This window comes from Miniopterus natalensis, chromosome 9, assembly GCF_054644295.1.
Source record: "Miniopterus natalensis isolate mMinNat1 chromosome 9, mMinNat1.hap1, whole genome shotgun sequence".
Lineage (NCBI taxonomy): Eukaryota > Metazoa > Chordata > Mammalia > Chiroptera > Miniopteridae > Miniopterus > Miniopterus natalensis.
This window is the reverse complement of record NC_142089.1, coordinates 52,775,922-52,837,645: the sequence shown is the minus strand read 5'-3', so window position 1 is coordinate 52,837,645 and position 61,724 is coordinate 52,775,922. Positions and strand designations below refer to the sequence as shown.

At 40.5% G+C, this 61,724-nt stretch overlaps 2 protein-coding genes across 2 annotated transcripts; one reads left to right on the top strand and one right to left on the bottom strand.

Moving 5' to 3' along the window:
• Window positions 1-18,596: 18,596 nt before the first annotated feature.
• Window positions 18,597-31,347, bottom strand: DNASE2B (deoxyribonuclease 2 beta). Its single transcript, XM_016220626.2, has 6 exons — window positions 31,226-31,347; window positions 28,127-28,304; window positions 23,920-24,001; window positions 21,446-21,607; window positions 19,659-19,856; window positions 18,597-19,308 (listed from the first exon to the last, which is right to left on the bottom strand). The coding sequence occupies exons 1-6, from the start codon at window positions 31,330-31,332 to the stop codon at window positions 18,968-18,970; spliced, it is 1,068 nt and encodes a 355-aa protein (XP_016076112.2). The 5' UTR covers window positions 31,333-31,347; the 3' UTR covers window positions 18,597-18,967.
• Window positions 31,348-32,040: 693 nt separating this feature from the next.
• Window positions 32,041-59,874, top strand: LOC107543171 (uricase). Its single transcript, XM_016220616.2, has 8 exons — window positions 32,041-32,145; window positions 43,435-43,653; window positions 46,452-46,568; window positions 46,668-46,746; window positions 53,518-53,704; window positions 55,226-55,349; window positions 57,341-57,424; window positions 59,800-59,874. Exons 1-8 carry the CDS (start codon window positions 32,041-32,043, stop codon window positions 59,872-59,874), a joined length of 990 nt encoding a protein of 329 aa, XP_016076102.2.
• Window positions 59,875-61,724: the final 1,850 nt, after the last annotated feature.

Here is a 61,724-nt window from a genome sequence, read left to right as displayed (position 1 = left end):
GTCACTTATCCTTCCACTTCCCATCCATGCCCAAAGTTCTTAAATATTTATTTCATCTTGTCTGATCATAGTTGCTGATTCCCTCTGATTAGCCAAGCCTGTTTGTTTGACACAAACCCAGTATTCAAGACTTTGAGGAATTCCTCTGTCAATTCCAGGAGGAATTACCTGTATCACTTAATTATGTTTCCTTGGAAACCAGGAAAAAATATCAAGCTTTTCACTTAAGCTGGATTTAGGGTCAGTCTTAGCTGAAGAGTGGAATTTTCCTAGGTGCTCATAGCCTTGTTCAAGGCCCGCCTCCCTTGTGGGCCATCAGTGCCCCTGTGATTTCCCCAGGCTTCATGATGACCTGATAAGTCCCCTTTCTTCCCAGAGCAATCTGAACCTCTCCTAACCACCTTTCCTCCTTCAATCATCTGTCTAGATTTTTATAAGGTTAGATTTTTGAACAAACAAATCCTTGTGAGTCTCCTCAAACCACAGCAAATCACAGCATTTCGCCTTCTGGGTAGCTGCTCCAAAGATTTATAATCATAGCATATTTTTTAGAACTAGAAAGAACCTTAGAGCTCTTCTGTTTTTGTTTTTGTTTTTAAATGAGCATGATCTTTGTTGAAATGAATCCAGTGTATAGAACAAGTAAGAGCAGAGCTGTACTAGATGGAGGGGCATTGGATCCCCACTCTCTGACTTCTCACCCTCCACATCCCCAGAGCAGCCCAGAGACACCATAGAAGCACTCTTCCAGACAGACCTCTGAAAACTACCTGATTTGCTAGTTGAAGATTGGCCAAGAGCTTCATTTTGTATTTCCTCCTGCCTCGTAGAGGTCTGATCTCTGTTCTCATGAACTTGAGGCTACTTTCTTGCCCCCAGCCTACTTGGAGGGTGAGGTGCCAACCCCCTGGCAGTCACAGGCTTAACAGCACCTTGCCATGGTGAGTGTCACAAGGCTAGGTGTGAAAGAAAAGGGCTCTTTAAACTATTCCAAGAGCCTACACACAAGTGCTAAGTTTTCTCTTATTACAACATTGCACTCTTAAAAATATTTATCAAAAAATAGAGGCTGTGAAAATGTTCTCCTTCCCAGTGACTGTGGTGAGAAAGCACTTCCCAGTGAGTCTGCAAGGACGCAAAACATTTCTCACTCTGAGTTCAGCTTCTGACCAGCAAAATCTAGCTTCACGTCAATCGTCTCTGTCCTTAGAGGAACCTAAGCCCATTTTCATTACTTTAATGGGAGTGCAGAGAGGATTGGCACAAAACTGATAGTGATGATTATTTTTGGAAAGGTCCATGTACGAGAAGAACAGATTGTTTTATTTATTTATGTAGCCCACATGACAACTTAGGACAGATACAAGATAATCAGGAAGGCTTGATGCAGGAAATTTAATTTCGTTTAGACTCTGATTCAAAAGCAAAACTCCTTGTTTAATGGCAAGGAAAGAGGAAGGGCACGATTGGAGGGCTCCTTTGTTTTTTATTGCTGGCAGTTAGATTTTGCCATCCTATCAGACCTCACCCTTCTGAGAGGTAATAGGTATAGAGGAAAGCACTGGGGCTTTCAAGTTCTCATTCATTTTTAGTATTATTACTAATTTGTACTTTCTCTTCCTTCCTTCTTTCTTTTCATGACAATGTTTTAGGCTCCTAAAATGTGCTTGGTGTTGTTAGCTGCTGGGGACACACGGGTCTGAATCAGGCGGGTCTGATGTTTACGGCCTGGGAAGGATGCACATTCCATCTTTGCCATTTTACTACCTGAGGGACTTTGGGCAAATCACTTAATTTCTCTGAGCTTCAGTTTCATCTTTTGTAAAATGGGAGTAATAGCCATCCCCCTGAGTAGCAACAATGAAATGAGAACTGAATGAAGTAACCTGTGCAAATTACCTCCACAGAGTGCGTGGCACATAGTCGTAACTTAAAGAATATGAGCCTATTATAGATTCCCTTATAATCTTTATAGTCATTGTAAGCTGATGTTTAGGTTTATCTTCCCGCAGTGTATGAGGAATTCTCTGAGGGTTTTGGCGTCCAGATCGAAGTTTTTTTCTGCCTCAGAGAGCCTCAAGAACATTCCCCTTCAGCAACCCTTAGACCAAGAATTGCTCTATCCCAAAGATCCTGAATCCTCAAAACCCCTTACAGACTCCAGCTTCTATCCTTTAACCTCTGTCTCCAAGTTCACTCTCCCACTAAGTGAGCTTTTCAGTCCCTTTGATATTTCTGGTCTCTGACTCTCATCTTAGTTTCCCAAACTGTCAGCCACACCCTCCGCCCTCTCCATCCCTTTTCCCATGTCAGTTTTGTTTCTTTCCATGTTCTTCCTGCACACCGCAGCCAAAGCCTTCACGGCCACCAGCTCACCAGGACGTGGCTCTTTCGCGCATTTCATCGGCCGTGGCAGTCTGTAACCCCAGATCAGCCCGGGAACTTGTTTTACCTTCTCGCGTCTTTGCTTTACCTGTGGCTGGTGGAGAAAACCCACTCAGCCATGCTGATGCTCATCTCCTTCAGCTCATATTTCCAACCTTACAGACCCCTGCATACCGCCCAGGGAATCTCTCATAAATCTTTAGTTGGTTTGACTTTCCTTTCTTCCTATAGGAAATGCTCTAGCATAAATCCTTGACGGGTCTCCTTGCACCCTCAGTTCAGTGCTGTCCTCCTGAAGTGACCAGCGTTCAGAGCTGGACATCCTGTCCAGCTGTCCCAGAAGAAACGTGCTCTTACCCTTTCCCAAGATCCCACCTGTGCCCCTGCTCCCTCCGGCTCCCAGCTTCTCTCAAGCCCGCCGGAGCCAGCCCTTCTCTCGCCTGCCTCTTCCTTCCCACTGCTCTTCCACACTAACCTTCAAACCTGCTCAAGTCAGCCGGTCTTAGGGAAATTTCTCCGGCCCTACCCTTCCCTCTGGGCACCACTCCGTTTCTCCCTTCTACTCCACTGCCGAAGTTCTCAATAGGATTGTTTACCCCCTTACTTTCTCTCTCGTTTCTTGTTTAAATTGTCACTAAAATTGGGCTTTCACTTCCACCACTCTACTGAAACTCTCCTGGGGTGGCCAGGCACCTCCTCACTGACAAAGCCAATGGAATAAGTTCTCATTCTTCTTGGCTTACCTTGGGCTTTTGACATTATTGATTTCTTCCTTTTTGAATTTTTCTCCTCCTTTGGTTAATCTAATAATAATTTCTCTTCGTTTTTCTCCAGAATCTCTGAGGTTTCTGTCTCAGTTTCCACTAATGGTTCCTCTCTGCCCATTCTTTAAATATTAGTGATGTTCCCCAAGTTTTCACGCTCAGCCCTTTTCTCTTCATTTTCTTCATTGTCCCTCACCCATTCCTATGATTTCAACTCTGACTTAGATTGACGATTTTTAAATCTATAACTCCGTTTCCCTGTCCCGCTGGTAATAGCAGCCGGATTGGCTGCAGAGGCTCCGGGTTCAGCGAGGCCTACCTGCCCCCCCATAGCCTGACCGCCCTATTCCTACCACTCCTCGGCTTCATTGCTAGATGCTTTCGGTAATTCCCATGGTGAATGAAGCTAAGATCTTTGTAGAATCCTCTCTCTCCTTCTCCTCTATCACAAGCAACTAGTGATTAGTAAAAATCACTACTTAATATTATAAGCAATTTCCTGCCCTGGGCCCTTCCAAAATTTAAGTGGCACACAAAGAACTTAATAATTTATATCAAGGTGAGAATGGTCTTTATTGTTAGGCTCACCCTGAATTATAAGACAGTAAACAAATAACCCCAAGCAGTGAGAAACCTGTCACCTGGTCAGAATTTGCCTTATGTCTCTTCATATATAGCAGGAAAGAAAATTTCTGGTGTCATGTAAATAGTTTCTAATATCCTTAGGATATAATTTTGCAAGGAATGTTCAAAGCTATATAGTGTAGACATCCAATTGCCTAATGTTTTTGTTTTAAATTGAAAAACAAAACCAAAAACCCTCACAGCCTGGGCTTCTTGGTCAGCAGGGGGAGCACTACTACTTTGCTCTGGGAAGATTTTCACCAAGGCAACAACTATCTTTAATATAGACCACATCTTAGCAACAAGGAGGAAAAAAACAACGATACGATCAATAAATTTGCTCCCTTGTGGTTGCAATTTTCAAAAATAGCTTTTTTTCGCCTTTGTAATTCAGTAGTGTTAGCTTAGAAAGGGATCATCTGCTGTCTTTTTATCTTCTCAGACCTTCCTTTCAGTCATATTCTAATCAGAGAGAGAGGTGTTTATTTAATCCCAAAGACAGGGCTTAAAATGGGTCACAGAGGCTAGTGTTACAGCACCTGGTCAGCATTTAGACCGTGTATGCAACACAGAAACAAAGACACTGATGTGTTCATTTTATTTAAACTAGGCAATACGGTGAAAGAAATCAGTCAAACTGTATTTCTGTCTAAAATGACCTTTTGTTTGAGTGAATTGATTCGGAGAGATCGAAATGGGGACATGGTGTCCTTCCCAGAGTCAGCTGGAGTGAAGCCTATCAAACAAGCATGCCATTCGTGCAAAGGAAGAGCCCGGAGACCAGGCTGTCATCTGAATTTTGCTCTGTGATCACGGACAAAACATTTAATTTAACTCTTTGTACTATGATTTCTCCTGTTATTAACATAACACACTTGTATGAAGAGGAAATTATATATATATATATATATAATAGATTTGAAACTACCTACCTTGAAAGATCAAGAAATATCTATTTAATAATTTAAACAAAAGATCTAGTTTGGCACATATGTCTGTACACATATAGGTTATAGATCCATGCATCATGCATATATACCTTATGTGTATGTGTATGTATGTATGTATATAGCTAAATAGATTTATTTATATCTATATAAGATATCTATGAAATCTATACATATACAAGATGTGAACAGGTAAAGACAAGTCTTTCTGAAAGTGTTATTCTGTTTATAATAATTATTCCACTCACTCACTGAGAATAATAGTAGCTTTCAGGCAGAAATAATAAAGAATGCAGGGCTCTATTGATGTCATTTCCTTCTTAAAATTCTTATTTGGTGAGAAGTTTGTATTTCTTATCTTCCATTAATATTTCATAAGGAAAGGAGATGATGCTTTAACTGTGGCTTATAATACACACCCATCCTTATCTAATAACGTACCTGATAAACACTTCACCAGTTCACTTTTTCCTGGTCTCATTTGTACCATGAATGGAAGTATGGCATCAAAAGATTTTTTTAAACATTTTAAGATATAAATGATAAAAAAATACATGATTCTGAATAAAGAGAAATCTAGTTCAGCATGATAAAAATGTATTTTAATCACTTAGTTTCTAAAATGGCTGTTTTTTTTCCCCCTGCCCAGTAAATCTTTTTCTTTTTCCAAATGACAACAAATAATTTAATGTGACATTAGGATTGCTGTGTATTTTTTTAACTAGTGATTTTTAAAGAAACAAATTGAATTGCTTTTATTTTTACCAATGAAAAGTACCATTTGATCTGAGACTGGTTAACACAGAAATTCAAAGTGAAGTGCTATTGAAGTAAAGTAATAAATTTAATTTCTGTGAGGTTTAGGTTTTCTCATTGCTGTGGCCACAGATACATCCCTAATCCTATCTAATCATTTGCGTTACAAATTATGATTGCTGTCCAGATCTGAGACCAGACAATGAAATGTCATCTAAACAAGGCAAAACTATCTCCATCAATAGGAGGCGACCAAATCAAGTCTCTTACCTTACTTCTAAGTGCTTTCAGTATTGTCTTGTGATATGTCATAATTATATTTTATATTCATGTAGTTCTGAGGAAAGTTTATAGGTTGAAGAATATCAAACATTTTAGTTCAACCCTATAGGAAAACTGATAGCGTACTGGATAGAATGCTGAAGTGCAGTGAAAAATACCCTGGACTAGGAACTAGAAAACTGTGCTTGAATCCCAACTCTTCCATTTACCACCTTTGAGCACTTAGACAAGTCACTTAACATTTTCCAGCCTCAATTTCCTCATGGAAGTGGGGAGAGAGTATCTCAGCTTACTGTAGGGATTAAATAAGATAACCTAAAGTACTTAGCACAGGGCTTAGCACAGAGTAAGCAAGTAGTGGCTATCTTTACCCCCGTCATCATTATTGTAACTCCTACCGGAGAAGAATTGCAAAAATCAAATGAATATGAAATATAGACCACATTCTTTCTTGAATTGAAAATATTGCGTATACCAGTAAGCGTTAAATTTATGTAAAAATATTACTATCTCACCAAAAGGAAAAGATGCTAAAAGAAGTTAAATGATTTCTTCATTCATTAATTAAAAATTCACTTGGCAAATTATTATGCGTTATGCACGAAATACTGAGCTAGTTAGCGAAAAGTCTTATATGAAAATTTTTTCTTGGTAAGATGTAGTACAACAACTAGGATAACCTGGATAAATGACAAAAATTGTATTTTAAAGGCATCAAGTTGCTATGGAAACAATGAAGATTAGATGGACTAAAATTCCAGAGGAAGTAGAATCCTTTTCAAATTGAGCTGACACTGATATTTTTTCCCTAGGGCATTTGCTGATCCTGACTGTGGGTTGAAGAGAACTTCTGCTGGGGGGAAAAAAACACAGTAAAGTTTTTAACAGTTTTAAAGGGATGATGTGAGAAATAGGAAGGAGGAGACTCAAACACGTGGCTGATTTTCCCCATAACATATTTGCTGAATTGTGGTGCTGCACAGGAGGCTACAGAAACAAGGGTAAAGCTTCTGAACGGCTGAGTGAAATCTACTCTCATAGTCTTGAAATGCTCAGGAAACAATCCTCCAAGGAGGACCTTGTCTCCTCAAGACATTTACCAGATATTGAAGCTGTGGGGGGCACGAGGCTGAGGAGCTGGGCTGGAACTTCTGAAGAGCAGAGCTGGACCTCTTCTAGTCTTCCAGGGCAGAGGAGATAGTGACCCCCAGGCTCACAATCACCAACTCAGGAGAGCCATGCCCTAGGAACCGGGGCAGACCAGAGGTAGAGCAAATCTTAATAAAACTGAAACTCAGGCCCAACACACCTCAATTTCTCATGTAATTGAAGAGACCAACCCCTTACTCTCTATGCCTCACAGAGGAAAGGGGAACCCTCTCTGGTAGAAGATAACATTTGTGATCTTTATGATATTTTTATGACTAATATCTGGCATATGTTATAAAATTAGTGGACATGTGATGAGGCAATAAAATGTGGCTAATAGTCACAAGAAAAGGCAGATAATAGAAGCATTGATAATAGGTTCATTGATAATCTGGACCTTGAAATCAGCAGTCAAGTATTGTCAAATAATTCAGAGCACAAAGTGGAAGCCAACAAAGGGACCAACAATTCCAAAACAGAATAATAATTACCTATGATAGAGCTACAGTTTGTGAGGGACCACCCTTAATCAAGAGAAATTGTCCAGTTTCTCTCCCCGTTTATGGAGGGTGGTGGTAAGAGTAGAGGAAGAAGGATCTTTGGACTATACCCCAAGACCAGGGCCTCACATCCTGGGTTGTGAGAATAAGTCCAGATTACCAAATCCAAAATTCCAAAGAGGAGCCAAGGAATACAAGCAAAAAGGTCAGGAATCAAGAACTGAAGTGTGAGGGTGAAGATTGAAGACATACCCTAATACAATGTGCAGGTAAAGCAGCACACAGGAGGAAAGCAGGAGGGAGGGGATAGATTGGAGGGAAATTAAGGAAGCAGAATTAAGAGGTGGCAATTGTTTGGATAAGAGCATGAGGGAAAGGGAAGGCTCTCTGGTGTCCCCAAAGTTGGGTTATTAGATGAGTGTTTCTCAGGGAAAAATCAAGGAGGAGCTGGTCTGATGAGCAGAAAGGAGGCTTGAATATGGGACATTGTAGGTGCCTTCTAGGTGGAGATGCTCACCGCAGTGTTTTACACTCTCACATGCACATATGCATACACAAGTTGTTTGAAATATAGATGTGGGTGTCATCAAATGGGGGGCAAGACTACCTAGGGAGAATGTTTCAAGTAAGAAGAGATTCAGATATAGAATCCTGAGAAATATCGACACTGAGGATTCAGGAGCAGAAAGGGAAACTTGAAAGGAGACCCTGGTAAGGAAGAATTAGAAATAAAATTAAGTAATACAGCTTCCTAGAGACCCCGAGGAAAGCATGGCTTAAGAAAAGGGACACCTTCAAATGTGCAAATGTGAATGGGCAAAAGGTAATATTAAAACTTAAAGACAGAAAGCATTGGAAATCAGCAAGAGAAGATTCTTTGAAGAAGTGGACATAAGAATCAGAGCTTTTCCTAAAAGTTTAATTGTGAAGGAAAGGAACAGCATAGGTTAGTGCTGGGAGAGAGCGAGGTTCTGTGGGACACAGGCAGGTCTTTGTTTGGTTGGTTTATTTTCAAGGTAGGAGCAACTTAAATATGTTTATATGCTGAAGAGAAAGATCTAGTAGAAAACAAGTGGCTGAAGATGTGGGAGGAGATAAAAAATGGTGTCAGGTCCCAGAAGAGGTAGGAAGATAGAAGATTTGATTTTACAATAGGTGTGTGTGTGGGTGTATATATGTCAGTAAGACTATATAGATAAAAGTCAATTCTCACTGGATGGGATTTTTAATATAATAATATGGAATAGACCTAATATTTTATGCAGAAGTACTATTAATAGCCAACATAATATAATCCAAACAAATACCAATTTCAAAATTTTATTTTGGAAAGTGATTTTTCCAAAATGCTTTCCTTTGCCTTCTTCAACAAAATGTTCTCAACATAATTTGGCCTTTGCTTGATGACTCACTTTGAACGTGAATCACTGTCCAGCGCTATGAGACCGCCATGCCCTCAGGAGCATCTGAGGTCCACGGGGCTGCTGTCCCATTGCTAAACGGCTCCAGACAGCTTCGCATTTAAAGCTCTTCTACTTCCTGCCCTGTCATTTGTCGCTTCTCTGCTGTTGTCAGTGTGTCCTGACTCCCTGCTTCTCATGTGTTGCCTTCACTTTGCACACGCCTGCTGGGTGAGGGCCTGAGAGTGGCTCCAGCCATCCCCAAAGTGCAAACACAGACTCGGGGACAGCTTGCTCAGATACTCAGGTGTCCTTATGCAGAGACCCACAGGAACTCTGGCCTTCCTGCCTCCAAGTCGTCGCCTGGGCTTCAGGAGGGAGTTGAGGGTGCTGCAAGTCTGACTCCTTGGACATAGAGACACAGCTGGCTGGCCCGGCAGCTTGGCCCAGCTTCCCCGTGGTTACCAGGTACCCTTCCTTCTGGAAGCATGTGGACCTGAGTCACCAGGAGGCTGTAATTAAACCCTCATCTGCCTGTGGTCCTGAGTTACCTGGCACCACTGTAAATAAGTTATGAAATCTGACCAGTGTTTTATTTTTGTGTTTCTGCCGATGGGGCCAAATTATTTTGTTCCTGGTAGGAGTGGATGCTTCCTTTCCTGCTCTCTAGGAACCAGCCACAGCAGGGACAGATTCGATTATCCCTTAGTTAGCATCTTTGTCTAAATCTCCCAGGAGAAGGTACACTTTTCTCTTTGGCTAGATAGCCCACCTGCACACAGGTGCCCACAGAGCAGAGGCAGAAGTTCGGTGGTAACTGGTCTTTTATGCCAACGCCCATATCAACTGCAGGGGTAGTTTTGACTTTATATCCCCTGGCTTCTTCCTTACTTCTGAGGCCTCACATACAAGAGAGGGAACCAGCTCTCAGGGTTCAAAATTACGAAAGAAATGAGAACATGTCACTGCAAAATATGACATTTCAGTTTAAGGATTATTTAGAGCTAAAGGCACTTGAAAAAGAGTAGGTATAAGAAGGGTCCTCTGACCTCCCCCTTTCTTCCTAAATGCAGGCAATAAAACTCCCATGTGAAAGACGTCCATCCTATGCCAGGAAGAAAGAAACACTCCGGGAGCTGAGGCCCCGAGAATTCTGTACAAACAGGCCTTGTTAAAATAACTCTTTTCTAGAACAAAACAAACAAACAAACAAACAAAATTGAAACAGACTCATAGATACAGAACAGATTGATGGTTGCCAGAGGGGAGGAACTTGGGGGACTGGGTGAAAAAGGTGAAGGGCTTAAGAAATACAACTTGGTAGTTACCAAATTGTCATGGGGACGTAAATTACATCATAGGGAATATAGTCAATAATATTGTAATAACTATGCATGGGCCAGGTGGGTACTGGAAATATGGGGGGAATCACTTTGTAAAGTATATGATTATCTAACCACTATACTGTACACCTGAAACTAATCCAAAGTAATATTGAATGTAAACTGTAATAAAAAATTAAAAAATAAAACATGTATCTTAATTTTACATTAAAATAAATAAATAAAAAAACCCAAAACCATTTTCTTCCTTTAGCCTCCCCATTTATTTCAGTTACTTTTCCATAATTGCCTCTCTTTGTTCAATTTAGCATAAAAGCCTTTAGGTTTCTCCACTTCTTTGGGTCTTCATTTCCTTATGAAGGCTCCATGTCACATAGAACCTATATTAAATAGAGCTGGTAGGATTTTATCCTGTGACTCTGTCTTACATCAGTCTCATTCCTAGACCTGGCCAAAGACTCTAAGAGGGCAGAGATAAAGTTTTGCCTCCCTACAAATTTTGGAAAGTGATAGCTTTGCCTCTGAAAGAAGGGGTCAGAATGTTCTGTTGCCCTCTTCCTTAAAATGTCTGGTAAAACTCTAGGTGCAAAGGGTTTTGTAGTTGTGCGCCAGGCACACACATGTAGGTAGAATCACGGTCTCAGAGGCAGATGTGACGTGATCACGGGCATTGTTAGCCACTGCCTGTGTGTTTCTCAGCAGTCAGTTGCTATTAAATTTTGATGGCAAGCGTTGCTATCTAACATTTATATAGCAAGACCCCGTCTAGTAAGTGCGCAGCGATTGTTAAATCATCAACAACGAGATCACGGAGACTGCAAAAGTCAAAATAGCTTCCTGTTTCTCTCTTCTCAAAGCAATTTTTCCCCCTTGGGTGTTATGTAATAAGCTTTGTGGGAGCAGTTGGTTATGGTGGTAAAATCTACTTCCAGGTAAGAGAGTAAAAAATAGAAATAGAAAAAAAACAGATTTGATAAAAAAATGATGTCATTTTTCATCTAAACAAACAAATATGTGTATATGTAAAGACATAGAAAATAATTTGAAAAAAATGCACATAAGGGTATTAACATTAGTTTTGTATGGGAATGGCAGAAGTACTTTGAAAAGTATCAGTTGGCTTTATAGTGGTTTAATTTACATACACTACAGTGAAATACTGTAACCCATTAAAGTATACAGTACTTTGGATTTTCTTCCTTTTGCTTATCTGTATATTGTAATATTTTCCAGTGAACAGATATTTCTTTTTTTAATTAAAAAATTTTGTTTAAAAACTTAAAGATAATTTGAAAACTATGTTAAAAATATGAAAGTGTGGCTCAGTTGGTTGAGCATTGATCGTCTCAAGCACCAAGAGGTTGCTGGTTCGATTGCCAGCCGGCACACACTCCTGGGTTGCAGGCTCCTTGTGGGGGGCATGCAGGAGGCAGCCGATAGATGCTTCTCTCTCATGCATGTTTCTGTCTCTATCTCCCTCTCCCTTCCTCTCTCTCTCTTTAAAAAGAATCAATAAAAACATATTTTAAAAATATGGAAAAAATATGGAAAAGATTAATCTATGAGATAGTTATTTCAAAATTGATTTATATATTTCTCGCCATGACATATGCACCAAAGGGTGGAATTTGTTTTCTTGCTCTAAAGGACCCTCCCCTAAACCACCCGCCTATACCCCAGTCATCTGGCTGACCCAAAGTGGATCTGACCAACCCTACCTCCAAAGCCCACATCTCCCCATCCCCTCATGAATCAGTGGCCTCTAGGGGTTATGACAATCTTCTTACACAAAATGGAAAAAGAGGGAGACAGCCTCCTTTTCAGAAGGTTATAGATACGTGACAATGATATCAATTTATTGCTTAGGACAATCATTTAAATTACTTTCCTTCCTTCAATTCTGTTTGAAATACCTCCCAACCATAGAGTGATAATTGAATATAGTGGAAACTTAACACAGTCTAAATATATCAACGAGATTTTCCTCCATGGATAGCTCTCCTGCAAAACTACTGGAAACTTTCTGAGACTCTAGGATATGAAGGAAAACAGTGGTGAATGATGTATACAGGATCCTGGGATTAGGTGGGGATGTTGCAAGCCTCAGAAGCTAGTAGCTTCCCTGCCTAAAAGGTTATGAAGGAGATCCTAACCTGCCGATCAGGCACACAAGGTGCTTCCATCAAAGCCAAAACAAATGATCAAATATTTATTGAACACCTGCCTGCCTCCTATTCAGATACAAAGTCCTCCTTTGTACACTTCAGATGCTGCAGCCTGGAAACCCTGATCAGAACACACGATTTTATTTAGTTAACATTGTCCCACGGGAGCAGTGATACAGCATACAGTGCCTGCTTACTGCGTAGGACCTTTACAGATATTATTTTTCTTGATTTCTCCATTTTACGAATGAGGAAATCAAGGCTTTGAGGGTTTGGTTAAATTGCCCGAGGCCACATGGAAAGTAGTAGAACTGGAATTTAGACCTCGGAAGCCTTGCTCCCCGGAATCGCCTCGCTCCTGTTTGCTCTGCAAATAAAGGCAGCAGCTCCCTTTAGCCGCTTGTTAACGCACTGAAAGCGTTTGCAAAGCACTCTCGCCCGTGTCTGCAAGGCTTAGGCCTGTACCTTCCTCTTCTCTCAAGACGGTTTCTTTCATTCATTTCCTCTCGATTCCTCAAGTATGAGTTAAAGTAAAAAATGACTGGCTTTCACATATTTGTCTGTTTGTTATTGAGGAAGCGCTGTCACCAGGGAGAAAGGGAGCAACTGCACAGCATTCTCGGTTCCTTCGCTTTATTGACGCCAATCCGTTAGACGGCTGTCTTCGCAGCATTGAGTAGCTGCTAGAATGTGGTGCAGACAGAGCATTTTCTTTTCCCTCCACCTCTGAATTAATAAGATTAATTAATACAGTTAATGTTTATTATTGTTCTGATAGTTTAAAATGCAAGATATGGGAACCTTTTTATGTGCCAGGCACTAAGTGTTTTACAGAGATTATCTTATGCCTGTTATTATCATTGTTGTTTTTCAGCTTAGAAAACTATTTAGAGAGGTTAAGTAATTTGTTCAAGGTCACACAGCTTGTGATTGCTCAAGGCGGGCAGAGCGGGGTCTCACGCCCGGCCTGCTGCGCGGTTCTTCAGAGCTGTCTCCTGGACTATGCCACCCCCCCCAGCTGGGCTCTCTGGGGTGGCACACAGAACTCAGTCAAATACTGCTAATGTATTAACCATTTCCTTTAAAGAACTTTGCAAGAAATGTGAGGAAACCAACAACAAAAATCAAGAAGTATTAGAAATAAAAAAATCGAGTGGAAAGAGAAGAAAAGACAGGCCCGTTAGCAAGGAACAGGAAGTGAGATGGGGCAGGGACAGCGGCTCTGGGTCCCTAGCCGTCACTGCCCACCGCGGGAGGCTGTGCTGGCGCTTTAAAGATTTGGCAGAGAGCCCGATGGGGCACTGCCCGCAGTGATGAGACATTTTCATTTGTTTGGCTGATGTGTGGCTTCTGAAAGTTCTTTTAAAGAGAAGTGTCAGGGTGAGAAGAATGAGACTAAGGGATAGATTTTTAAAGTAATTAATTGAAAAGAACTACATTCCTTGAATGTGTGAGGGAAAGATAGATAGGAAATCATTTTGATCCCTTTGTGGTGCAGCCTCATATAGGTATGATCTAGTCACGTACGGTTATAACAGCTGGTCTGAGTGGAGCATGATTCTAATAAGGCCATAGGCATATAGGTCATAGGGGCCATAGGTTTACAACAGAGAACATCTTTTCTATGTAACCATAATCAGGCAGCCACCTGCAGGACACTGGTAACAACGGAATCTGAGTGACAGAATATATGCAAATCCATTGTCAGTCTTATGCAAAGGCTTGCAGATATCTTGCCAATGATTAATAATAGGATCTTTTTATGGTAACAAGCAAATATTTACTGAGCACCTACTATATGTGCAGTTTCTACTATGGAAATAACTATAGTTATTATTAATTTATACATGAACTCCTCACAGCTTTTCTTTTCTTTTTCTTTTTTTTAATGTCTCTCACATTTATCTTTTCATGTTTCACTTGTTACAGACTTCAGCCAGGACATCGTATTTCACATCAGGATTATCATCAGAACCTCCTAAAATGGAATAGAACAGAAAAAATAAATTGTTTTAGAGCTGAAAGGACATCATTTAGTCCAAAATGATTACAAAGCTCAGACCCTATCATAGTCTAACTTCCTTTAAATTATCGCCTCTATCACAATGTTCATCTGTCTCCTCAAGAATACCAGTTTAAATATTGAGTTTAATTCATAGCTTGGCTTTAAGGTCCCACCTTGTATTGTGGCCCTACTCTCCCTGTCCAGTCTCATTTTCTTAAGTTCCCGAAGCACATCTTCTCCTCTGGTCAAGCCTCATTTCTTACAGTTGTCTCCTTCTCATGTGTTACTCTGGTCTACCTCTGAAACTTTGCTCATAACATTGCTTTCTCCTAGAACATCTTTCCTCCCATTCCAACTCCATCCATCCTTGAAGAGTCCTTGATTTTCCATTTCTACAATGAAGACCTCTTAACTGTTCTTCATTAACCACCCCTCTGAACCAATATGTAATTATAACACATACCACAATTTAGTATAGAATTTCAGTGTTGAAAAAGACCTTAAAATCATCCAGTTCTGCCTGGCCGGTGTTGCTTAGTTGGTTGAGTGTCATCTGGTGCACCAAAAGGTCTCCAGTTCGATTCCCAGTCAGGGCACCGCTGTCCCCCACAAAAATCATCCAGTTCTGCCTTTCAATTTATGTGTGAATCCTCTCTACCACAGCCCTTCCAATTACATTTTGCTCTTTATTCAAACATGTATCTAGGCAGATCTTTCCATCTTTTATGTTCATTCATTCAGCCGATATTTACTGAGCACCTAATAATCCAAGCATTCCGCTAGGACCTGGGCATTTGACAGTGAACAGAACACAAAATCCACATTCTATCATGAAGAAAATATTATATAATGAATGGTAAATGCTAAAATAAAATAAGATGGGGTATTGTGTAAGAAAGGGACTGGAGATGTTAATTTTGTTAGGATGACCAGGAAAGGCCTCTCATAAGAAATTACTTAATAGCTGAGGGACCCTATGATGAGAAAAGGCCAGTCATGTGCAATTCTGGGAGAAAAGTTTTTTAGACAGCAAAATAGCAGGTGCATGACTTTGAGGTGGCCTTGGTCAATGGATTATTTTCTTTGGTGTCACAGGTCGACTCTTGGGCCAGTTATTTGGAGCTGGAGAGGAAAGAGTCACTTGATGCCAACAGATCGTGGAAAATAGTTTTTCTAAGAAAGGTATAAGGGGACAGCAGAAGTGATTTGGAATTTTCACATTAGAACTGCCACTCTAACTAGTGCCATAGGTTTATTTTTATTTTTAATTTTTTTCTCCAATATCACATTAAGTAGTTTCCAGCCAAACTTCCTACACTTCTTTGTAAGATACATTCACATCTTAGATGTGAGTCTTTCATTCTAGTACTTATTTTAAACCAAAGTTTAGAACTTAAGTTTTATTCATTGATCTCTCCCATATCCTCCCATTTCACCCAAAGAGAATCAACAAAAACATCTCCTATATTCTCAAATGTTTCAGTTTCCTTCCAATAATATCATTCTCCTAAAGACATATGCCAGTTTCCCCATAGGAATCAGCATCATTGGGTAGCATTCCTGGGCACATGCTTGAGAAGGACAGCAATACTAACTCTCTTTGGTTTATTGTGGCTGCCTCTAAGCTCCACCACAGGGAACTTCCAACACCAAGATATATATTTTTCTGCCCAGAGTGTTTGGTATCCTTGAACTACCGGGACTGTTCAATTTCTTTCTAGCATGTGGGGGTGGGGTGGTCTAGCCACTTCCCGTCTCCCCCTTCGGCAGGAACCACATCCTCAATGTGTGTCTCCAGTGGGCCAGCATCTTCTCTTTCTTCTCTCTGTCACATCCCTATATTCCTCATTCTATGGATTCTGATTTTGATTCACTTCTGCTGAGCTTGGAATGAAAGCACTTTTCTAGAGAGTATGGGGATTTGCATTTTGGGGAAGTAGACTCAGACTGACTGTGCATTTTTCATCCAATAGAATTTCTTCACCTTTGCTTTCTCTTTTACCTTTTCATTCCTTCTCTATACTATTGGACCAAGTTTTCAACCGCTTTGCCTTTGAAGTTAGTATCTTGTACTTGTTAGTTTCTCACTCTTAATACTATTTTATTGGAATTGTTTCTTCTCAGATGCTCTTTGAGAAGCCAAAACATATTTTTCTAACCTCTTCATATTTTCAAACATTTAAGTTAGGCTGTTAGTATTCAACACACCATAGCTCATGCTTGCTTCTGACAGGAAGGTAAACTTAGCTTTACCTCCACCTGTTATTAAATCAATGCCATTAGATCTCATGAGTCTTGGTTGGTATTGAGATATCAAGATACGTATTATCCCATATTACATCATTTCCTTTTACTGTCTCTTGACATAGAAGCTAAGAGCATAGCCTTGCAGGTCAGATAGACTTCTGTGATATTGTATAAGTTTCTGAAACTTCACAGGCCTCAATTTCCTTATTAGTAAAATGTGGGTATTAACAGTTCCTACTGCATAGCATTGTTAGGATTTCTTCAGATAAATACCCAGAAGTGAATTGCTGGATCACATAGTAGTTTCATTTTTAATTTTTTGAGGAACCTCCATACTGTTTTCTATAGTGGCTGCACTAATTTTCAATCCCACTAACAGTGTACAAGGGTTCCCTTTTCTCCACATCCTCACCAGTACTTGCTTATTGATTTTTTTAAAGCTCTCTGCAATTTTTAAATTTTTGAAATTAAGAAAAAATTGCAGTTGACATTCCATATTATTTTATATTAGTTTCAGGTGTATAGCATAGTGGTTAGATATTTATATAACTTACAAAGTAATTCCCCTGATAAGTCTAGTACCCACCTGGCACCGTACATAGTTATTAGAATATTATTGACTATATCCCCTATATTGTACTTTAGGGAATGTAGTCAATAATTTATACAATATTGTTGTTATTATTGACTATACCCTCTCATAATTTATACTTGCTTTGTCTCCACCAAATCATGTGCTTTGTAGGTATGAAAAAATATATAAAAGTAATTTTTAAATGACAGACATGCAATTTTTTCAAAAATTAGCAAATGCTACATGATAATACTGAACCTCCATACCTCTGAAGGGCCACTGGACATATTAATGAGGTTCATTTTTTCCACTACTGGGGATGGAGATAATAACCCTCTCTACGTGTGTGGGGATAAGTTAAATCTTCGGCATCAAGGTCAAAAGCCACATTTTACAGAAAAAGTGACTTACTCCATGAGGATAAAGAGACACTTTGGAAGCTGATAGGTTAATTCCTTCGTAATGCTAAGATATCAATTTTTGTGGGAGCCACTGAGTCAGAAAGGTGTAGACACATCTGATCAGAACAGTGTTTTTGGCAATGGAAATGGTAACAAGCCTAAGAAGCTTGGCTCGCAGACCCAGCACTGGTTTTCTGGTGTTTAAAGCCATCAGTTATCATTGCTAAGGCAAGGACACTAGTAAAATAACAGTAATAACATAATAGTCATCATTAATTTTAAAATAAGAATAAAGTGCAAATAAAAAAAAACACAAGTTATTCTTCAGTCCTTCCTGATGTTATGACTACTTTTGCTAGATTATAAACTTCTTAAAATTGGGAACCATATCTCAAACTTTATTAAGCAATTAGTACTTAATACAAATTTATTATTATTCATTTACATAATAGTTATGTTTATTGATAAGAATTACAGAAAATAAGACATCCTGGAATTAAGATTATTAGATTTGATTCTGGTTTCTTTATGTTACACTTCTTTATTTCTCTTAAGTTGATGGGCTGCACTTAGGTGCTGTTTTATTTCTTTCTCCTGATTAAAAAATTTTTTTGAAACATATTACTCATTTCTAAACTTTCTTTTGTCTTTTCTTGCTAGGTGTGGTCATTCAGATTCAAATTCCAGTAGTATTGTCAACTCTGGGTCAGGCTGATTATCTCCATCTCATAGATAAGAAAACCAAGGTTCAGAGAGTTCAAGTGAATGATCTAAGATCATACAGTTAGTAAGTAGCAGCTGCAAGAACAGCATGGCTTAATCATAAACCAATGAGAAAAAAAATCTAAGAGGAATAGGAGTAAATAATATGAAGTACACAGAGAAAGAGATGTTTTTTTCCCTTCAAAAAAAAGGTGGATAGGCCCTGGCCTATGTGGCTCAGTTGGTTGGGCGTTGTCCTGGAACAGAAAGGTTACGGGTGCAATCCCTGGTAGGAGTCATCTCAAATCGATGTTTTTTTCCTCTTTCCCTCTCTTTTCTCCTCTCTCTAAAAATAATATTTTTTTTTAAAAAAAGAGTAGGAGAGTCATGGAAGTCTTTGTGAAGGAGGTGAAATTTAATCTACAAGATTGTTAGTCAGTCCATGAGCAACTGAGAGTTGACTAATCTGGGGCAAGTATTTTTTCTTTCATTCTCATTTTAGTTATATATATTATAGTTTTTGTTTAGAAAATATAAATGCAAAGTGAATAAATTGCCACTAATTAGAATTTAAAATGGCAAACATGGGAGAAAAGTGTTTTACTTGACGATATGTGGATTATAAGTACATTCATAGGCTTTCAATATATAAAAAATGAATCTGCTGGAAGAAGATCCACTGTCAATGCTGAAAATGTTAGTACATATGTCCATTCACCAAGTTTAGTTACAGTTCTCATAATACAAAACTAATCCTTGAAATGCTTGGTAAATACGCTGATTCTGGGTACAAATGAATCCTCCACTCCTGAAGGCTTGATAGGGGCTCCGATTTAGGTCTCCAATACATGTCCAGTGATTTTTGGTGCCCTTTTGAGAAATACACCATTTGGCATGATCCTGATAAGAGCTGAAGTAAGATTGTCCAGATATCTTGATTGCTTTGACATTGTAGACATGGTAAGGAAGGGAGCAGTTTGAAGGAAGCTTTTGTCTCTTTCGCTGCCAGGTTTCACTAAGCAAGTTTGTCTTCAACCGTTGAGCCATCCAGGCTGCAAAGATGTCTAGAGTTTATAAGGAGAAAGATAGTGAGGTTAGTATTTATACTTAGATAAGTCTCTGAAAATATCCTCAGGAATGAAAATCATCATTCATCCCTGATATGTGGATGTCACAACTACAATAATAGCAACATAATCGAGATAGTGGATGGGAGAACATTTTGTAAATGCTAAAGTAATATGCAGATAAAAGTTGTTATTATTATTACTGAAACCATATTGACATCTGAAAATGTCCCCCTCCCCTTCTCTACTTCTTTTCCCCTGAATAATCAGGAAATTTCCTCTACACAATCCAAAATAGTTCAACAGCAGAGTTTTATAGCATATTGTTTGATGATGGTCTTTCATACCGTCAAGAAAAGAATCAGACTTTGCAAAATGGAGGAAGTTTTGCCCCTGGGCTGACTGAAGTGTGGCAAGGTGCCGGCCAGGGACCTCTGATGAGCTGGACCTGGCACACAGCTGGGGCATGTGAATGAGCTCCTGGTGAAATGTAGCTGGGATGGAACAGCTATAAATGTTTGGGTTGTAGATTAAGAGCTGAGAATCTGAAAAAAAGAAATGATAAAGAAAATTTGAGAATTAAGATACAAATGGAAATCTTGTTGATATTACAGGTCTTTTGTGAATTAAAAAAACAGAACAAAAGTATTCCCCTTTTTTAAGCCAATAGCTCTCAAATAACTTTTGGATTAAAACAGTTGACACCTATTAAGCACTTCCTACTTTGCAGGCATTGTTCTATGAGTTTTACGTGGATTTACTAATTAATCCTCATAGCAATCTTATTATTAGGTAAGTTCGTTTATCATTATTCTCATTTTATAGATGAATTAATGGATAATTCATGTCACGTGCCCATGGTTATAAAGCTTGTAACTGATGGAGTTGACATTGAAACCCAGGCAGCCTGGCATTGGAGGCCATATGTCTTTTCTTCTATGTGTACATATACAAAAGTGGAGAGCACCCATGAACCAATCAGACAGCTTTAAGAATGACCAACTCATGATGTGCACACCTAAGTTCTATATTATTTAGCTGTCTAATCATTACATGATCTCTACTCATTAGACTGGTGTTTGATTTGGCTCAGAAATCCTTGTCATAAGATGAAAATTGAATGAAAAGCATTTCTAAACCTCTTTTATCTAGAGGCAAGTCACTCCTTGCCATTATTTAGCAGCCACCTGAGTAAAAATTGATTGGTAAAACAGTGTTGCTTGTTCAAATCCACCCTTCTCATAGTTTTTCAAAGCCAAGTAATTGGACCATTTGAGCTTGAGACCTTAAAGCAAGATCATCTGGGGGCTCAGAAGGGTCAGGTTGACAGCCTACAGGCAATATGAGATCTACACAAATTTTTTGGGGGGGGGGGGAGGGAAGATATTAACCAAAGAATTTATATGTATAATGAATTGCCCATGGTCACAAACAACAGTACAGTGAAGGCTTGGGGTGGAGGGGGAACTGGTGGAGGGGGGCAATGGGGGTAAAAGGAGGAACATCTGTAATACTCCAAACAATAAAGATTTTTAAAAAGTGGAAGGACATTCAATCTAAAAAAAGAAAAAAGAAAGAAGAAAAGGAAAGTGAAAACCTAAAAAAAAAAAAAAAGAATTGCAACCATATTTAAAAAGCAGGATCCTTCTCTCTCTCTCTCTCTCTGTCTTTCATAAACACACACACACACAAACCCTAGATTTTCTGTTACTATTAAAAAAGTATGGACATCTGTAATCATTAGGTCTACATTTCTGCAGAGCTATAATATGATGGAGCTGAAGCTTTTGAGGGAAGCTGGGGGAGAGTCAACACCCCAGTTTGTCACTATCCCCACTGCCTGAGCAACACTCACCTGTTTCACCCATTTCTGTTACCTGCCTGGCCTCTGAAGACATTTGAAACTACTACCCCTGATCAAGTTCATAGAATTCATTGAAGGACCAGGAAAACAAGTTCCAGTAAGCAAGCCTGACCCAAGTCTCGCTATGGCCAAGCCAATATTAGAATGAAGGGATCAGAAGCTCTATGAATAGAGAAACAAGTGAGGTGAGCAATTTATTAATATAGCCCAAACATATTAATATAGCCCCTTCTTCAACATTTCTATCTACTTTTTTGCACACTCTGTTACCTATGGCTTCATACTGGTTGTACTTGAAAGTTACGCAGATGCCAGTTTGCCCATTGCGTCTCCCTGTGGGCGGGTAACCATAGCCTTCTTCAGGAAGTGGAGGAAACTGGGGAACAGAATGAATTAACCAGAATCCCTGGACCCTGTTCCACAGCAGTACACCTATCAAAGATACAATTAATACAGATAAATTAGAAAAACAAAGCTCCTTTTTTTCAAATAGAGTTCAAAGTTACAACATTTAAGCTCGTTTATACTTCAGGCTAATATTTTATTAGGCTGATAATCACAAGCCAGTTTTCTCAAAGATTTCAAAACCAATTCAGGCACACATTGCATCGCCCCATTTCTGATAATAAGCCACCACAAAAGGGAATCTAGGTCAGCCGTCCTGTGAAGAGTTAAAAGGAATTTCATGTTGAAACCACAAAGAAAATTTGTTTTGACAGAATGCAAATTTGCTTAATTGGAATTTGACCTGGTTAAACTATACAGTCACTTGGCAAGCTTTAGATATGTCTTCACTGCTAAGCAGCTATTTTCAAAAGCAGAGTTGAAAGAGAAAATATCAAATGAAGAAATGTACTTGCAGTAATTTGTTGTAAGGAATGGATGCTTATTTATTTGCAGAAGAATCACCCAATTGCACAAGCTCCCCTCCCTCCCCCCAAAGAATCAAAGAGAGATAAAGGAAAGCCATGCTGAAGCATTTCAGTTAATTGTGTTTAGTAAAAATCTCTAGAGCAAAATAAAATGGAAGCCAGAAAAGAAGAAAACAGATTTTCATCATCTTGTGACATGGCAAAAAGAACCCTGTCCGACAGGTATCTATGACTATTCATGTGTTTATAAATATATCAGGGTAGTTTGGGTATGCTAACAAGACTTTTTAGTTTGCATATAACCATGCAAACATAAAATTCATTCACATTTGCCTTAATGTTACGTGAAAACCAAATGCCTGCCAGTTATCTCTCTTTCAAAAACACCCTTTAAGAAAGCACACTATTGCTCCCTCGGTGCATATGGAATCCATACCTATGTGTGGGTAGAAAATGTTCAAAATTCTGTTGTTTATCTGAGTTGAATAACCTTCAGGAGCTATCTTCTGCCCAGATGAGTGTGCTATTTGGCTGAAATCTTAACCTCCTGGTATGATTGCCACTGGATGTCAAGGCACCTGTTGGCAAAGAGAACTCCTCCACTTGACATTAGGCCCCAACCCTTTTCCAGTGTTTTTTCCCCCAAACCCTTGTAGCAACTAACAGAGTGGAATGAGAGTGGTGGTGGGAGGTTGTTGGTGCAGAAGTAGGAGAATGTGGCATATTATAAAAATTGTTGGATTCCATGCAAATAGGACTATCAGGATGGCAACTTGGCTAAATCAAAAGCACTCAATGCTCATGACATTTGACAGCCATTACAAATTATATTCTTAATCAGAGGTTGCAAACTGCAGCCCACAGGGCAAACCTAGCCTGCAGATACATATTATTGTGTTTGCAGAGTATTTTTAAAATGCTGAATGCACTGCCAACATTTAAAAACTGGTGAGATTTCCCACAAATGCTAGCTTCCAACATCCTCTGAAAAAATTGCATTCCTATAAGCTATGCTGAGCAGTAACTGCCCTATTAGATCAAGTGCGTACTCTGTACTTTTCCAGTTACCTTGCTAGTTCAGCCCACTTCACTTGCTGACATTACTTGCCTTGTCCTTGAAAACATTTGAGTTTGAAACTTTATGAATATTTGCTGCCATAAAAAGTTATTCATTATACATTATTTTGAAAAAGCATTGAAAACTAGTCATAATAGTTTTTTTAAAATGTTTTAAAATATGCTTGATTGAAAAAGTAGAAAGGATTAAGTATGATTATCTAATGGGTATTAAGATTACATATTTATTTTTGTTTACTGGCATTTAAAATTTGTCTAGCTTATAAATGGAAAAATACCAAAAGTTACTATAATAAAATCACTATAATATGTAATAACTATATGACAAGAATTACTATAATGTAAAAACTATTTTAAAATAAGTTTTTAATTTATAAGTAAACATTTAAAAGTAAATGTTTATTTCAAAGGGAACTAGACACTGAGAGGAGTAAATTTTACACTATGTAAATTATACCTCAATAAACCTGGCTAATATGTATATACACACATGCACACACACATACACACACACACATAGAGGCTGGTTTTTCCAGTAGTCAGTGCATGAATTTCTGTTATAAAGCATATATCTAAAAATATGTTAAGAAAAAGGCATTTGTGAAATGGAAATTGCCCAGTCAAATTATGTAATTTTAACTTGTGATAGAGAAAGCCTGTGCTTTGATAATTCAAAATAAAGCATTAAAAAGAAAAGCTTTCTTTTTAGTGTGGAATGTAAGAGTATTGAAGATGAAATGCTTAAGAAAATGTTGATTTCCAGTAGGAAAGAGAAACTAAGAGCCTTTGTCATACCTTTGGTGTGTCCATACTTCCTGCTGTAATTCACAGATCTGGGGACTCCATCATTGTATATTAGATAGGCGGTGCTGTTATTCTGCAGGAGCACATTAGGGTTACAATGGTGCAAATCCTCCACTTACAAATGCTCATGACATTTCTACCAGCTACCCAGCCTGCGATGCAGGGCTTTCATTAATACACATGAGAAGTCATCCGCTCCCCTCATAGGCAGCTTCCTCATCAACATGAATTCTGGGACCTACCAGGCAAGGGGCAGGAAGTCCGTTCTCAACCATGCATGGCTTTGTCTTGTGTGACAGGAGCCCTATGCATTGTGGTGTGTGTGTGAGGATGACATTCCTATTTCTCTTGGTTGTTTTGAACCCACGATTCTGATTTGGCAACCAATATATAATAAAAAAGTACTTAAATATTTGTTCAGGAAATGAAGTAGGAACACCAGCCAAGGATTACACCTGGGTTTTTTTCTGTTGATATTATAGGCACAATGCAGAACTGGTTGTCAGGATCTGACTTCCTCTGCCTACTTTGTGCTTCGCCTCTTAGTCATAGCTCTGTGTTTAATCAGGGTTTCTCATTCTCGGCTCCCCCACCTCACTGACAAGGGAGGATTTTTCTTCAGTTCCTTTCTGTATCGCTTCACACTTGGTACTTCCCTTCTTAGAAAAAGTGGTGAAATTCAGTATGTGTTATTGGGGTTCCTCTGGTAATGCAAAATACTAATAAATTCTCCAAACAGTTGGCCAAGTCTCAGCCAAGATAAAGCTGCTATTTTGAGAATATTTCAGTGTTATGTGTTAGAAAGTTACTTATATTTGTTCTGTGTGGTTTCATTTCACTTGTGTCATGAAGCAGTGACCTTTATTGAAGCCAATAAAATTGATATTAAAAAAATCTCAGCGACATAATTAAAAGCAGAAAAGGACAACCCATTTCCTTAAAAAAGGCCCTTGTTTTCTCTCTGGAAAAAAGTCAATAACTGAATCTCTTATAGTAGCTTAATTATCTGATGCAGTCTGAAATCATTTGTAAAAAAACTCACAACATAATCTGTGTAGCATTCTTGGCTACTGCGTTTACAACTATCAGGAAAGTAAGCTGCTTTCTCACTCTCATTTTCCACAGCTGACCAACGCTACCGTTGGCATTGACCCCGTCCTCTGGAGACCTCTGACAGTTCTTCTTTAAGCCTGCAGCGAATGTGGTAATGGGCCACTGTGTGCCTTTGGGGTGCATGTGGAGAGGCTCTGGAAAGATTCAGCGAGGAAATTCATTCTTAGAATAGATGGCGTGTATTATTCTAACCAGGTTTGAACAGCCAGCTAAGGTTATAGGGGTTGTAGCCGTAGTGGGGAGAGAGGCTCTCCGATACAGGGCGAAGATCATGGACTTAAGAACAGGCAGATGTAAGCATGGGCCTTTGGACAGCTGTATTCCTTTAACACATATGTTAGGTATTATTTTGACTAGTGGGTGTTGAACAAGGAGGGTATGGTCTCTGCCCCCAGGTTAGCAGGCAGTATAGACAGGCAAGTACAAGCAGCTGCAGCATAGTTTGGTAAGTGTTATTAGGAGGGTATATGGAAGGTTCTTACTTACAAAGGCAAAAGAAGAGAAACAATTTTAAATGTAATCCAGACATTGGCCTAGGTGACCTTGATATCTGAGATTTAAAACCACTTGGTCTGATCTTGCATTCTACTCGCAGTGAGAAGTTCAATTCCAGGCCAAGAGGTGGGAAATTATGTTCTCAAGGTCACATAGTTTGTTTCCAAAAAACACCAAATCTCACCTGGATATCACCCACTATTGTTGTTCTTCTTTCAGCTCCACGCCAATCAGACATGGAAATCAACCCCTTTACGGTAATTTTTTCCCCTAGAGCCTATCGCTCAAGGCATTGTGTATGAGCAGGTTTTACTGAAGGTATGAACATTAAATGGTTGTACATTATCAAGCTGACCTGTCCCCCAAATCCCTCCATTTTTCTTCTACTTTTTAATTCCTAACGACGATCTACTCCCCCTTTTTAAATATATATTTTTATTGATTTCAGAGAGAGGAAGAGAGAGAAATAGAAACATCAATGATGAGAGAGTCATTGATCGGCTGCCTTCTGCACACCCCCTGGTGGGGATCAAGCCCACAGGCCGGGTATGTGCCTTGACTGGGAATGGAACAGATCTCCTGGATCATAAGTTGGTACTCAACTGCTGAGCCAAGTCGGCTGGGCCGATCTACCCCTTTTTCGTATTGCAGAGCAGGTTAGCTCTCTTGCTTTTCTAGGCTCTGGAGTTACTTTTGAGCCTTCAAAGATCATTTTTATATTCTGCCAGACTAAGAACCATCTGCCCCAACTAAGGTAACTGACAGATGCTTTACAATGTGGTTCCCACCCCACACTCCTCAGTCTCTGAGATGGGAAAGGGAACAATGTAAGTGTGTATTTTCTCACTTCTGAGTTGTGTTCTAGGTCTGCAGCTCCAACCCTGGAAAGCAGAAGCAGCTGCAGGCAGTTTTGATTTTACATAATAATCTATTATTTCAAAACAGAGTTCTTGCTGAGATAAAATATTTTTTTAAAGTACCTAGAGCAGTGCTTGGCACATCACAGTTACTTAAACAGCCTACAAATAAGTTTTGACTTTGTAACTTGGCTCTGAAGGTTGGTCTTAATGGCAAGTGGAAAAAGTGAATATTAGCATACACAGTAACAGCGCTTTGCACATTTTGAATAAATACTCAGATCCATATGTGCAGCAGTGCCAGAGTCTAACACAGTATTGTTGTGGGGATTAAATTAGTTAACAGCCTTGGCCAGTGTGGCTTAGTGGTTAGAATGTTGACCCACACACTGAAGGGGCACAGGGTCGATTCCCAGTCAAGGGCATGTATCTGGGTTGCAGGTTCTATCCTTGGCCTGGTCAGGCGCATGCTGGAAGCAACCAATCAATGTGTCTCTCTCACATCCATGTTTCTCTCTCTCTCTCTCCTCCTCCCTCCCTTCCACTCTCTCTAAAAATCAATGGAAAAAATATCCTTGGGTGAGATTAACAAAAATTAAATAATAAATAAATAAATACATTAGTTAACATATACAAAGGCCCAGGCACATTGTAAATGCTGAGCATTTTATGTATTTACTTCTCTATAAGTTGTTAGCTGGCAAATGCATACATGAGTGTAATTGGACATTGATTATTGTTTGATTTGACTTGTCACCCCTGATTGGAAAGCAGTGTCTTGTCACTGAACCTCAGATGGTGCCTGGAGCATGGGGAGACTGCCCTCACTGAGCCAGTAGGCCTACTTACCTATATCTCTTTTACTGGTTAGCTCACCGCCTGATGAAGTCCAGGTAGCAGGTTTAATCTCCATTTAGGCAAGTTAGATCTAGGGTCTTGAACTAGAGTCCTAGCCCTCAACCTAGCATTTTGAAAAAGATTCATTAAAAGGAAGTCTGAGTGACCCTTTACATAGGTCACCCCTACTCACCACCACCATGGCATAAACAACCCCATAGCTCATGACATGTTGATCAAAGATCTGCATTACATTGTACGGGGAGAGGGCTCTCCTCCCTATTTCCATTAGAGGGATAAGACAGCAAGTACTGAGCAAACTGGCAGAATTTGGCAGGCAGAAGACTTCAACATGTAATTAGTACTACACGCCTCGCCCAGTGATACCTTTGGGCACGACGCTGAATGTACCAACAATTTGACATTACCGTACAGCAGTGATTGTCAACCTTTTTCAGCTCATGGCACACATAAACTAATTACTAAAGTTCTGCGGCACCCCAAAAAATCTGTATTTTTGCCAACTGGACAAAAAAGATAGGGTATAATTTTTATTTATTCACACCAGATGGTTATTGTAGTGTTGGCTGTTGTGATTTTTTCATTTGACAGTCTAAGGGAAAAGAAGTCAGTGCCCCTGACTAAATAGTCAGGTATTGTGTGTTTTAAAAATTCTTGCGGGACCCCAGTGTGTCTGCCGTGGAACAGCAGTTGAAAAGCACTGCTGTAGAGTCTGATGACATATCCCCTAAGGTCTTGCTCAGATTGATTCAGGTTGTGGATCAAGTTGCTAGGATTGGGGGGGTGGATAGCTGAGCAGTCAAAATCTTTTGGAAGCTTTGGATTCTGTCTTACACATTTTCTATGATTCAAATGAAAAATTAACTATAACATACCTTGGAGGCGTATGCTTCATACAGCTGTGCTAATGTCCTCCCCAAAGCACTCCCGGTGGCATTTATTAGTTGCTTACTTGTCCTCCAGCTTCTGCTTGTAGAGTCTAGGTACAGGTACTCTAGCCCAGTCTTTCTACTTTCCTTGTCTTGCCTTTTAGGTAACTTGTAAAAGATAAACCTAACAGGAGATAATGATGAATTACTAGCATTTATTGACTGCTATCCTGATAGCAGCCTCTGTGTTAAGCACTTAAATATTTCATATCACACATTTTATAAAAGGCCTCTGCATCCAAGCGAAGGGAAGTGCTCAAGCTCTTAGCCTTCCCCTGCCCGCCTTATTCTTGCTCATTCCCAGAGAAGGAAATGGGAATCTGCCTGGACATATTCTGTGATATTACCTGGCCTGGTGGGTGGGATTCCTGCGGTGAAAGTACATGCATGTTGAGAGTGCCTCCCTATTGTTTCCACAGTCCGTGCTGCTACGCTGGGGAGAACGCCGAGGCCCAGGCCTGGACTGGAGTGTTTGGTGTGCTTTTCTCTTCTGCCCTAACTTCTTGTATGTTCATCTTTGCAACTGGCTGGCTGGGTCTGAGATTTGAGTTTGGGCTTTAGGGTAGGTGGAGGCTCCCCTGAGCTTCTGGCCTAAGCCACGTTCTTCAACTCAGATATCAGAATGCTCTGCATTGAGAGTTCAGGGCCAAGGCCGGTTAATTAAGTATGTGCTTTGCTTTCTTCTACTATTGTGTTCTGTTTGTATATCTCTTTTGGGGAGGAGCGGTAGTTGGACCAATATAGTGTGTGAGCGTGTTCGGATCGTCTAGCTCAGGGTTTCTCAAGGGGCTCTATCCACATTTTGAGCCAGATCATTCTTTGTCATGGGGGACTGTCCAGTGCATGGTGGCATCCTTGGCCTCTACCTATTAGATGCCAGTATACTCCCCAGTTGTGCCTATCAAAACTGTCTGCAGACATCGTTGAAATCCTCCTGAGGGCAAAAGCACCCCTATCTACCCAAATACTCCCCAGTGGCACAGATCCCACATTTAATCCTCAACCACTCACAGTAAAGCAAACACTGTAATGAATTCACTATTGCCACACAACAGTGTCTCAACTGCCTATAAGAGCTTCTCACTATGTACTTGGTTTTCTTTAGTCTTATGCTTCCATTTAAGTAAACTTTTTTTCTGCCCTGGCCATGCTTTCTTAGTCTCAGGGCAAGCTCCTCACATGTGGCAGGAAGCACGAAATTATTCTTTGGTGCTGACTTAGTATTACTCTGCCCTTTAACTCACAGTAAACTGTAGCAGCTTGAGATGGTCTTACCATCTGCTGAGCTCAGCATTCCTTCTGATATTGCTAAATAATGTGTCCATTTAGTTATGGCAACAAAAACTTTTAAATGCTGATAACAATTTGGTGGCCCCCCAGTGAAGGGCGTGTAAACTATCTGTGTGCCCTGACACAACAGTTGAGAACTAGTGCTTTTAAATATTTTACTTGGGTGATTATCTCCAATTATATGTTCAAGATTCCCAAATTGATTTCTACCCCAGATCTTTATGCTGAGGCCAGATAAACTTAAATGCAAGGATGTTCCAGAGAGGCTCATCTTTATATTTTTGAAAGCAAGTTTGTGATATTTTGCTCCAAATCTACTCGTCCCCTGCTGTTAGGGAACACACACAGTCACAGAAGCCAGAAACCTGAAAGTCTTTCTTCACTTCTCTTTCCTTCTACGACCTTTAGCCAATCCATTACTAAGTCTTCTCAGAGTGTTCCCTCCTCTCTGTTTGCATTACCACTTTACCACTTCTCTAAGAAGAGGTGGGTCCACACCTCTTCTCACCTGAATTGCTGCAAAGGTCATATTGGTCTTCATGACTCTTGACTGGTCCCCAGCTGGCCAGCCTCCACAGTACTGCTAGTGGGCTTTCTAAGATACAAATCTGACCACATTACTTCCTTGCCTGAAGTCCTTCGGTAGCTCCCTTTCAGTGTCAAGTTCAGGCTCTGGGTCTCAGTACATAAAGCTCTTTATGATCTGGCCTTCACCTGTTTCCCTAAGCTCACCTCCTACCATCTCCTCACCTTCCCCTAAAGTGCCAGCAATACTGAACTGCTTCCAAACTCTCCCCCTTGATTCTAGTCTCTGGACCTCCTCATTGCTCCTTCATTGGCCTGAGATGCCCTTGTATCTCCCTTGTTTTTCTAACTTATATTTGTTCTTAAAACTTAGTTCAAAACTACTTCCTCAGAGAAGCCTTTTGGGCTCTATGCTCCCCAGTGTCCCATCTATACCCTTAACACATAACAATGAGCTCCTTGAGGGCAAGAATGATGTTTTGTTCATATTTGTATTTTCAAAGCTAGCACGGGGCCTGGGATGAGCTCAGTAGCTGCTGCAGAGGCTGAGTGAGTGTGCCTGTGTTCTCCAGCCTGAAGTTTACACAAAGCTTGATGCCAGCCATAATGGCAAACTAAAATACCCTAATTAAAGAGTGAAAAAGTGATCAAAGCTTTAGGGGAATCCATGGCCATGATGCAAAGCTGTGTTTAGACTCTTTGGCACTGTTCAAGAGAACACTGACCTATCCCCCACTCCAATAGCTTCTTGTGCTACCTAATAAACGAGGTTAACCAGACAGTACTGTGTACGATCACGCCCTCTTTCTCACTGTCATAATAAGGAGCGTAAGCTCCAGAGCTGGAAAGAAAGTAATCTGCCTTCTCTCATTTGTCAGTCTCTAAAAGGATGTTGGAAGGGTTCTGTTAGCAAAGCCACGGTGCAATTAAAGGAAATTGCCAACTGAGAGAAGTTGTCAGCTCTACCCACACCTGCGGCCAGCAGCCTTGCCCCATTGAGAGCAGTGAGTCAGGCCCATGGGGCTGCTCAGCTCTTTCTCAGGGGGAAGCTCCCTCACTCAGAAGCCTACACTTATCTAGATAGTTAGCCCATTTACACACTTTAATTTCCTGTCTTCTTAAGGGAGAGGTCTGGTAGAAGTCTCCTTTGGGACTTCACAGTATACCAGTTTACTTCTACACTCTGGCTTTCTATTTGCATGCAACAAACCTTGCATTTCATTTACCTACCAATCCACAGTGTCACCTTCTTCATTTCTGCACGATATTGTCGTCTCCAGGACCCCAAAGAGGCCAAGGAAGAGCAAAGCAAGGGTTGTTCTTAGAAGACTTGTCATTTTCCATCTGTCACCTCTATTCCATGCCACAGTAGAAAGCTTTCCCCATAGATTGTGGAGTCTGGGTTTCAGGTCTCTCTCAGGCTGTGCTGGCTCTGACATTCGCTTTCATTTATCTCTGCTGTTCATGGTTCGGGCATTCTCAGAATGGGAGGAATCCCACATAGTCCTGTGATTCTGTCACAACATGCCAGCGTGACTCTGGAGGCCTTTGTGCTGAATTGTTGACTGGTTTGCAAAGTCATCAAAAAGTTATAGAGAGAAAAAAAGGATATATACTTAACCCTTTGGAGTGAACATTGAGTAATATAAAGTTCAGTAGGCAGGGGAATTCCATGTTGATAAGTAGATGTTGAATTAAATATATTTCATGATTCTCTCTCTCATGATTGTTTCTCTCTGAGTAAGAGCAAATGCTTGTGGTTCACACATTAAACAGAAACGACAAGACCTTATGGGTTAGTAATAACTGGGATCTATGCTTGCAATATTTTCTATCTTAATGCAACAGCTCCTGAAGGGTATTTCAAAGGGTTGTTTCAAAGTAAGAGCAAACTCAGTTGTGTTTTACCAAAGATGTTTACATATGCTCTCCGCCTCCTGGTTCTAGCCATTCAACATGGTATTTTAATGAGGCTTGGTGTCCAATTGGCTGTAATGGAATCAGGTAAACATATTGACCGCTCACTCTTCAGGTCAAATAGAAAAATGTTACAAATATCTGTTTTGCCCAAACTAGTCTTTCTCATTTTTGAAAGTGAATCTGAAGTAGAAGGCGAAGAGAAAATGGCACATTACCATAATGACTATAAGGTGAGACAGTTCTCTTCTTAGTGGAGGGGAAGGGTAGATAAGTGTATGAAAAGAATTTCTTTAAGTGCGTGATGCTTTTGAATCAATTATTAAAAATACTGCTGTAATAAATAGCAGTTTACTTCATGCCTGGAAATCCTTATGGCTTTGATTTGTCCCTATATTCATGGATCCAGATCAGAGCCACTTAGGAATTCAGACCAAACTGGACCCTTGCAAATAGAATTAGTTCTGCGGTTAAATGGGAATTGTTCAGGGTTCTCAGGGTTCATACGAAAGGGAGGGCTTAAGGTTCTGTTTCTCCTAAGAAAAAAAGAGTTTTGTGAGGGACTACCCACTCACATATACCTGTGGAGACTGTGAAAAGGGCAGCATTCTGGACTCCAACTCAACCTGGCTAAATCATAATCCTTCTAGTTAGGCTCAGGAGTATACATTTTTCACAGGGTTCATGGTGATGCTGGTATGCCCTCAGCTGTGAGACTTGCTGCCCTGAGGCCAAGGCTATGCTATAGCTGGTAGATGTACAACTTACCAAATAGATAAACCAAGAAACACTTTTCTGACCATTCTTCCATGGGTATTGTATTCTTTTATATATGTTTTTACTGCATTCAGAGAAAAAAGTTCTCAGCAACCCCAACATTTTCATGAATTTAAAAAAATTTTCATAACATGAAGTTTACTTTTCTAAGTTAAAGTAAAGTAAAATTAATTTTATTTATCTTGTGATACCTCCTGGCATTACAATGGCAATAGCTGAGTATGTCAGGCTTAGGATTCAGTGTTGCATTTAGAGAATATAAGCATCTTGTTTTCAGTTATGTAGGCTGAACATTTTTTGAATAAGATGTAAAATAATTTCTGCTTTCCCCTCATTACATGCTTAGCACAGTGCCAAGCAAAGAGAAAATGATCCATAAATATTAGCTAAGATTACTTTTACTACAGCCTGAGCCCTTCCTGTGGTTGGGGTAGCGTACATCTGCATTATGATGGTTTTTGCTAAATCTAATTTTATTTCAAGGTCTGGGAAAATGTTGTTAGGTTACTTTCTTTCAGGTGTTGCTTTCAGTAAGCTTTCTTATCTCCTGTTGTTGCTGACATGATCATACCGAGTGTCAGTCAACAACCTTCCTTATGCAATCACTAGGCATCAAATACTGTACTGGACTTTGTGGGGATCCAAGGATTTCAACATCACCTTAAAGCCTAGATTCCAATGTCTCTCAGCTTTTACTAAAAACGGCAAAGTAATGTTGTGGACAGAAACAGAGTGAATTTGGCAGATGGGGAAAATTCAAATTGGGCAGAATATTTTTCACAATATTACCTACTTTTTAAGCCCAACCAATACAATGTTATGAAAATACCATCTCTGCCTCACAACATGATCACCTCTAAAAATAGTAGAAAATCTAGTCGTTGTAACTTTGCCAAGTATACTGAACAAGAAAGAGTTCGCTTGTTAATGGGCTTCTTATTTTATGGTTGAAGTTTACATTCATTCATCCAATAATTCTAGAAAATCTCAGTCTTGATCTCTTGGAATTCTGACTCTTCCACATTTGCTTTATTTTATCTTTCCAGTACATTTTATGTCTCTTTCATATATTCTATCTCCTGTGTGTCTGCATTAATCCTTGATTCTTTTTTTAAAATTTAATTTTATTGTTGGCAGTATTACAGATGTCCCCCAATTTCCCCCCCTTTACCCTCTTCCTCCCAGCCTCTGCCCCCCCCCCCCCCCCCGCAGGCCTTCACCACACTATTGTCTGTGTCCATTGGTTATATACATATGTATATGAGTTCTTTGGTTAATCCCTTCCAGTCTCCCCCCACCTCCCCTCTGAGGTATGTCAGTCTGTTCCATGCCTCCATGCCTCTAGACCTATTTTGTTTGTCAGTTTATTATGCTCATTAGGTTCCACTTATAAGTGAGATCATATGATATTTGTTTTTCTCTGACTGGCTTATTTCACTCAGAATTGCACTATGGAAAACAGTATGGAATTTACTCAAAAAAATTAAAAAGGGACCTACCGTTTGACCCAGTGATCCCACTTCTAGGAAGATGTCCTAAGAAGCCGGAAACACCAATCAGAAAGAATATATGCTCCCCTGTGTTCATAGCAGCATTATTTACAATAGCTAAGATCTGGAAACAGCCCAAGTGTCCATCAGTATATGAGTGGATAAAAGGTTGTGATACATTTATACAATGGAATACTATGCAGCTGTAAAGAGGAAGGATTTTTTACCTTTTGCAACAGAATGAATGGATCTGGAGAGTATTATGCTGAGTGAAATAAACCTTGATTCTTTACTTGGATGTATCTTCTAGTTCTCTCATTCTCTCTTTAGTGACACTTATCTATTACTTAATCTAGTTCTTCCAAATAATGAATTCTTTCTTCAGTTGCATTTAATCTGTTTCTTAATCCACTTATAAACACATTTCTAGAAGGCCTACTGGGTTCTTTTTCACATTTACTTGTTTTTTTCATGGTTTCTTGTTTCCTGCTCAAGAGAAGCTACACTCATTCTTATCTCAAGAAGAAGATAAGTTCAATCTTCTCTCTTATTTCTGTAAAAATATTAAGTATGTGATTTTTATATTTTATGTCAGGTAATTTCAATATCTGAAATCTTTGCAGGTCACACTTTACTGTCTGTTGTTTCTACAACTCTCTCTCATGATACCTTGCTCCCTTGTGTACTTTTGATTTAGGGCTATGAGTTCATGTTCCTTGAAGCATAACGTGTGAGAATTTTTTGAGACTGATATGCAATTAAGTTTTTCCAGACCCTGGTCTGTGCCGGCTTCATCAAAGTTTAGTCATTTGTGAGGACTCCTGAAAGTCAGGCTACTGGCTTTATTTATTTATTTTCAATAACCTTTTTAGGTATGTTTTATATACCATAAAATTTTTCTAAGTTCAACTTTATTGTTGTTCAAACTTTTATAAGACTTGATGTATGGAGTAAAATCTAGACTGTGACAGAGTGAAGGAAAAAGTTGATGTACTTGAGGGAGGAAGGGGAGGAGACTTGAATTATTATTATTTTTTAAAAATTAACTAAGTAATGCTTTGCTAAATTTATTGAGGTGACATTGGTTAACAAAATTATATAGATTTCAAATGTATAATTCTATAATGCATCGTCTGTATATTGTATTGTGTGCTCACCACCCCAAGTCAAGTCTCCTTCCATCACCATTTATCCCCCGTTACCTTCCCCTACCTGCCCCACCCCCTTTTCCCTCTGGTAGTCACCATACTGCAGTCTATGAGGTTTTTTTGTTGTTTTTTTTGTTTTGTTTTGTTTGCTTCATCCTGGGACTTGAATTATTTTGATGAAAAGGGATGAGACAAGCAAAAAGACTCAGACATTTGTAAAATAAAGAATTGTTCATTAGAGATATGGTTAAAGGAAAGCAAAAGTGGAAAAGGGCCAGAAAAATTTTATTTGGTTAATTCCTACTCATTGTTCAGGTGGCTTTGTGGCTGCCAGTTCCTCCTGGAAGCCATCCTTAATCTCTCTCAATCTGGTTTAGATGTCCCTGTGACCCAGAGCTCACTGTATTTTTTCTTTTTTTTTCTTTTTTTAGTCCTCACTGGAAGATATTTTTTCCATTGCTTTCTCAGAGAGAGTGGAAGGGGGAAGGGGAGGGGAGAGAGAGAGAGAGAGATCGATGTGAGGGAGACACATCAATTGGTTGCCTCCTGCACACGCCCAGATCAGGGCTGGGGACAGAGCCTGCAACCAAGGTATGTGCCCTTGGTCGGGATCAAACCTGGGACCCTTCAGTCCCCGGACCAACGCTCTAACCACTGATCCAAATCGGCTAGGACACTTTTTATTTTCAATTAGAGTAATTATCAGAATGTGTTCTAATCACTTGATTACTTTTCTGACACTTTATTGAGCAGAGGTCAGCAAACTCCTGTGAGCCAAATCTGGCCAGCTATCTGTTTCTGTAAATAAAGCTTTACTGAAGAACAGCCATGCCCACTCATTTACGTATTATGTAGCTATTTTATGCTATCATGGCAGAGCTGACCAGTTTCAATGGAGATCATACAGCTTGCAAAGCCTAAAATACGAACTTTCTGATTCTTTACCAAAAAAAGTTTGTTCTAGTGTATACTCCCTATCAGGGCAGAACAGTATCTGCCTTGTTTGCTGTCGTATTTCCAGAGCTTACCGTGGAGCTTGTCACATAGAAGGAGCTAAATAAATACAAGTGAACGTAGGAATTGAATGAAAAAGTGTTTGGGAGACTTCTGTTTTGGGGTTATGCAAATTTAGAATGGATTAAAACTAATCAGAGAAATAAATAAAAGTGGTTATGTAGGTAAAATCCCATTGTAAAGAACTTCACTGTAATGCTGTGTCAGAAAGGTAGCTGGGCATAGTGCAAATGATCAGGCAGACCTGGGTTCCATGCCCGTCCCCGACGCTCATTAACCATGTGGCTTTGACCAAATGAACAGCATGAACATCAGCTTCCTTTGCTAAAGGTGGGATTCATATCTGCACCATCTAAGAGCATTATCGGGACTCAGCGAGATGCTGTGTGCATAGCCTCTGGCACATAGCTGGTGCTCATTCAGTGCTGGTTCCTTCCCACCTTGTTTCCTTTGCTTCCATGATGCACCTAGTTTGTCCTTATAGATGGACTAAAGACAGTCCATTGGTAACATGGTTCTAATGATCACAAATAAGCCTATGTCACTCATGTATTCAATGGTCCTTAGCCAGATAAAAGTCAGTGTTCAATTCAAATGTAGTGTCCTATCCTTAAAGGTATGAAGCTGAGTTTTCATCCTGCCGCAAAGGGCAATCACCTTCTTATTCTCCCCTTACTTCACAGCTTAAACATGCTTGCAATAAACACAGAATCCATCTGAGTTTAGAATTTCCCTGTCATTAAAAAAAAAAAATGACTAAAGTGCTAGAAAAAGTGATGGTTTGGGCGGGGGCCATCTCTCAATGTCGGGTAAGGTCTATCTAGTATAGTGTAAGTAGAATAAGACTTTACAGTCTTAGCAAGGCTCTTTCTACTATACCTGTCTGCCTATCAGCTGTGTGACTTTGGGCTGCTCACTTAACATCTCTGAGCTAGTTTATTTTTAAAATAAGGAGTGTTTCCATCAAAGCACAAAGTTTTTGTGAGGAATAGATAAGATAAGGTAGGTCTCGTTGGGTGGACAATTTAAAAATGGTGCAGAAATATGTTTCTTTAATAGCATGGCCATTTCCTTCCTTTTTTGGGGATCAGAATGCTTTTTTCTGTCTCTAATGAGTGAAGGGGGCTTGCCAGCAGGGGAGTGTAGGGACTCTGATGTAGTGGGAGAGAGTATGTCACATGGAGCCAAATGGTCTAGATTCTACTCCTGCCTCCATTACTTAGTAACTGGGTGACTTTGGCAGATTACCTGACCCTAGCATCTTCTTTTGTCAATCTTGGATAATATAGCTACTTCACGCATGAACTCTGGGGTGGCTGCCCTGTGCTGGAGCACTCTGTCTTGTTAGCAGTGTGAATACCTGGTGCTGCATCGCTGACTCTGTCTACACTCAATTCTGCCCTTCCTGGGCCTTTATTCACTGGCCAGCTGTGCCTGTGGCCTCCAGGCTGTGGTGACCAGAGGGAAGAAGGGGCCTTCCCCACCTTCCCAGGAAGGGGAACTTCCTGATGGGAGTCTTAGCTGAAGCCGCTCTTCCTGTATTGAAATCTTTGGGGTATTTTCATGAACTATTCTGTGTCACCACACAGGGATGGAGGTGGTGGTGCACCATTCATTCATTCATGACACATTTATTAAACACTTTATTAAGCACCTATTCATATTCCAGGCACTGTGCTGGGTTCTCCTCCTGCCTCCTGTGTGACCTTCGCAGGTTACCTGACCCTAGTGTTTCCCTTTGTCAAACTTGGATAATATAGCTATTTCACAGGGTTTCTGTAAAGAATTAGAGGAAGTAATAGATGCAAATTTCATGATACATATCAAACCCTCACTACATGGTTGCTACTATTATTTTTATTTTCAAGACTTATACGTAAGGAAAAAGGTATCTTTTAGTATATGCATTTCAGTAAAATTTTCTTCCAACTGCCTCTTTGGAGGTCTTCATCAATTCTTTGTTGTGAGGTTTCCTGCCCCCAATTCTATGAAGCTCCTCAGGGCCTTGTTCCAGTTCCCTACCCTAAGGCTGTTGGTGCCCTAGAGAGCCTGCAAGAAAATTAGCATTTCCCCTGGCATTTAGTGAGGACTCTTTCTTCCTTTGTAATAGGCAGAAGTATAAAAATAACTGAGCACCTGTAAATGGAGTCGTCATTAAGTAACAGGTCACTGTTTCTTTCTACCATGTTATGAGTATAAATCGTACTGTTCTTGAAACATCTGCTTGACAAATCCCTTTAGAGTTACCCTTAGAACATAACTCAGGCACATCCCTGCCCGATAACAAAAATAAACTACTCTACAGCCTAAGGCAACATGACATTTTCCACTAGATATCAATATTTTTCCATCTGACATTTAGTAGATCCTAGGCAACCAAAAAAATACCAGCTGCCTCTAAGGTTGTGATTCATCATTATTGTTCTTATCGCTCCGTATTGTTATAATTCACCTAAGTGACATGAATAGTGTTCATTTGCGCTCTCCTTTTTCTTATATTAGTTCAACATTTTTCTCCGAAGTCCTTTTGTTCACAAATATGCAAGAAAGTAGCCAGGCAAGGGGAAAACCTGGGCAGAGAATTGGAAGCACTTCTCCAGCACCTTCCAAAGTCAGAGATGCTGACTCTGTGCATAGTTCTTCCACCTATCACAGCACACTGCGACCCAATTTGTATTCATACTCGGGTGATGGGTCCTAAATAGCCAGCACTTTCATACTCCTCTCTGCTATGGAGGGTAGAGATGCTATTCTAAGACTTGAAAGAAAATTCTAGTTATTTTAATGTTTAAATTTGTAAAAGTTTTACCTTATCTTTCCTAATATTTTTCTACTTCAGATCCATCCACTGGGCCTTGTAGAAGTTAACAGATGCCAGGCTAAGAACCTTAGACCTGCAGGGACAACCTCCATCACTTTCAGTATGACCTGGGAATAAAAGAACTCTCACTATCTCATTACAGAAGTGAAACTTCATAAGATTTATTTAAAATCTCTGAGAGTTTTCTCCAACATTGCTTGTGGGCAAATAATGATTCTCCATCTCTTTATAGTTCAAAAGATGTCTAAGAAAAGGGGATTTTTCTCGTGTAGAGCCAGATAAAGATTTAGTCCTGCTGATACTTTGTCCAGAGTGTTACTCTAGGACATTGAGAGTGCTTTTGTAACTGTGTCCTCAAGCCACGCAAACCTGGGGAAGGACTTCAAAAGTATGAAGGCTGAAGCAGGCCTCATCATAGCAGCACCCTGGCTCTTCACCGCCTTGGCTCTGGATTGGTGTGCAGTCTGTGTATTTATCCCCAACGGTAACCAGAAGGACCCTTGGATGCAAAATTTGACATGGAATTATTATTTACCAATAACAATTATAGCTAACATTTATTGAGCACTTATTATTTGCCAGGCACTTTTGTAAGTACCTTATTTTTTTTCCTACATAATCCTCACAGCAATCCTGAGAGATAGGCACTTCTGTTTCTCCCAATTTATAGATGGAGAAGTTTGCCTCCGTTCATAGAGCTAATAGGTGGCAGGACAAAGGTACACACCCGGCCTGCCTGACCCAGAGCTCAGAGCCCATGTTCTCAGCCACCTGCCCAAGTTGCAGATGAGAGCGGCCTTTGCATTTCACTGGGCAGTGGTCTCGGACGTGGGTCTCTGCTCCATACTGGGCATTGTGCACAATAGGTTCTGGCACTTCTGATGTCTCTGACCATGAGAATGAGAAAGCTTTACTGAAGAGAACAGCTTCAGCTGTGGTCCAGACTATTATCTGTTTTGCCAGGTCCTGCTGAGAGACCCTCGGGTGTCCCGCATCATTCTTGTTTCGTTCTGTTCTAGCCTCAGGAGGTTGTGTCCTTTTCACTCTGACCCATTGCTCAGTAACCTTGATGACTCAAGCTCTGCTCAGGCGCCAAGGGCTAGTCAGGGGCTTCTGAGGAGTGCTCACCTCTCGTGGGCGGTGGGCATGGCCTCTGGGGTGGCTGCGCTGTGCTGGAGCACTCTGTCTTGTTAGCAGTGTGAACACCTGGTGCTGCATCGCTGACTCTGTCTACACTCAATTCTGCCCTTCCTGGGCCTTTATTCACTGGCCAGCTGTGCCTGTGGCCTCCAGGCTGTGGTGACCAGAGGGAAGAAGGGGCCTTCCCCACCTTCCCAGGAAAGGGAACTTCTGATTGGGGTCTTAGCTGAAGCAGCTCTTCCTGTATTGAAATCTTTGGGGTATTTTCATGAACTATATTCTGTGTCACCACACAAGGGTGGAGGTGGTGGTGCACCATTCATTCATTCATGACACATTTATTAAACACTTTATTAAGCACCTATTCATGTTTCAGGCACTGTGCAGAGCACTGGGTTTGCCATGACAACTAAGATAAACATTGTCCCTGCGTCCATACTTTACCATTCCTGAATAAATTAGACACAAAATGAGGCCATTACAAAGCAATTTGATAAATAACTATTTTGAAAGAGCACAGAAGGGGCACCTACTCCAGACCTGAAGGGCTGGGGCAGATTACCAAGGAGAAGTGGCATCAGAGACTTGAAGGATAACTAGAAGAAGTTAGGCAAGTGAAGAGGTTGATAGGAAGTGAGGAAGAGAAAGCGATTTGAAGAGAGAAGGAATGGCAAGTACAAAGGCCTACTGGCAGAAAGCATGCAGAGCCTGGGCAACCACAGTTGGCTCAGGACAGCTGAAGCAGTTTGCAATAGTGTGGCAAGATATGGCGCTGGGGAGATGAGCGTCATTTAATCTTTGAATATATCACTTAGGGACCACTTGCTTTCATAGACTAACCTACTGTACCTTGAATATTTTGCAGCAGGGGATGGAACTGAATAACATTTGTCAAGCCTTAATATGTACTGGGGAGGCTGGATAATTTCAGAGGCCTCTGGTTCTGGATCCCAGCCCTTACCATCCAGGGCCCCAAGTCAGCCAAGTGCTTCTCTCTCCCAAATGAAATCTCTTGTTGTTCAAGGCACATCAGAGTCTTTCTCCTGCTGCTACCAGTAGCGCTCTCCACTCCCAAAACTGGTGGCCCTCTCAAGGTCCCCTCGGCTATTTCTGCTGCTGCTGTGTCCACAGCCAGACCTGATGTGACCACTATTATTATTAAGGTTGACCTCACTGCACCACTAGGTACTAAGAACTGGTCTTTCACACCACCAGCAGGCCTACAAGAAGGGGTGTTTATCTCCATTGATACAAATGGGGAAACTGAGGCTCAGAGACATTAAATTTTTGTCACAAGCCACAAACCTATAAGTAGCAAGGCAGCATTTGGGCTTACTCTTACTCCAAAGCCATTATAACTACACAACAGTGCCTCTTTCCCTGTCACTATTATAGTTTTTGTTAGGATCCCTTTAAGTCTGCTCCATCTGTTTTCTTATTGATCCTTTTTTTGATGAGTCCCCCAGAGATTGGGTTTTGAGGGGCCTCTCAAAGAGTTGTACCGTGAATGTGTCCCTCCCACAAAGAAAGGACAAATTTCAGACACCACAAATTGTTAGGGTATGCAGCATGCCTTTCTAAGCTCTGTCCCCAAGATTTTTAATGTTTATTTTTTAAATATGTTTTATTGATTTCAGAGAGAGGGAGGGACAGGGAGAGAGAGAGAAACATCAATGATGATCGCTGCCTACTGCACATCCCCCACTAGGGATTGAGCCCAAAACCCAGGCAAGTGCCCTGCCTGGGAATCGAACCGTGACCTCCAGGTTCATGGGCTGACACTCAACCACTGGGCAACACTGGCTAGGCTATCCCCAAGATTTAAGCCTCCCATCCCTCACTTTGATTAAGAACATTACAATAATTTCTGATGTTGGCTAGAATTTTAAAATTCTTCCCAGGGCATCTGGTAATTTTTTTATGTAAACATATTTTTAGGCAGTCCTTGGCATATCTGAGCACATTGCCTATGTGCAATTAGCAGGTCAGTTTTCTTTGTGCCCTTCTCCAGATTCTCACTGAATGTTGTTTTTGATTTGCTTTTATTTTTGTCCCCGTCTTTCATTACCATTTTAATGTTCAATTTCAACACTAAAAAAATAATTTTTCTGTCCCTCTGCTCCCTCCTGCCTCTTCTCTCAAACACCAATAAAGCCCAGGCCAAGTCTTATAGATCCTGGCAGTGGAGATGGACATATTTGCTAGTGAGGGCTCCAGCTTCAGACAAGGTTACTAATGAATCAATCACCAAGCTTTTATTAAGTGTCCCTTTGCTAAAGCACAGCTTGTGATGCAGCCAGGTGGCCCTGGCTCTGCACTCCTGAAAGTAATCTGGACTCTCACTAATTACTCTTCTTCCTGGTAGCAAGTAGAAGCAACAATTTTCAAATTGCTTTTATTGATCACAGAACATTTTCTCCAGAATCTCACTCTTTATAAAAAAAGGAATAAAATTATTTCCAGTCAATAGAGTAAAAAAATTTTATATAATAAAGGTGGTTTGCGTAGTGGTTAGGTTTACACAGCGTAATCCTAACCTGGGTGTGAATTCCTGGCTTTACCCTTTACTGGCTATGTGTAGTAGGGCAAGTTGCTTCAGCTCTTTGAACCTCAGTTTTTCCCTCTGTAAAATGGGAATAATATTAGTTCTCAGAGCTGTTATAAGGATTAAATCAGCAGCGGTTAAATAAAACAGCGTAGTTTGGCCCACGAGGTACAGCTGTTATTATTATCACTTATTATTATCAAGAAAGCCATCTTCAAGCCAATCTGATATAATGTCCTCTGTTACTTGTGATTCTCCTTTCTCCATACAAGTTCTCATTCCTCTTCCAAAGTAAGACATGATCTCGCTTTCATGGATACTCTGATTCTCAACGTTTATAATTATAGTCAATCCTCACTAACGTTCATAGGTTCTTGGAACTACAGTGAAACGTTATTAAGAAACCAGTTTTACCAGAGGCTAATTGATATAAAAAAGGATTAAGCTAGAACAGCATCTGATCAACATTATAGCAAAATGATGTTATTTGAGGACTTGCTGTATATGATAAAATTAAGGCTTAAAGAAATTGCGATTGACCGTTTGCTTTCACTTAGCCTTTCTCAGTGACTATGTTTTCGTTGCAGAACAGTGAGGTGGAGTTTGTCCGAACCGGCTATGGGAAGGACATGGTGAAGGTCCTCCGCATTCAGCGAGATGGAAAATATCACAGCATTAAAGAGGTGGCAACTTCAGTGCAACTTACTCTGAGCTCCAAAAAAGATTATCTGCATGGAGATAATTCAGACATCATCCCTACAGACACCATCAAGAACACAGTTCACGTCTTGGCAAAGTTCAAAGGAGTAGGTGTTGTTCTTAGATGCTGCCAGTCGCGCAGAATTCCCCATTCTATAACACGACGATATTACTTGCTTGTTTCAAGTTCCCTTTGCTTTTTAACTCTATTTTTACACTTAAGCCATTTAAAATTTTTTCGTTGCTATTCTAAAATTCCCAGCCTTACAGAAAAGTGTGGTTGTTATTTGTTTGCTTGTTTTTTAAGACTCACCTCTTTGTTCTCTTTTCTTGGATCTCAACTCTCTACAACATCTTTTAGGTAGAGACTTTTATTAAAGGATTTTACAGTTATCTCTTGATCGGGATCATGGCAAATCAACGTCCTGGGAGTGTTTCAGATTTAGAAATTTATACATTTTTGTCAAGCATTTCTTTGAGAGCTATTTATTTTTTTCTCTTAAAATGGTGTGCATTTATAAAAGAAAATACTATTTCTCTTCTTGGTGTTGCTGTAGAAGAAAATCTTAAGTATTAGATACATTTTGGAATTAATTTGTCTAACTTTTAATGCCTTCCTAATCTTCCCAACTCCATAACCATTTAGTATCCATATATGGTGGCAATTATACCCTTCTAAGGGGCCTTGGAACAGATAGAATTGGATATTTTAGTACTTTCCCTGGAGTTTCTTTAAGTGTGAGTGAAGCTGTGCTGGACCACCAGCAGATTTCTGGGCAATTCAAGATAATGTTTTCATTTGCTAAGAAGTCTAAAAAGACAGGAAACGTAGCTTCTTTTCTCATGCTTTTGCATGAAATCCACACCCATGAAATGAGCAGATTAATTAAAATATAAATTCTGCAGGATGAATTTCCACCCTGAACTTTTCTCTTGCTAATCAGAATGGCCCAGCAAGCACAGGCATGGCTATGGAAAAAGGCATTGCTCTCTTAAAAGCATACATTGAAAATAGGATTTTGTACTGCTGCAAAAAAGAGAGCTGGGTAGCACAGATTCTTACATTTTCTGCACTGTGTGATAGGTGCAGGAAAGTGAAGGAATGAATCTGGATGTTAAACACTGTTTATTCACTTTAGATAGAATGACTGTATACTTTTTTATCCAAACCAGTACAATTTTTTTCTTATTTTTTAAATTGAGATATACTTGGCATACAACATTATATTAGTTTCAGGTGTACACCATAATGATTTGACTTGTATATACTGCAAAGTGATCACCACAATAAGTCTAGTTAACATCCATCGCCACACATAGTTACAGAATTTTTTTCTTGTGATGATAACTTTTAAGATTTCCTTTCTTAGCCACTTTCAGATGTGCGATATAGTCTTATTAACTATAGTATCCCTGCGGCACGTTACATCCCCATGACTTATTTATTTTACACCTGGAAATTTGTACCTTTCGACTCGCTTTATTCATTTGACTCCGTTTTGCTCACACCCCCCACCCCTCACCTCTGGCAACCACCAATTTGTTCTCTGTCTCTATGAGCTTGGTTTTATTTGTTTGCTTTGTGTTTGTGTATTTATTTATTTATTTATTTATTTTTAAAGGGGAGAAATTAATATATTTTTAAAAGTATAACTGTGGAAAAGTAGTAACAGTGTCATAAATGAAGAGTTTTCTGAGCATATAAAATGTATTATTCTTCACGCACCAGGCTCCATCCAGTTTTTGTGGGTACAGTTTTCATATACAATATTTGTAAATGAACTTGAAACTTCTGAAGACAGCCTCGCCCTTTTGGTTTGTCATGTCCTGGGCGGTCCTGTTGGGACATGGAAGTGTTTGTGTTTGTTTTAGGTTCCACATATAAGTGAGATCATACAGCATTTGCTTTTCTCTGTTTGACTTATTTCACTTAGCATAATGTCATCAAGTTCCATCCATGTTATTGCAAATGGCAATATTTCATTCTTTTAATGGCTGAATGATATTCATATATATATATATATATATATACATATATATATGTATATGTGTGTGTGTGTGTGTGTGTGTGTGTGTGTGTGTATGTATGTATAACATTTTCTTTATCCATTCATCCATTGATGGACACTTAAGTTATTTCCATATCTTGGTTACTGTAATAATGCTACAATTAACATGTGTGTATCTTTTCGTTAGTGCTTTCATTTTCTAAACCAGGACACTTTTGAGAATGAAATAGGATGTTATTAATAATTATTCTGGGACAACAGGTATAAAAGATCTCAAAAATGTCAGAGCTATCCTGGGGATACCTGTACAAATAGTCCATCTTAATTATAGGCAAATAATCTGTAGATTATGATAGTACCATAAAACACTGCCTAGAGATTAATATGAAAAATTTGTGTGGAAGTAGGAAGCTGCTTTATGGGGGTAGACAGCTGAGGATGGGAATGGAAGGCCTGTTCGCAAGGCAAAAAAGCTGAAGTAGCCCTTCATTATCATTTTTCCTTGGAAAACTGGGAGGCCTATTTGCCAACCTCATAAAAAGACTGAGGTATTTTGGAGTATACTATAGTACTGTACTGGTATAGCTGATGGCTGAGTTTACCATGAGGAGCATCTGAATGTTAAGTTACTTTTGCTCATCTACTCATCTCCTACAAAACAGGTTTCTTTTGAAAACAGGATAGCCTCACTTGGTGATGGTGACTTAATAATTACACTTAGGAGCCCTTGTGCAAAATTGGAGTAACAACCAATTCATCTCCCAAGATTCTTTCTAATTCTATGTTTCTCTGACTCTAGAAGGCACTTGATCCGAAAGAGAGCTCCATGGATATTAAAAATTATTTTTAAGTGGGGCAGGTATTTCTGATCACTAGCATTTTGTTTCTTTCTACAGATCAAAAGCATAGAAACTTTTGCTATGGATATCTGTGAACATTTTCTTTCTTCTTTTAACCATGTCATCAGAGCTCAAGTCTACGTGGAAGAAGTCCCTTGGAAGCGTTTTGAAAAGGTTACTTTACTTATTTGTGTTCTCAGTTTAATTAAAGAAATTGGTTTTATCACATATGCTGAAATTTTACTGGAAACAATGTTTGTCTCTAATTTTCAGAATGGAGTTAAGCATGTCCATGCATTTATTCACACTCCCACTGGAACGCACTTCTGTGAGGTTGAGCAGATGAAGAGTGGTGAGAAAATATTTTTCATGCTTTGAATCTGCTGTAGCAATTTGTTTTTCTTCTTCTAAACTACTCTAATAGGAAAACTGTAAAGAATTTTGAAGGCTTTTAAATTTGAGATGGGAATGAGCATTGTGACTTTGGATTACATTTAAAAACAATCTGCTTTTTATCTTAAAAAATATAAAAATGAAATAATACCTTTTGCAAAAACCTGAGAGTTAAATAAAGTAGATCATTTTTTTACCCTGTTTTGAGGTAAGGGGGCAAAAAAGGTCCAGGCTGACAAAACCCCAAATCTCTGAACTGTCTGACCTGTACTTACTATACCGGGCTTTAATTATAATAACCTTTATAGGAAATAGCTAGTGAATAACAATCACATTTCCCTGGCATTTTATTTGCTTAATAAACAACTATTGAGATTACTATAAAAACAAATCTCATTTAAAATGGCAATGACAATTATACATTTCTTCCTAGTTACCAAGAAATTTGAAAATTAACTGTGGAACATAATTACAATAACACCAGGCCTGAAAGTAGAACATAGCACTTCTACTAGGAAGAACCCAATCACACTGCTTCACTTAAGTGCAAGGGAGGCTGGGAAATGCAGTCTAGCCAGGTACCCAGGGGAAAGAGGAAATAGATTTAGTGAACAGCTAGCAGGAAGGTTAAAAGAAGACTGAAGAGAAACTGTGCAGGTTGGCAAATGGGTCACTGGTGACTTCCACAAGAATATTTTAGCAGAGCCCTGGAGGGGGAAGTGAAGTGGCCAAGTTAAGGGCTCTCCTGATCAATAAGAAAACAGGCTGCTCTTCACACACCCTTGTTCTTTCCAGGAATTTCCAGGAGTTATCATCTGCCCGAACTGCAGTCACCTGGCTGCTGTAGAGTGGAAAAACTAGTCACCATAATCAGGGCACAGCTTTTTCTTTCTGCAGAAAGCTGCAAAGCTTCAGGGTATTGCCATCGTTGTGGCGGTGTTCTCAGAAGCTCCAGCTTGGCTTCATCTAAGACCCAGCGCCCCTCTGACATCCATGGGGTGGAGGGACCAGGGAGGGGAAGCAGCATCAGTTGCCTTAAGAGCAGGCAGTGTGTGTGTGTGTGTATACACATATATGAGTGTGTATATCTACCAGTGTTGTGTGTATGAAGATGACATTTGTACTCTGTACCTCTTTGGAGAGTAAAGATCTGTGTTTGGGCAGCAAAGTTTAATTCTTCATTTGTTTATTATCTAAGAGCTGAAACTGTGAGTTGAATCAATGAACAATTATTGTCATAAGAAATGGCCTTGCATAGGCTTAACTGAAGAAAATAATCATTATTTTTATACACACACACACACACACACACACACTCCAATCCACAGGGTGAGGGCTGTTGTTACAAACCTCTAAGTAGGGCTCTTGGTAGGGGGCCGGCTAGGTTGGTGAGAATTCTGCCCCCTCAAACACATGGACTTAGTCACACTTTCAGCCATGTAACTACTCCCAAAAGGGGCTTTTCCCATTAGAATATGTAACTGAGTTTCTCCTAGTGGGTTGAATTCATTCTTATCAATTGAGCACACATCTATAGAAAGCCTACTGAATCTCAAGCACTGTGTTAGGCCCCAAGCATTGCTATAAAACTCCCATTGCATTATTCAGTGTACTTTTGGCTCTTGAGTCTACTAGTTTCATAGGAGAATCTGGAAGAGGGAAAGAAATTTTTTCACCCAAAGAGATGAAGACTGTTATATTTGTGACTTCCCGAGCTCTGAGAGGAGATCTAGGCTCTGCACTGGGATGTGGGATGTTGGTTTGGGTGTTATATAGAACCAGGATCTCCCAAATTCTTTCTTTCATGTGTCTCTCAGAACTACAAGCTTAGCCAAGCCTCAAAGTCACTGGGATGGTTGAGATACTAATTTGAACTTTGTTGGGTCCCAAACTTCTGCACTATTTGAATTATAACATCAAATTTCTCTCAATCTGACACTAATTATAAAAATTCATAGCTAAGTAGAGGAATGGATGATGGAGATGAGATCTCAGCTAAGCGAGACTATCTTTTGGTAGTAAAAATAAGCTACTAACATGGAAACTAGTGGGAGGTGGTGGTTTTAAGGAAGGGATGATGAAATTGAAGTCCTGGAGAAGAACAGATTTAAGAAATGTCAATCTGGGCAGACCATAGAAGTGAGATGGGCCAAGTGGGAGACCCAGGGCAGAGATGGCCGCTGCCAAGAAGGTTGTTTATGTCCTTTTGATGTCAAGACTAAAGTGCTCTTCAATTCCTCCAAAAGAAGAGTTCTTGGCAAACCCAAGGTCTTTTAAAATCATCTTAATTATCACCTAGTTGTACAAAAGCCCATTTAACTTCCTTCCTTTGGATGATGTCATCTTTCCCTACCCAGAATTACACAGAGGGAGCTTTCGCTCTTCCTGCATGAGCTAAATGGACTCTCAAAGCAAATGATATTTAATTGATCTTCACTTTTTTCTAGCACTTTACAAGTTTGAGGTTTTCTACTAGAATGATTTAATATAGTTTTAAAATATTCTGCTTTTAGCTATTTGTGTCCTTTTTGGAGGTGTTAAATATGGAAGCAATTATTCTCTTTATGACAGGATTTTTTCTTGGCTCAGTAAAGCTTTGTGCTTTGTGACACCTGATGCGTAGGTAAGGAATTGGGCTTTTCTATTAATTCTCAGTGAATTTCTTTCCCTTGGAGAACTAAAGGGTAGGATGTATGCTTCTCTGAGAGATAAGCCACAATCTGTTAAGTGTGTAGGAGGACACTAAAAGCTGGAGAAGATTATATTCTAGCAAAGTGAAATGTGAAAATGCAAAAGGGAGCTTTTGCATTACTCCATAACCATGGCAGGAAGGCAAAAAACTAAAAAGCTGATTAAATGGTTTAATAGGAAGTAACCTAGAAAAGGACAGTCTTTTTTGTTGAATTGCTTCTTATTAGTCTAAATTGGAATCCTTTTTAGAGTGTGTGAGGCATCATATTTTTAGTTGATGGGTCCATGAATTTGAAAGGCTCAGGTTCTTACCAGTGTTTAGGAGGCTTAGCACTGCCAACATAGGAGATAAAATAAGCTGTCTGATTTCATCCAGAGAATCTAATATGTGCCAAGGGAAAGAAATTCACATTCAAAGAGGATAGGTTTTTTGTTGTTGTTTTGTTCAGAGAATGATGAGTGTACCAGAGTAGATGGTTTGCATTCTGCCAAAACTGTGGCAAATAGTTAACTGTTTTGGGGAACATGAGACATTTTATTCTATGTGAAACTGAGGCCAGAATACATTAGAGAATGCAACTGCTTTCTCCATTTTCAGAGTCTAGCAAGAAAGTAGATCATTTCAAAGTTGCCTAGCAGAAGTGACACTCCTGGAAGATCAATAAATCTCATCGTGGGCCGGAGGTAGACAGTGACAGCATATCAGAAGTAGTTTTCATAACCCCATGAGCCTTTGTGAAACATGGGAGATATTTACAGGTGGTTGAAGTTCTAAGAAGAAGTCAGTTATGGCAAAAACATCATAAAAACCTTTATAGAGCATTTTCTTAGCTATTCTAATGCCTTTATGTGTATTATCTTAGACATGTATCAACTCCAGGAAATAGGTATGGTCATCACCTCCATTTGACAGATGAGAAAATCAAGGTAGAGAGAGGTTAAGTAAGTTTCTCAGGCGAATATTGTTCATAAATTGGGGAGGAGAGGCACAGAGAGTGCTTAGATTTGAATTTAGGGAATCTGAGGCCCAAAGCTGTGGGCTCAACCCCTATGCAACCGTATATCCTGGAATTCTCTTATGATGAAGACCATTGGAGGAGCCAGTCTTTTTTACTTACACGGATGCTGGCGATCAAGGCCAGCGGTCTAGGAGAAGATGAACCAGGTAAAGCTTGCCTTTGGTTCTGTTTCACCTTCTCTTTATCTCCCTTTAAGGGTTCCCACTACTTTTTTGGCCCTACTTCTAATTGCAAACTCACTTTTCATTTCTATAGAATTTTTTTTTTAGAAGGGATTACTGTTGGAAATAGATTATAATATTAGTTTATAAAGGTTTAAGGAGTCAGTCCTTTAAGGGGTCTTTGTATTTCAATAGAAAATTTTAAAGGAATAAAACGTTATCACTGATGTTTCAGCCTAACTGGTGTGGCCCAGAGCATCGACCCATGAATCAAGAGGTCACCGGTTCGATTCTCTGTCAGGGCACATGCCTGAATTATAGTCTCGAACCCCAGATTGATGCTTCTATCTCTCTATCCCTCTCCCTTCCTCTCTCTTTCAAATCAATCATATATATATATAAAGTGATGTTTCAGTTTCCATTTCAGACCAAAGAGGAAGGTATTTTTCAGTCTGGGCGCTCTATCAGAACCCCAAGCACACAATGGAATGGGAAGTGCCAACCTCTTTATCTCCTGGAAAGACCTCTTATTGTAAAGAAAGGGGGAGTTAAAGGAAGGAGAAAACTTTGTGTAGATGGGAGTAATCCAAAGAGGAGGAAGAGAAGCATGGGATTTCACAATGGGGTACTGATTTCAAACTCCACCTCTGCCAGTTCCTATACACGTCACTATGGGCAAATGATTAAAAGCCCTGGGTAAAAGTACTTATGTAATAGACAGCAACCCAATGCATGCTGATAATCAAGGCCTTTTTAGCTGATATTGATGCCCTCACCCTATCCCCCTGCCACACTGTGTATTAGAGTTGTGAGTGAGGGTGGTCAGGAAGGGAAATGGTAAAGACTGATGGAGGAGAACTGTCTAGAGAAAAAGAGAGAAAGTTGTGAGATATTCATTTTTTGATGTGAATCAGTCTTGTAGCACTCATTCATTCATTCATTCATTCTTACTGATTACTTCTATAATTCTCTCGAATTTGAGACGTAGGCTCACTTGGATCAGCTCCACATTGCATTTAGAAATGCTGATTTTTCAGAACCAAGTCTTCACACATCTAGAATTTGATAAAACCAGCCAACTTAAAAGCATTAAGGCATTGCTGGTGTCTTTCTCTTGATTCTTCTGCAGATGTAGCTTCCAATGAGAACTTCAGAATATTACAGAAATAGCATTTTCAGTTTTACCACGTTATCCTGGAACACTCTGGACCGAACACCTTATTTAATCAGTACATATTTAATCAGCAGACCTGCCGCTGACCCCTGGCCATTGCTCGCTCTAGTAGATGCACACATGTGGCAGGGAAAATATCAAAATATAGTCATTATTTATCTACTTCTGGAACTCCACACCTCCTGAATTAACTACAGCAATTAGAACCACACAGGTGATGTAAACATTGGATTATTAAGAGCTGCCCTGGGTTGTAATTGAGGATCATGGGTTACATTCTTATTCTTCAACTAAGACCATGCCTGACATCTCAGCCCTTGATTTATATACTAAGCAGGCCAGGAAGGTTAGATATTAATCAGGACTAACTTCAAGATTGAAAAGAGGTGACCTTTGTTATCCTGCCATGGCAGTGTGCTATTAGGGATATGTACCCAAGTGTCCCCTGAATGTCCAGCCTCACCAGACTGCACATGCAAATCAGACCATAGTGATGTTAATTCCTGAAATGTTCTGGTTTTGTAGCTCTCATTACAAAACTTCTGGGCCTCTCCAGCCAAACTCTCCCACTTTCTGACAGCCCGAGGGTCTGTCTCACGTGTTCAGGGAGAAATTGGCACCACTGGGTACAACTTCTGCCTCACTGGCTCTGCTCAGCATTTGCCGTGCCAGTTATCACTGCTCCATGGGAAGAATGATGTTCTCCACAGAGAACTGTACCCTGGGGCTTCTCAGTGTGTCAACTGGAGCCATCATCTCTTCAGGCTTCACCAATCTGTTGGAGCTACAGTGTGTTCCACACAGAAAAAGAAAAATATAATTGTTCTCTCACTGACTCTGTGCTCCACCTGCTACCTGGGCCCTGAGCTAAAACTGCCTGGTACACAAGTAAACAGCTTACTCAGATTATGCTCATCCCCCCTCCACCTCCCTAATTCACCTCATGAGGTGACATGAGGGGCTGCAAGAGAGCCATAACATCCCCTCCATTGTTTTCAGCTGTGTCTTCTCTCCCCCAGGTCCTCATGAACCAACTTGGTCCTTCCTCCTTCAGCCAAAAAACTTAGGCAGAGCTATGCTTTGCGTGTCACCAGCCTCATCTTCCCAGTCTCCGTTTAGGCTCAGTCAGGCTTACACTGTTGTCCATTCATGAAGTTTGGTTTCACTGAGCTCATAACCACAAGGGAACTGAGGGTCTGGTGGGATGAGAGCCATAAGTCAGCATAGGCCATCGACGTGAGGACTGCCCCCATAAAGGGAATCACAGCAGCAGGCAGAACCGCTCTGTGGGAGCTTATCAAGTCATTGCAGCATGGTTGTCTAGTGAATGAGATGCAGCTCAAAAAATGGAAGGTGTTTGGCCTAGAAGACAGCCCTGTATGTAGTGAGAGGAAGGTATTCATTTCTGTGGGCTTCAACACAACATGGAGGTTTAGTCTCTGACCTTAAGTTCTCCAAGGGCAGGAGAGGGCAGGGAGTCGTGGAATCCAGACAGAGGGAAAGGCACACCGTCCTCATCATTTGGACTTCAGAGGAGTCAGGGGGACAGAAAATGTGGGCGGTGATGTAGTTCTCTGTATAAGCATAGTGTGCCATGTTTTAATGACCAGGATCCTCAGGACTAGGTATCAGTGGAAGGCACTATTTTATGACCCTATCCCCGCTTACCTTTTTACTTAAAACAGGACCTCTAGTCATTCATTCTGGAATCAAAGATCTCAAGGTTTTGAAAACGACCCAGTCTGGATTTGAAGGATTCATTAAGGACCAGTTCACCACCCTCCCTGAGGTGAAGGACAGGTGCTTCGCCACCCAAGTGTACTGCAAGTGGCGCTACCGCAAGAGCGGGGACATGGACTTTGAGGCTACCTGGTATGAACATGTGCTGGGGCCTGGAGTTCATGAATTCTTCAGTTTGAAAGAGAAACATAGAGGCCATTCAATTCAGCTTCCCCACTGTGCCAAATCCCTTCTGTTGGATAACAGAAAGCCAATGGTCTTACTCTGAGTTAATAAACCTGCACTTGAATCTCAGATTCTATTAGCAATAATGACCTTGAATGGACCACCTAATTTCCATGACCCTGTGCTTTTAATTGATTAAATCAGTACTTCTCAAACATTATTGTGTTATCAGAATCACATGGAAGACTTGTTAGAATACACGTCACTGGGCCTACTCCTAAAGGCTCTGCCTCTGTAGGTCTCGGGTGAGACACGAGAACTTGCATTTCTAGCAAACTCCCAGGTGATGCTGATACTACTGGACCAGGGGCCATGTGTTAAGAATCTCTGTATCAAGTGAGAATAATGATATGTGACTTCACTACCTCACCGTGCATGCAGAAAGGGCTAAACTAGTGTGACCAATACGTCCCACTTTGTCAAGGATTTTCCTGATTTTAAAACTGAAAGTCTCATGTCCCAGGAAACCCCTTGTTCCCAGGCAAGCTGAACCTCGGCTACACTCTAAATGACATAACATTCACCGAAGCACTTGTAAAAGATAAATGCCTTAACAAAATAAAGGTATGATTATTATAATAGTATCCTGACAGGCAGTAAGTAGGCCCCTGAACTCCCAGAGTCTACTTTTTGATCAGGCATCTCCTTTCTTTGCTGAAGCTCTAATTGTTAGGAACTTTTACTCTGTGACGAGCTGGAATCTGCCCCTGGGAGCTTGCCCCCATTGGTACAGCTTTGCTCTGCTCCTTTGATTATGTGATAGGCTGGGAAATGCGTAAAGACAACCTCACCTCAATCTTCTTTTTCCTTTTTTATTTCAAGCGTTTCCCATGGGCAGCAGCCTGATGTATTTGTGTTGAAGAGAGTACAAAATTGAGCGTGCCAGAGTCAGGGTACTAGCTGGGCCTCCCACTAAAGAGAAGCCTTAACGTGGATCATTTAACTTTTAAGCTCAGATTCCTCACCTGTAAATTGGGGATAATCATAGCACCTGCCTCAGGTATATTCAGAGAATTCAATAAAGTAATCAAATAAAATATTTATCTCAGAGAAAAAACACTAAAACAGCAATTCAGGAACCAGCCAAGCTGAGCAGTCAGAACGCTGCAGTGCTTGGGAGTGCTCTTCACAGGTTCCTCAAACGTGGAAGAACATTTATCCTGGGATTCCCACCGGGCCCTGGGGCCAGATTAGGAAGACAGCCCAGTGACGCTCAACATGTCCATTGAGTGGTGTGTGTGTGTGTGTGTGTGTGTGTGTGTAAGGAAATTGGAAGTGAGATTTTTTTTATATTACAAGATCTTAATCTCTTCTAAAATCAACAATAAAATTGTTTTCTGAGGAATAGGATGGTCACTGCTTGGTAGCTTTATAATACATTCCCAAAGACCACCCTATGAGTCTTCAGTTCTCTTTTCTGTGTTTTAGGGACACTGTTCGGGACATTGTCCTGGAGAAATTTGCTGGCCCCTGTGACAAAGGCGAGTACTCGCCCTCTGTCCAGAAGACCCTCTATGATATCCAGGCGCTCTCCCTGAGCCGGGTTCCTGAGGTACGTTTCATCACTTGCCATTTTGAGGACTGCGAGAACTTGTTGTGTCTCCCGTCAGCTCTGAGAAAGAGTTGAGAGTTAAAATAAGAAAGTGGGAGACACATGAAAAATGACATCTGTTGTTGTTCAAAAGCTTGTTATAGCAAGTGAGGAGAGCAAAAAATGGAAAAAATCTGTCCAACCTGAAAACACAGGCCACCGCTATAGTTCTTTAGTTGTGCTGAAAATTCTTTGAGTCTCTTCACCCTGCCACATTTAAGTTTCAGGAGATCCAGAGAATGAAGGATAGATGCAGAGTGATTTTATCCACCCGTCCGTCCATCCATCCATCCATCCATCCATCCATCCATCCATCCATCCATCCATCCATCCATCCATCCATTTGATATTATTAAATGGTTATTATGCATCTGTCAAAACATGAACGATACAAAGATAAATTAGACATGATCTCTACTCTCAAGATGTCATCATTTAGTGAAAGAAGCAAATGAGTAAACTAACAATACAATAAAGAATAGAGAATTATGGAAATACAGAGGAAGGCACCTACCTCAGGTATAGGGGATAGGGCCAGCCAGGCTTTCTGGAGGGAAAGGTGTTTGAGTTGAGTTTTAAGGGATAAGAGGGGGCTGTCCAGGTTCACACTCAAAAGTGAGGGAATAGGGTAGGTATGGAGACAGGAGGCAGCATGGAACAGTCATTTACTGTTGAGAGTCTCCATATGTAAAGCCTAGAGATGAGGCAGGAACTAGATCAGGAGGGCCCTTGTGGTTTTATTTATAGTCTACTTTATCCTGAAAGCTCTTAGGAGCCACCCAGGGGTTTAAGCAGGGTATGGTGCCTCCAGATTTGCACTCCAAAAGGATTACTCTGAAAGAAATGTAATAAATCAAAAAGGCAATGGACTTCTGGCAAGAAGAACTGTTGAGAGGCTGTTGCAGAAATCTGGAAAGTATCCCTGCACTAAGGCCATGATGGGATAGAAAGGAAGAGTGTTAGCCTTAGATTTGGGCAAGCAGGACTCCAGCCATGGCCCTGCACTTTTGAGGCTTGCTTCAGGCCATCCTCTGGCTGAGCTTATCTTCACTGGATGAAAATCAGTAAGACCAAGGCAAAAAACCCCTCAGAAGCCCATGCATCCCCTCTGTACCATTCTCTGGATACCTGTAATCCCGAATTTCCTGCCCAAATAACCCTGAGACTAATTCCAGAACCTGAGCAAGTCTCTTCTCTAGATCCTTTGTCTGCAGGGCAGATCATGCCTTTGGTGTGTGCACCCTTAGGCCTGGGAGTGGGCAAAAATCAGACGTTTGCAGGAGGTATGGATGGGATTTGATATGCAAGCTGGGGTGTTCACCCACCTGAGTATAAGAAAGAAGATGGGATGGGCCAGGGCTTGGAGCTGACTCTTCCCATGCTACCATGTCCTGGGATGACACTCGAAAGAGTCAAGGAATTTTAAATTAGATCCTAGCCTTCCAGGTTGTTATGAAGGTATATTTGCCAAGTTAGAAGGATAGAACATATTCCACTTAAAAGTGGTTTGATTTTTAGCTTGATTTATAACTTTTAAATCTTTAAACATCTGGTATGTGGGCCTCCAATTATACTCTTACCCCAGGGTCCACAAATGCTAGGGAAAGGCCTGGAGAGGTAGGAGTGCAATGAGGAGGGATTTAGGAGGTGGAGTGGCCAGCCCCAGGAGACCAGTTTGATGCTGAAGAAGTCTCCCATGTTTCTAATCCAAGAAGCCCTTGCTTTTCTGAGAAGTAGGTTTTGTTCACGGAGAGGGGAAGAGTGGGCCCACCATCTACTACTATGACTAGGAGGAGAGAACAGTTTGGGGCGGTAGAGGAACATCAGGGCCTGTCTCAGAGATAGAGGTGGAGGCTGAGTAACAGGCTAGTGGGTAGGTGGGGGAAGGGGGTGAGTGGCGGATAGATAGATTCTCAGTTGCCCAATGTGACGTATACCCTTGTGGATTCCAGATAGAAGATATGGAAATCAGCCTGCCAAATATCCATTACTTTAACATAGACATGTCCAGAATGGGACTGATCAACAAGGACGAGGTAAGAACTTTAAAAATATTTAAAGGATGAGTGTGGCTCAGTGGTTGAGCGTCGACCTAGGATCCAGGAGGTCAAGGCTTCGATTCCCTGTCAGGGCACATGCCCGAGTTGCAGGCTCGATACTCAGTAAGGGGTGTGCAAGAGGCAGCTGATCAATGACTCTCTCTCATCATTGATGCTTCTCCCTCTTGCCCTCTCCCTTCCTCTCTCTCTAAAAATCAATAAAAACATTTAAAAAAAATGTATATCTATATATCTATATATATAGATATATATATATATCTTTAAAGCACAGCTCCCCTTCCCCTACTTCCTTATAAATTTGAGATGATAATATCACCAACCCAAACTCTTAAGAGCTGTTGCTTTTGGAATATTTATAGTTGCCACTGACTAGAGAGCTCAGACTCTGGGCCTCTCCACACCTGAGGCTGGAGCACCCTGGAAGTGCATGAGTGATTTCAGGGAACGGCTGGAAGTCTCAGGGAGTGAAAGACAAAGAAAGAACAGAGTGTGCCTAAGGAAACAGCTCTGAGATCTCCTTCTCTGAAAAATGCCCCACAAGGTCACAGCTTCATTATTTTCCCATCGAAAGGCAATGAGGAGAAGTAAAGGTTCTATTTTCATTCCGTCCATCATCTCTAACTTTTGATTAAGCAGTCAATTCAGTAGCATACAATATACACAAGAAAGATGAAAGCGGATTTGTGTTTCTACTTGCAATTACGGAAAGCAAGCTGGGGAAATTCTGTTTTTGAAAGGAAAGCTTGTCTTGGAAAAAGCGCTTACCCTGACTTATTTTTAGCCACGGCAGAAGGTTAAACCAAGTCAGTGTGTCTGACTAGACAGCCTGAGGTCCTGAGAGGCAGCCTGTTGGAGCCAGTTTTAGGAGATCAGGCTGTCCCTCCACCCTTGAATTTTTTTATTTGATCCATCCTTCTACAGGCTTCTAGAATATGAAAAACACCATTTTGGTAGCTTCTTTTAGTGCGGGGTGGGAGAGAAGGGGGGAGGGGCCTTCTAGTAACAAGGCCCTGCTGCCATAGAATCATATCCTTTGGTGAAGAAAGACCAATGACAGAGTGTCCAGAAGGTCCTACATTCTCCACCCCCTCCCCTCAGCCATATTAGTCACAACCCTCTGTCCAGGAACCTGGTTTCTCTGTTCTGCAAATTGTGTTGCTGTGCACCACCCGGGCTATAAGTGGAGGCAGGGGAGCAGCGCTGGGAAGCAAAGGTCGCGCTCAGGTGCCTGCTGGAGCTGATACGGAGCCCTGAGTGCAGAGGAGAGCAACAGAGGTCTCTTGTGCTGTTCATTCAGCTGAAAGGAGGGGCGGCACTGTTCCCTCGGAGGAAGGAAGGGTGTTGATTATCAGAATGCTGTCGATTCGGATGTAAAAACTTTCTAAATGATTGCCTTCTGAAGGAGAGGGCCTAAAAGTAATCCTGGCCATGTCCACCAACAGTGAAACAAATGTGCCCCGAACACAAAAATGCACAGGAGTCACAGCGAGCAATGCTTACTTTACCCGCCCCCCGCTTCGCCCCCACTCAGCCCCCACCGGCATGGAGAGGAGCGTCTCTGCGGGGCCCCTGACCTTCAGACCTGCCCCCCACCCCAGCTCAAAAGCTTGCCCAAGGGCTGAGGCTGCAGTGTCCTTGCTCTAAGAAGTCAGACTGGAAGCTCCCTCCTGGAGTCCAGCAGGAGACCTGAAGGCAAAAAGTCCTACGTTCCTTTTGGCCAGGGCTCTGCATAAAGTCACCTGAGTGGCTCAACAAGCTGTCCCTGTGTCTGTGTTTGCACTTTGGGGATGGCTGGAGCCACTCTCAGGCCCTCACCCAGCAGGCGTGTGCAAAGTGAAGGCAACACATGAGAAGCAGGGAGTCAGGACACACTGACAACAGCAGAGAAGTGACAAATGACAGGGCAGGGAGAAGAACTCTAAATGCGCAGCTGTCTGGAGCAATTTAGCAATGGGACAGCAGCCCCGTGGACCTCAGATGCTCCTGAGGGCATGGCGGTCTCATAGCGCTGGACAGTGATTCATGTTCAAAGTGAGTCATCAAGCAAAGGCCAAATTACGTTCACTGCACTCTATTTAAAAGGCAGGGATATGTAATGCATTTGAGAAACATTTATATCTCAATGATTAAAATTTTTCTAGAACGAAAACTCTTTAATGTTCTGGGGAATTGACTTATCTCAACTGTTGCCAGAAAAATAAGGCGTGGCCAGGCTTAAAGAAACTCGAATGTAGGGCACATACATTTTCTTATTTAGCAAGTTGTTTTTGCTATTGATTTACTGTTGATTCATAGAATAAAGGAGAAGTCTATTTGAATGGCTCTGAAGTTACAGTGTGGTTTTTCTACAGGTCTTGCTACCCTCAGACAATCCGTATGGCAGAATTACTGGTACAGTCAAGAGGAAGCTGGCTTCAAGGCTGTGACTTTGCAGCCACCAGTTGGACTCTACTCTCAGCTGAAGAGAGCCACTTGTGATGCTGAAAATCATAGCATGTAACCATGCAAATTTTCAACCTAGTATGTTGATTTATAGTGTGCATTTTCCTCTTGTATGAACAATGCTTCTACACCTAGCTCAGCAAGGTGTTTGATGATTGGTAACTTAACATGCTTTGTGGATACAGTTTATTTCACGAATGCTGAGCAGTATTAGAACAATTATAAGTTAATATTTCTTTTTAGTTATCTTGTGCCTTCTGATCTTAGAGAAGCTTGAGAATCAATTCACTAAGAAATTAATCATGAATTAATGGAAGTATCATGTCAATTAATTTGTGCACAAGTTTAAGAAGCAGGCATTGTTTTCATTCTACTGATGCTAAAACTTTTCTTCTGGGTAGTGCAGAAAATGTAATGACAAAATCATATTTTGAAATATATCACCATTGTGACTTCAATTAGACTGAATATTTGAATTTTTAAGAATGATCTATTTTATTCCTACTCTAAAAGTACTTTTGTAATCTTAATGTATTGGTTTTATGACTTCTACAACTCTTAGAGAATACTAAGTATACATTGGGGCCATGAAAAAAGTATAAACTGTTTTCTTTGAATAATGCATCACTTTGTCACAAAGAGGCACATTTAATAAAAGCTAAGGCAGTACACCGATGGATGAATATACATGTAGAAAGAATACTAGAGACTCTGTATATGGAAATATGAGCAGTAATGGTTTCTGGATGGTGGGATTATGAGTGATTTTTTTTCTTTTGGCCACTTGCTTTTATGAATCTTCCAAATATGAACATTTATTACCTATATAATCAGAGAAATAAATAGAATTAATGATTTAAAGATGCATATAAGTTGGAGTGGTGACTTTATCAATTGACTAACCCTACTATTGTATATGTATCATAGTTTCATAAACTATAATTTTAGAAACCCATTATAAACACCTGGCCACATGAACATTCTAAATAACCTTCCTCCATTTAAAAAACCCTCTCCATTTAGTATTATTTTTTAAATCTCTATTTTTAATAAATGCTTGCATAGGAGCGCTTAGTATAATTTGATAATTGTGCTTCATTCGCCTTTATAATACTACTACCTAAGGAAGCATGGTATAGTGTTTAATTTCACAGACTCATTTAAATCCTGTTTCCACCTCTTACTAGCTATATGACAAGTTTCCTCATGTACAATAGGGAAGTGAAAATAGAACCTACCTCACAGGTTTTTTGAGGATTAAATGGGTTAACGTTTATAAAGTGCTTTGATAGTATTCGTGCCTGACACATAGAAATTTCTGTGTGTGTCTGTTAAAAGAAATATCCTGCCTTCTTTTCGATTGTTATTAGACCCAAGAGGAAAGTCATGGTTGGGCTTTGTGGGTGGGGAGAGAGATGCGAGGTCTGACAGCAGCAAACCCTAGACGATGCTGGAGGCCGGTCACCAGCTAGTGCTTGAAGGAACCTGAGATGAGAAGGCGGAGGCCTTTTGCTAAGGAAAGGCCTGTGCTCTACGGAACTCAGCTTACAGAGTGTGCTTCCACATCCCGTCCTGTGCATGGCTCAGTGGACAGTACATTTTGTTCCTCTGCTGATGTGATAATTTTGTTCAAAGAGGGATTTAGAGTCTAGCATGATTTTTCCTAAACAAGCAGACAGGGTAAAACACTTAATTAGGCCCTTCTTGCTTGATGTTCTCTTAGTCACATAGGTTATAGAAACACTGTAGTGGCTTCAGAGGAGAAACCCATGTTAGGCCAGAATCCTTGGAAACAGTGGCCCATTTTATATATATCTGCATTTGCTTCCCTTGA

Excerpts from the sequence above, each read along its gene's own strand:
- DNASE2B (XM_016220626.2), bottom strand. The coding sequence starts at position 31,332 with ATGACAAGTCTTCTAAGAACAACCCTTGCTTTGCTCTTCCTTGGCCTC. Across the intron at positions 24,002-28,126 it reads ATGAAGCATACGCCTCCAAG|AATAACAGCACCGCCTATCT; the intron begins GTATGTTATAGT and ends GTGCTCCTGCAG. Across the intron at positions 21,608-23,919 it reads GAAGTATGGACACACCAAAG|GTGTACTGCTGTGGAACAGG; the intron begins GTATGACAAAGG and ends TATCTTTGATAG.
- LOC107543171 (XM_016220616.2), top strand. The coding sequence starts at position 32,041 with ATGTTACAAATATCTGTTTTGCCCAAACTAGTCTTTCTCATTTTTGAA. Across the intron at positions 46,747-53,517 it reads GGTTGAGCAGATGAAGAGTG|GACCTCTAGTCATTCATTCT; the intron begins GTGAGAAAATAT and ends TACTTAAAACAG. Across the intron at positions 53,705-55,225 it reads ATGGACTTTGAGGCTACCTG|GGACACTGTTCGGGACATTG; the intron begins GTATGAACATGT and ends TCTGTGTTTTAG.